Consider the following 72,089-nt stretch of genomic DNA (forward strand, 5'->3'; position numbering starts at 1 on the left):
GGGGTATGGGGCCATGTCCATACCATAGAATTGATGTTCATTCTCCTTGCAAGGCAGAGTTGAGAGGCCGCAGAAAAGGGAAGGTAGTCTGTGACTTTCATGTTCCTGAGGGAGAAGAAAGCTGTAGCTGAAGGCAAGTTTGGAGACATTGAGTTTGGTATGCAGGCGGTAGAGGATAGCTAATAAAGACACAAGCCAAGCAGGAGTGGGAGATGGAAGAATAGAACAGACCAGAAGCCTGAGCATTGGGGACCCAATGCAGCTACCAATCAGCTGACTCTCCCAGGTGGAAGTCGGTGCCTAGACCTGCTGTCACTACTTCTGACCCAGACTTAGTGACCTTGTGAGCTACACAGAAGGATCAGACCTTCCTCATTGGGTTGAATGAACAAATGCAAGGGATAAGATGGTTCTTTCCCCCCGGGGCGGTGGTGGCACACACCTTTAATCCCAGCACTTGGGAGGCAGAGGCAGGCGTATCTCAGTGAGTTCAAGGCCAGCCTGGGCTACCAAGTGAGTTCCAGGAAAGGCACAAAGCTACACAGAGAAACCCTGTCTCGAAAAACAAAAACAAAACAAACAAACAAAAAAAAGATGGTTCTTTCCTCAAAGGTAAGGTGATTGAATCAGAGGTCTTTTGACACTTCAGAGAGTCGTAGTTTGGGATTACATCTGGACCGATCCTCACATGGCATTTCTCGTTTAGATTGGGCTGGTAGGGGGCTGGACAAGTTTTCCAACTCCCCAGTTTTCAATAAAAAGAAGTGTGACAGGGTCAGCCCTGACCACAGTGAGGACTCTGGAGTCTAGCGGAGCAGGCCGTCTTTCTCCACTGTCACAGTGAATGCCCATACATGTGGACAGCATAGTCCTGATTGCTCTCTACAGTGGCTCTTTGTAGTGTCCAGTTTTGTTTGACATCTTATCTCTATCATGAGTGTCCAGTGCCCAGTGTCCAGTATGCCCAATGAGATCCCTCCTGTCTATGCTGAAGTGCTGTGTCCATAAATGTGTGTGTGTGTGTGTGTGTGTGTGTGTGTGTGTGTGTGTGTGTGTGTGACTTTCATGTGAACTTCCATCCCATGACTCTGTCCAGTTCAATACAATGGAGTGGGGGTGGAAGGCTTGTTACTACCAGAGCAAAAAAAAAAAAAAAAAAAAAAAAAAAAACGTAACAAACAGGCATGCAAAGCTAAGAATATAGGTAAATGTGCGCCTATGCTTGTGCATGCACATATTTTTGTCTGTCCATCTATCGTTGGCACCTGCATGTGTACTGGGGACTGTAGAGGAATGGACAGCACTAACTCTTGGAGGCAGGATTTGCTTTTGTTACTGTTATTAATTCAAAGAACTCAGATCCTAGTGACCCAGTTTCCTCATCTATAAAGTAAAAGATAATTGCATTTATTAATAAAACAGTGGGTTGAATGGGAATGCATGAGCAGGAGGAAGCAATTTTAACAACAAACTCCAAAAAAAAAAAAAAAAGCCCCAAATAAACAAATTTGCATTTGCAGGACACTTGGGCCTCCCCACTGTCCCTGAAGCCGTACTGTGTCCCTGGAAGCTGGCAGATTAAAAATATTGATATACACTCCTGCACTGCATGCAGAATTGGCCCCTTGCAGAAGAGGGGAAGTTGACAGCCAGCTCCCGTAGCCTTCTTAGCAGCCCATCCCTGCCAGACAGCACACAATGTGAGGTGGCCGGCTGAATTCTCATATTTTCTCCAAGAGTTGTACTCCTCATGACGGCTAACAGTGTCTGGACCACATGTGAATCTTACCTATAATTTTTCTCCCAAAGGAGAAATAGCAGCTTTTCTAGAAAAGGTTTTCATGGCTTGGGTTCTGATGCACCTGGGAATCCCCCACACATTTATTTCTAGTCTTCAATATTTGCCCTGTTGCTATCTGAGTCACTTACATCAAACCAACAAATTCAGTGGCTTGAAAGAACACAGGATTCTTATCTGCTTTTTTGTTGGTTGGGAACATGGGTGTGGCTGGCCTGGGTTCCCTACTCAGAGCCCAGTAGGCAGGAGTTCAGGGAAGCCTCTCTCTTCAAACTTACAGGATATAGCCCAATCAATGGAAGAATGGTTGGGTTGTATCTTACAGACAAATCCTACTAAACATGAGTTTCATTCACTGTGAGTAGGAATCGTGAGATTCTGGCCTTCTCTCCCTGCATTTCTGCAGGTCTCCTAAATGTACAATCTGTTTGTCTCTTCTGTTAGCTCAGGGGTCTAACTACATTTCAGTGCAGAGATATGATTTTGACCTGGGTTTTGACAGATGAGTAGGAGTTTGACTGAAAAGGAAGAACAGACCAGTCTGGGAAGGGGTGATTGACATGTCAGGTTCAGAGTGATAGCTCCTGCCTTTCTGCGCCTGAGAAAGTGGGTAAAGAATTCTGAGTGGATAAGAGTGTCTGCTCCAAAACCGTGAAGACCTGAGTTATATTCTCCAGTTCTCATGTGAAAGGCTGGGCATGGGCATACCTGTGCCTGAAGCTCCAGGAATGTAGAGCTGAGATTTGAGGATCCTTGGGGCTTGCTGAATCCTAGTTTAATGCCAGGTTCGATGACAAAACTGCTCTCAAGGGAATAAAATCGAGAGGAGAGCAAGACCTGACCCCTTGTCCTCTGACCTCCACACCAGGGCATGCACCTGCACACATGCATGCATGAGTATCCAACACACAACTACAACAATGGAAAGAATAGAAAGGTGTTCATTAAAATTACTGTTAGTGTCTCCTAAGAGATCGGGAAAAGTGCTAGTCCCTTTCAAGGCTCATGGGCGATGGCACAGTTGATAAATGTGGGCATTGATCGTTTCTGCTTCCAACCGGTGTCTGGCTATTCTCTCTTTTACCTTACTTCATTCCCTTAATATTGATGCAACCTGGACCAAAAGGTCTGCTTCTGCTTCGATCCCCATAAAAAGCCCCGTGGAATTCACATTAGCACGTCCATAAAAGTCAGGGAGGCTCTGCAAACGACTTGGAGTTTAAATCCGGGAGTGGAAACCTTAATCACGATTTAATATAACTAAGTATGCACATACTTTATGGTCAATCATCCAGACCATTTACAGGGTCCCTTGGCTTTGAAATGACTGTATCTCTGAAGGAGCCGCCGATGAGCCTTGCCTGACATGACATATATTGAAATAGACTGTGGAGCAATCACTTAGGGATGAAAATCTTGCTTCAGTGGTAGTGAACCAAAGCTAAGAGGCAAATTATTCAATTACAGTAAATTTACAGTAGCTTAATATTTGATAAAAGTGGTTCTTCCCTCATCAGACCATCTTACTGAAAACGTTTGAGCAGCCAAATAGCTCCGGAAGCTCTCAAGATGTTTTAAGTACTTATTAAGAAAATTCATCTGGCTTAATCTTATAGGAGCATTGAGTTAGAATGTATTTTTTAAAATTACGGATAATTGTCAGGTACTTTCTATATGCTTCTGAGGCCTTGACATTAACCTATTGATTTTCTGCAGCCAGCAGGGGCCTGTGTGGGTGGACCCTACAGTGACACCGATAGGAGTAAGCCCTGCTTGAAGTGGAGGGTAGAGCCTCGCACGTGGGCCCGGATGCCCTTCCCTCCTTTGGCGTTGCAGGTGAAACTCTGTTCCAGTGCCTGTGTTACTGAGATGCAGGAGACAGCGGGAGAAGGTGGGCGACACACTCAGCTCATTTTCAATGAGAAGTCAGTTGTGTGTTTTGTTGCTCACTTTTTGAGATATTCAGTGTATGGTGTGTGTGTGTGTGTGTGTGTGTGTGTGTGTGTGTGTGTGTGTGTGTGTGTGTGCTCACCCATGTGGGCATGTGTTGAAGTGAGAAGTCATTGTCAGATGTCTTCCTCTATTGCTCTCCCCCTTAGGACTCTTTGAAGAAGACTCTTTCACTGAATCTGGGGCTCATCAGTTCTGCTAGACTGGCTGGCCAGAGATGGCCTGCTCCCTCTGCACTACAGCTCTGGGATTGTCAGCACTGCCATGCCCGGATTTTGCATAGATGTTAGGGATCCATACTTGCCTAGGTGGCATGTTACCAACAGAACCACCTTCTTGGTCCCTGCTTATTACATTTTAAATCTTCTAATTCAGCTCAAGATTCTCCATTTCTTTCTTTGTTGTTATTTGGGTATTTAAGTGTGTGTGTGTGCACGTGTGGAAGTGTGTATGGAAGCCAAAGATTGGCATTGGGTGTCTCCCTCAGATGCCCTCCATCTTGTGTTTAGGACAGGGTTTCTCACTGAACCTGGAGATTTCCAATTCTGCCATTATGGCTGCTCAGTGAGCGCCAGGAATCCCCATGTCTCTGCCTCCCAATTGCTGGGATTACAGTTTCATGCCCCTGTGTCTGTTTTGTTTTGGTTTTGGATTTTTGTTTTTGTTTTTTTTTTGGGGGGGGGTATATGCTTAAGATTGAACCCAGGCCCTCAAAATTGCATGGTAAGCAGTTTGCTGAGTGAGCCATCTCCTTAGCCCACAAGAGTCTCCATTTCTGGTAAGCTCCAGGGAGGTGGATGCCCCCCTTTCTGGCCTGTACCAGCTTTGTGACTCACAGGAGAATGAGACACATTATAATGGTGGAGTCGCTGATGTGACCCCTGGCTCACAGGCCCATAGGATATAACAGACCATATTGTCCTAAGTTCCCTAAGATTTCTGGCTGGGTACATCTGAGATGCTCAACTCCTTTGAGGAGATTTCAGTGCATTGTATTGAGAAACACTCTGGCTATTGGACTGGAATGCTCTGCAGGGAGCTGGCTGAGATGCCCATCTCCTTGACCAGAGGCATCTAAATGTACACATTGCTCTGTAGCTTGCCTTAGAGTTGAGACCTTAGAGATAACTGTTCTCTCTTGGCCAAACCCCTTCCTGCCATGCAAAAGCAGCAGGGAATGTTGATTTTCCTAACTTCCACAAGCAGAGGCAGACTTCTTAATCCAGGCCTAGTTAAGCTTCCCCTATTGCTCAGGCACTTGTCGTCAAATATAAAAGAGGCAAGGAGAGGGGGTGGAAGTGCTAATTAGGCCTTGTCACAATCCAGCTACTGTGATGAGAAGTCCTAGTATGCAAATCAGATTAAACCCATCCCAAGCTTCGCAGGCCTGCCAGGGCAGGAGTAGGGGAACAGGGCTGACAACCTCATCTTGAAGTAAAAAGGCAAAAGCTGGCCTGGTCACCTGTGTGTTCATCTGCTCTGCAGTGCCTCCCCAGCTCCAGGGCTGAGAGTCAATTAGGCAAAAGAGGAGATGTGAGCATGCAGCATGTGCAAAATGTGCCACATTCTGAGCCACTGGGTTGCAGCTGTATTCAGAGTTAAAGTGAGCTAATGGCGTTAAACACATATGCACACACACACACACACACACACACACACACACACACACACACACCATTCAGCTCTGTATAAATGTCACGGTATTAACCACCAAATATGGAGAATTATGAACGTAAGTGGCCCTTCTATAATAAAGCTCATTATTAATAGGCCTATTAGCTCAGCATTCGCTGAGACTGACAGCAACTTCTTTCCACAGCAGCTGCTTGCTCTCTTTTACATCCAAGACCCCTTCTGACATCTCAATGTATATTAAAAGGCAGAGAGTGGGGTGGGGGTGGCAGGGAGGCAGGATGAGAGAAAGGAAGGGAGATTGTGTCAAAAGGGAACGGAACGGGGGAGGGGAGTTACCTTGCACGGGGCATGCATTATAAATAACAGTGAGCACGACGGAGTGTTTATCAAGGGCAGCTATGTTACATGGGAGATTTTAAACAAGTACCAGAAAACATGGGACACCAGGCAAGAGCAAATTTCCGATTAGTGACTTTAAAAATTATATAGCCATGTCCCCAATGCACCCTGAAACATACCTTCAGTAAAAATTGTAATGTGTCTAAAATTGAAATATAATTTTATTGGCTAGATGTAAAGTAAGTCCAATCGTGTAAATGTTACAAGAAAGGTGTCCTGGATGGTTTTTTGTCAATTTGGCACAAGCCTAGGCAGATCTGAAAAGAGGGAATCTTGACTGACAAAATGCTTCCATTAAATCAGCCCATAGGCAGGTCTGTAGGGCATTTTCTTGACTGGTGATTAATGTGGGAGGGCCCTGCTCACCTGGGGCAGTACTACTCTGGGCAAGTGGTCCTGGGGTAAGAAATCAGGCTGAGCTAGCCAGAGGAAGCAAGCCAGAACAGCATTCTTTCGTGGCCTCTACTTCAGTTCCTGGCCTGACTTCCTTAGTGATGAACTGTGACCTGGAAGTATAAGCTGAAATAGACCCTTTTTCCCCCGGTTGTGTAGATGTAACCAACCGTCTTATTAAATAAGAAACACAGAACCAATGCAAAGAAGAAAGCCAAGAGATCAGAGCTAAGAGCCTTACCCGTCTACTGCAGCTAGCCTCTTCAGCCAAGAGACCTACTTCCTGTGTTTTTGTCTTTATATAGACTTTCTGTTCTGCCTTCTCATTGGTTGTAAACCCAACCACATGACTGCCTCATCGCTGCCTGTCTGTCCAGACCTCCAGGTCTTCTATGGTTGGTATTGAGATTAAAGGTGTGTGCCTCCAATGCTGGCTGTATCCTTGAACACACAGAGATCCACCTAGCTCTGCCTACCAAGTGCTGGGATTAAAGGCATGTACCACCACCGCCCAGCTTTTGCTATGGTTCTAGTAGCTCTGACCCCTGGGCAACTTTATTTATTAACATACAAATCACATTTTAGTATAAATAAAATATCACTACACAGTTGCTTTTGTTCACAGTCTTTATCACAGCAACAGAAATCTAACTACAACAGAACTGCATACTGATTGCTAATGTGAATTTTCAACTTGGCAGGATCTAGACTCAGCAGGGAAGGGAGGTGGACCTTTGGGCATGCTTGTGGGGGAATTATCCTGAACACATTAATTGATGTGGAAAGGTCCATCTCAGTTGTGGATGGGACCATCCCCTGAACTGTTTAAGGTGGAGAAAGCAAGCTGAGCATGCTTTCTTGTTGCCCTCTGCTTCCTTGCTGTGGCTGCCATGAGCTCCACCTGACTTGACTTCCCCGCCATGATCTGACTTTGAACTGCGAGTCAGGATGAACCATTTCTCCCTTAGGTTATTTTTGTCAGGGTGTTTTATTGCAGCAGCAGGATAAGAAGCCAAGACAGGTACTAAGACTTAATGGGACAAAGTTTAAGGTTAGACCTTCTACAGGATCCAGTCTCTGACCTTGAACACAGCTTAATGTAGAGCTGTGTTCGAACCATCTTCCCAGGAGACATTCTACATCCTTTGTGATGGACTGAGCTCAGTTTGAGCCTTATCTTATCTGTTTCCCCAGAATTTTATGTAGCCTTTTACTGAACCCACTTTGCAGATGATGTCAAAGTTTTGAGCCACTGAGGGACAGTAGCAAGTCACCGTGGTCATTTACCCAGCAGGCACTGGACACCTATTCCATACCAGGTGCTCTGTGGGACACTCATGGAGATGAAGCCAGGATAGACTCTCTTGGAGACCAGACATGTGAACCAAGTGAGTCAAAGCTTCCAGGCAAGCCCGAGCCAGCTGTGAATGCTCCTCTGTCCAGCTGAGCACTGTCAGCCTCTCTTTTGGAGAAAAGGTCACAGAGTGGAGACCTTCTAAGGAACAGATATCACAGACTGAAGATAAAAAAAAGTCTTAAAGAGACTCTGGGATTTCTAGATGCAAAAAAAATAATGTTGTATTTTCAGCTTTAAAAATATTATAAAAAGTCCTGGGGGAATGAGTTGCTAAGTGAAGAAAGATGAGAAATTTAATAACAAGGAATCCATAGAGGCCAGCTTAATATCACACAGAAAAATGATATGTGAGGACGGCCACCAGTCTCAGCTCAGGATGAAATGATGGAGAACAAATGGCTTGACATTTGCTTAATGAGTGAGAACCCAACACCTAGTGTGTGCCGAACACCCTGACAGAAAAGCCCAGGCCTGCTCTGGGATGTGAGATTTCCCCTCTGCTCTTCCTTTTCCTCATCTATAAAATGGGACCAACCTCTACACCGCAAATCAGGTGTGAGTGTAGAGGTGTTGGTGCACTCATAACTGGAAATTCATCTGTGGAATGCTTATGGCCGTCACTTGCTTGAGTTGTAGCCCCAGCAAGCGTTTAAAACAGCTGAACATGGTAGCCTAACCCCATAATCCTGACCTCAGGAAGAGGCAGCAACAGGAGGATCCTTGAGGCTTACTGGACAGATAGACTTGCTGGACCCATGAGGTCTAGACTCAGGGAGAGACAGTCTCAGAAAGAAAAAAAATTGGCAGAGAGCTGAAGAGGAAGACATCAAGCATCAACCTCTTCCCTGTGAAGGCAACTCATGGACTTGTGTGTGTGCATCTACATATGAAATTGTGCACATTTATACAAACATACTGCACTTACTCCTCACACATACACAAACACATACATGTGCATACACACATATACACACATGCACACACATGCACACAAAGTTAGCTCTAGTGGTAGAATGCTTCCTTATCATAAATGAGACCTCAGGTTCAATCGCTGCAATATCTACAACTAGAGGATATATGCATACGTACACATGTACACACACACATACATACATACATACATACATACATACATACATACATACATAGATTATATGCATTTATCTATAAGATTCTAAAAGTAAATTCTAACATATACTAACTGTTCACCGAATTTTGGCTCTCACCATTGTTGGGAGTTAGGAAAATCACACTAATATTACATATGATGTTGTCATGTGATGAGGGGTCAATTCAGAGCACAGGGCTGTTAACATAGCAGTAGTGAGAGACTCTGGACATGCAGGTACATCCCATCTGCTGTTCACAGACCACAGGGAACTGAGTATAACTGAATGAGGCACAAGCAAAAGCTGTACATTTTCTTGTTTTCATTTCATTTTTTGAGATTATAAATAACGTAATTGCAACATTTTCCCTTCCCTTTCCTCCTTCTAAACCTTCCTATGTACACTTCATGCCCTCCTTCAAATTCATGGCCTGTTTTTTCAATAATTGTTATTGTATGCATGCATGTATGTGCATATACATATATATTCCTAAATATAGCTTGCTCAGCCTGTATATAGTTGCTTGTATGTATGTTTTCAAGGTTGACAGCTTGGCACTGGATAATCAGTTAGTGAGACTGCCTCTCCTGCTCTCATCTTGCCTTAGCTGCCTGCAGTTCTTTGTGTAGGGTGGAGGCCTTGTGGGCTTTTCCCTGTCCACTTTAGTATGTCCATTGATGTCATCCTTGCTCAGCTCATGTTTGGGCAGTCGTTTTGCTGAGACTTTATGGGTGTAGCTTTTCATATTATTAGGAGTTACAGGCTCATGGCAAACTCGCTGGTCCTCTGACTCTTAAAATCTCTGTGTCCCCTTGTCCTTAAAATATTACAATGGTTTTATGTTATGTATATCAATTGCATGGTTCTCAAGTATAGAGGAGAGTGTTCTGTGACATAAAATTCTGGACAGACCACAAGTGGAGAATTGAGGAAGCCTTCATCAGCCATGGTTTTGTGGCCTTCCTTGCCCCAGCAGGTTGGAGGACAGACATTCCAGATTTAAAATGAGAAAGCATACATAAATTTGTTGAAGCCGTTACCATGACTACACATCGATAAGTGATTGGGTTGTATGTGGCAGCCTCTTACTGCTGGTCAACTCTCTTGACTAGAACAACAGGTGATCTGTGCAGCCGGTGCCCAGTGATACAGAGAGGGATAGGAAGGCTGGATGAGAGCAAAGGGCCAGGCTAGGATAGACTCAAACCCCTTAAAACCTGCTGACTTTGTCCTAGGGTGACATAGGATTGCCTATTAGAAGGCAGGGGGGCTGAGAAATTGCACAGCAAACCGAGTGGTAAAAGTTGACTATAATGAAAATGACAAAAATCATTTGTATGAAGGAATATTCACAGAGAGGGGATGAGAGGAAGGGAAGGAGGGAAGGAGGGAAGGAGGGAAAGAAGGAGGAGTGAGCATGCACATGCAATTTGGAAAGAGGTTAGCAGTGAAGACAGGTATTTTAACCTTTTAAGTATTTTTTTTTTCAGCAGTAAGCTGCAGTGCTTTTTTTGTTGTTTAGTTTTGCTTTCCAAATTCCTTTTAAGTTTGCTGACAAAATATCTATTGATTTTATGGCTCAAAGGAAAGGAGTTCCAACATTTTGTCTTGCTTCTAAGCAGCCAAAGTTGCGTTCCACATGTTTGATCCCTAGTACAGAATGTGTCTATTTTCTACCATTAAACTATGCTTTGGCTTTTTTTGTCACCAATGGGATCTGCAAACATGAGGACTTCCAGTGCAATGAATTTAAGACTGTGGACTCACTCCATCATGAATCATTTATTTCACTGTTTGCTCAGCAAACCAGTATCCCATTCATTGGTTTTACCTTATTTCTGTCTATTCAATTATTTGCTTCTCTGTGTAGTGATGTGTCCATTCATTCAGCCACTGATACATCTACTCTTTCATCCATTTATTTAACCACCAATTCATCCACCAATCTGTTCATCTATCTGCTTACTCACTTATCCACCCATCCAACTACTCATCTACTTATTTATCCACTTTTCAATACATCTTTTCAATTCTACCATCCATCTAACAATCTATGCTTCCATCCATCTTCACATCAGTTCACGTATATACCCACCAAAACATTTATCTATCCATCCATTGATCCATCCACCGATCCATCCATTGATCCATCCATCCATCCATCCATCCATCCATCCATCCATCCATCCATCCATCCATCCATCTTTTGATCTATCTTCCCCTTCACTCATCCTCATCTCATCCTCATTCTTTCAAGGCTTCCTGGGAATCCTTGATGTGAAATCACAGTCTTGGGATGAACCACAGTTCACTTCCCATGGAGCTTGCACAGCTCACTAATAGGAAGAGGCTGAGAGACAGCTGCAATATAAAATCTGAAGAAGTTATGATCACGAAGATGCTTTCCAAGTCCACAAATAGAGCAAGACCAGAAGTACTGGCCTCCACACCATGGTGAAGATTTGAGTCTCTTCATGAAAGAGCTTGGTTTCCTGACACATTGTAGAACTCCACTAACAAATGAAACCCATGTGCTTTACTTGACAGCCACTCCTGCTTTGCACATGCCGGGCATTTGCAGAGGCCAAATGCCTTTGCTCCATAAAACTGCGGTGAAGAATCATCACCAAGCAGGTCTTATGAAAAAGGGATCATTCCCCCAAGCCCCTCCTACCCTACCATTTTTGAACCCCCCCCCACTGCATTTCTCAAGACCCTCACAGTCAATATGATGCACCAGCTCAGACTTAGAAGAGAAGGAGGCCCAGGAAGGGATCTGGAGAGAGATGGGCACTCTTTAGCTGGTGCAAGCACATGCGATCAACCATCTAGTCAGTGCATCCTAACCTGATCAAGGAGGCAGGATTTTAACTGTTTGTTGAAAACTCTGATCCATGACTATCAACTTCAGACTCAGGACTGAAGCCAAAAATGCCTAGAGTGACTGCAGAGGAGAACCAGAGATAGCTATCAAGCATCTAAATAGGATTCCCTTTCAATTCAGCTATTTATTTTAATGCCGAATTAATCAAAGCTCCTGGGCAAGTGACAGTACTCAGGTAGCTTGGCTTTTGGATGCAATATATATATATATATATATCAGCTCCTTGCTCCTCCAAACAACTGAATAAGGGCTTCGGGGGCTCCCTCTCTGCTTCTCAGCTCCTGCAGTCTTGGAAAAGCACCTCTGGCTTGCTGGGCCAGTGAGAAAACCTTCTGTGCCTTGAGGGCATCTCTACGTGGTGTTTGAAATCAACTGTCTAAAGAAAGCGCTAACTTTCTAAGTAGGAGGTGAACATGGTACATTTGCTTAGAATTGGTTTAGGAGACAGCAGGATTGGAGGGTCCCTGAGCAGATACAGGCTAAGCAGTTCACACCCAAAACAAAAATGAAGATAGTAAAAGCAGCTGGGAAGGAAGAAAGCAGAAAGTGGTACAGCAACATCTCATCACTTCCCTCTACCACGATCCCCAAACAACTGTGGGCTATACATCATGGCTGCTCACTGAGCCATGCCCCCGACTTCTTGTTCATACCCTTGGTTGCAAGGTTCTTGAGGGTCCGCATGAGATTTTAGTCATCCTTGATTTCTTATTACTGGATGGACCTGGTGGGGGGAAAAGTTCACAAATAGACATCACATTAATATTGAAAATGAAGGAGAGTTCAAGTGACTAATCGTGATACAAAGATTAAGACCACAATAGTCACCTGAAGGCAAATCAGTGTTATTAAGCAGAGGATAAGTTTTATATGGTGTCTACTTGGAGTGTGTCTCTGGACCAGTATCAGAAGAACCTGGTTCCTGGGATCAGGATAATTCAGTCTGTGGCCATGCTATGGTAACAGGAGCAGAGTCAATGGACATGGCTGTCTGTGGTCCAGCCATCTCTCCAAGAGCTTTCTTTTTGCATGCTCTGGAGTGAACTAAGCTAACTTTAATAAGTGAAACAGTGAAGAGTTGCAAAGTAGATGGGAAAAGCCTTTGCCGCTTCCTCAGTAAATGCTGCCACAATCCCTAGTAAGTTATTCCACAAAGAAAATAAGAAGTAGGGACCAAGGACTAGAAGGAAGGACATGGTCATGTGATTAGGCCATGTGCCTTTTTCTGAGATGAGAACATTTCTCAGTGTTTCTCAGTGTATTATAATTGATATGAGGTACCAGAAGATCCATTGCTCATGAGAGGCTCGTGTTCAAGTTGGAAGTTTTCTTCTGTGGTCAAGTTGGGGCAGAGTTCACAGTACACTGCCCTCTGCTAGAGTTGTCTCTTATTGCCAGACTCTCAGCTTCTAGATATGCTGTGTAGGTAACTCAATTTTTTCTGATGCTCTGTTTTCTTATATTCAAAAGTGGAATCTTGCTTCCCATTTGATGAAATTATCTTCAGAATTCAGTGACTGAAAAATATAAACATCTTCAGGATTATATCCAACAATGAGTAGAAATTTAGCAATGACTGGATGAGGGTGAGTTGAACTAAAATCTATACTTCTGGGAGTAGTTGGAAGATTTCTTGTATCCTGCCCAGTCCATGGTTGGGATGAATCTCTCCCACCCGCATCCTGTAGCCACTTGTTCCCAGGTAGACACACAGAAGCTTATATAATTTACAAACTGTATGGCCTATGGGTCAGGCTTCTTGTTAGCTAGTTCTTATAACTTAACTCAGCCCATTTCTATTAATGTATGCATTGTCACTTGGCTTTCTGGCACTTACATATCTTGTTGCTCCTTCAGATGCTGCCTAGCATCTCTCCACTCTCTTTTCTTCTCCTCTCTCTCCAGTTTGAATGTACCACCTAACCTTATTCTGCTTCACCATTGACCAAACAGCTTTATTTAATCAACCAATCAGAGCAACACATATTCACAGCATACAGAAAGATATCCCATAGTACTTCCCTTTTCTGTCTAATCAAAAAGGAAGGTTTCAACTATACTATAGTAAAATTACATATAACAAAACAGTTATCAGGGAAGAATTATAGTTACAATATCTAGTCTATTTATATTTGGCAAAATTAGAAAATTTGCTACCATCTATCCTATTTTTGTGAGTCTAAAGTTTTATATCTAATTTATTTTTTATCATGACTAATGAAAGCTATAATTACAACTATCTAGTCTTCAACTCCATCAAAGACCTGAGAATGAACAATATTACCTAAGTAAACAGGAAATGCATTGCAAGGAACTTCCATAATTCTAGAAGTGACAGAGACATCTGGTTGCTTGGACAGTCATCCAAAGTTCCTCTCTAACATTGAGACAACTATATTCATCCTATAGGCCTAGAGTCTCTGGCATAACTTTCAGTGAAGCAGGAAATTTTAAGGATTGTCTCACCTATTGGCAAAGTTCATTAGTCTCTTCTGTCTGTGTCCTGCAGAATGCCTGGCAATATCTTCTGTGAAGCAGGAAACTGAAGGACCATGTCACCCTGTTTAGGCAAAGTTCAGTGGTCATTTTTCCATGGGTTCTGCATGTCCAGTCTAAGCAATCCAGGCAAGAGTAGTTTCTTTCCCAAATGTCCAGTTTTACCAAGAAGATAAACTTCATATGGAGTTTCTTCAGTGCCTATCATTTTCTCTGAAGTAGGTTGGTGCTGCCAGGAGCAGACATGTCTCAGTGTCCAGAAAAGTCAAAGTTCTTAAAACATTTTAAATGCCATATTCTATAGGTCTTTGAAGGGTTTGAAGATTACCTACCTAACTGAAGTATATATTTGTATACATAGAAAACTTAACTAACATGACTATAAGTATGATTATCATAGATGACTAATTATTAATCTGTATTTCTTAATTATGTATTACAATTTTAAGTAACTTGCATAAACATAATACCTTAAACAAGAGTAGAAATATATATACAGTATAACAAAATTAACTTTAAATTTGTATCAATAAACTAAAATCCATAGCAATGTAAAGTATTTCAAACAAGTTGTTGCTCTTTAAAAGTAGATTCAATAATCTACCCTTTCATCCTATCATACCTATAGCCTACATTTCTCTATCATATCTCCCTTTCTTTTTTTTAGAAAAAGATTGACTATGACCAGTAACAATTTGTAAGCAAACCCCTAAACAAAGACAAACATACATAATCCATTTTGGGTGGTGGATGTGGGCATAGTCCTCTAGACTACATCCTGATGATTGGGGGCATGGTTAATCTTATGGAGATCCTGAGAAAAGTCAAGATAATGGTCAAGTCCTGGGAAGACCAGGTACAACCTTTGCTAATAGATACCATCTGTCAAGGTTCAAGAGGTCTTCCTTGATCAAATCTGATCCATCTTAACCTGGAACAAATCCACAGCCTCTTGCTTCCTGTGGAAACAAAAGCAGAACTTTCTTTCCAAACCAACATATCCTTGGACCCAAATTTTAAAGTCAAGATAACTTTAAAATATATATATTGGTTTAGCTCATCAGCCTTTACAATCAAATGTTTCTCTCCAGTTAAAAATCCCAAAGACAACATAATCCAGACTCTTTGTATAATTTCCATCTTTATGTGGCTTATTATATTTTCATATATTATTTTATTTTTAAGACTTTATTTTATTTTTATGACTACCTATATCCTTTCTCTTTTCTCTCAAGCCTACATACCGTTTACACACAATATAAACTGTTTAGAGTTTTATTCCATCTGAATCTGTCTTATTGTATATCTACAAGCCTTTTCTAGTCAGGAGAGATTTTAAACTGTTAAGCTGTGGAGCTGTTAACTCCACCCCATTCGGCTTTCTAACATGGCAGTGGTAAGTTTACCACCAGCTCTGGGAGCCATGCTTAGCACCAATTCTGGGAAGCAGTGGGTCTACACCTCCATCAAGCTGTGTGCAGCCCAGAAACTTTATCTATCTATCTATCTATCTATCTATCTATCTATCTATCTATCTATCTATCTATCTATCTATTATCTATCTATCTATCTATCTATCTATCTATCTATCTATCTATCTATCTATCTACATATCTATCTATTTATGTCTGTACTAGCAAAAGCTAAATCCACCATGCAATGCCCTGCAAGGCTTAGAGATGCCTCTGTGTAACATGGCAGGAATCTGCCAATGCTGTGCTCAAGCTCAAATGTCAGAGTGTCTCTGTACAGCGGCATCTCTGTATGGCAATCCCCATGAGACATATGAACTAGGAAACTGCTCTATCTCTGTTTTACTATGTTCTGTCAGGTTTTAGGTGGAAATTCTTGCCATCATGTTTGGGCACCAAATGTAGATGGGATTTTCTCCAGTCCTGCCTTGCCTAGCAGTCCAGATGAATCTCTCCCACCTGTGGTCCCACAGACACTTACAAAATAATCACTCAGAGGTTTATATTAATTACAGAGTATATGGCCTATGGCTTCAACTTTTTGCTAGCTAACTCTCTCATCTTAAATTAACCCATTTCTATAAATCTATATTTTGCCATGTGGTCCTGGCATTACCGGTCTGCTGACATCTTGTTGTTCCTTCAGCAGGAGCCTGACATCTTTCCACTCTCCTTTCTTCTTTTCTATCTCCAGTTGGAATGTACTACCTAAACTTGTTCTACCTCACGATTGGCCAAACAGCTTTATTTGATCTACCAATCAGATCAACACATATTCATAGCATACAGAAAGACATCCCACAGCATCTGGGGTTTGGCCATAGTAGCCCATACTGGTGCCCACATCCCAGCAGCCTTGAAGGAAGAAAATGCTATGCAGAAGTTTTCTACATAGAACCTTACATCTTTGCAGATCAGTTCCTTGAGAACCAGAATGTTTGAAAGCAGGTTAAACAACACAAAATTCTAAGAGGAGGCGAAACATTCCATTACACAGGGAGGTTCATCAACCTCAGAAAGTAAACAACTTAAAGGCTTCACAAAGTCCCTGAAACTGACTGGATACATGGATCCTCCCTCCCCAGCTATGTGTAAGTAGTAAGGACTGTAGAAAGACTCTCAGAGGAGCTGAGCTGCCTGGAAGAAGCAGAGACCAGCTGAGCTGCCTAGGGAGGCTCTGACCAACCCAACTGCTGGAAAAGACACTCCAATCTTCTGAGCTGTCTTCAGGCTGGCAGTGAGCTTCCGGTCTCCAGTTTTCATGAGCTATCATCCACACAGGGGTTGGTTTTTGTTATTCAGTTGCCTTTAAGTCATTTCTACTCTCTCCAGTAATCCTTCACAACACTCCTGTAAGTCACCCCAATAAACTCAACTGGTTCACCAAGTTAGACTTGGGTGGTGTCCATACTTTGGTCTTTCTTCAGTTCCCTATCTAAAGTGAGTAGCCATTTCTTCACATCTTCCCAGGAAGTATCACAAAACAGTGTCTTACCACACCCAAGACTTTCCTGTTTCATATTTAGCACCAATTGTGAGAGATCAAGGATGGAGGGCATTGTTTCACAAAGTCCCTGAAGGTATCCAAGCTGGTAAGTTCATCACTGTGTAACAGTTACATCTGAAATGCATGGCTGTGTAGTCAACATGGTAACAAGGACAGCAACAAAAGAATGGTGTTGCTGTGTCTAGCACAAGCTTGCTATCCCAGTAGTTGGCAGATAGAGACTGGAAGATCAGGAGTTCAAGGCCAATCACAGTTGCATAGGGAGTTCAAAGCCAACTTGAGAAACCTAAGATCCTGTTTCAGTGAAACAAAATGGGGGTGAGGATGTAGACAACCTAGTAGAGTACTTGCCCAGCTGCCCTGAGTTTGAACCAGGCATGGTGGTGCACACCTCTAATCTCAGCAATATGAGGTGAAGGCAGGAGGACCAAGAGAGGAAATTCATCCTTGACTTCCTTTCATGGTTAACTGAGGACTTGACACAGGGGTCCCCATGCTGATGGTCTGCTCATAACGACTTGAAGTTCGTTGCTATGCCATCCATGATGCTTGCTCCACCTTTTCTTGCTCTGCTGTCAGAGTAGCTTTTCCAAAATACAGGGTAAGAGTGAAAGCCAGAGAGTGAGGGCTCCATGGCCAGTACTCAACCAATGATGGATGATGGAGTCACTGATGCACATACCAGCCTTTTTGCCCCCCACCACAGTAGATCTGGGAACTGTTATTCTCATTGCAGCATTCCCAGGAGCATAAAGCTGCAGCTGACCATGGTAGACATGGGATTGACACTGCATTGTTTATTGTCGCTAGCTCACCTGGGGCCATTGGCTCAGCAGACTTCTAGCTATTGATCTTTGTTTTGAGTCTGAGGTTGAAAACTCTCTCTCTCTCTCTCTCTCTCTCTCTCTCTCTCTCTCTCCCTCCCTCCCTCTCTCTCTCTCTCTCTCTCTCTTTCTCTCTCTCTCTCTCCAGACACCCCCAGACCATTTGTGTAGAAAAGAGAGATGGGTAATATAGTGAGTGCAGACATTTCAAGCCTGTTGTCTGACAAACCCAGCAAGTCCAATACATGGCTCTCTCTAGAATTCCTAGCACATGAAAAGGGTTCTTCCAATTTGCTGTTCACCCCAAAATCTCAGAGCTGAAAGAAAACTGGGGAACCCACAGTATTAAATGATTTCTGTGTAAGGTTGTATATCTGAATCACTCATAAAATGAGGCCTTGAAATCACATCTCCTCTTCAGCACCAGAGCTATGTTTTGGTTGATGGAGCAATGTCTATTGTACAGAGAGGGAAAATGACTGTGGCTGGCTACTTGTACTCAAGTGCACATAGTTAATGGTGTGACAGTCCAGCTTGTTTCCATTCAGAGTCCACCCTTTCTGTTTTTCTTTGTCTCTTCATAGTAAGGCTAAGTCCAAATTTACCAATCCCTGCATGAGGCCCTCAGTTCTTGTCTGCACATAAAAAGACAGGAAGATCAGCACTGCTTGGGATGTAAGCTGCTACTTAACCTTGAATCTTCTTGGCTCTTGATTTAAAGCCTTTCAATCCCCCTTTGAGAAAGAAAGACATTTCTCATTCTAGAATTAATATCCCACCTGAAGGAAGCCATAAGAGACCAAGAGAGGGCATATAGGCAGAATCCCCAAGAAAGTGTGTGGCATCCTTCACTTGTCCATCTCTTGACTGATTGGTTGAGAAGGCACTGAGCATCTCTCCTGTGCTCCATGCTATGATGGCTAATGAGTGCTCTTATCTGAGAACTGAATGGAATCTTGAAGGAGATACAAAAAGCTCACATGGAGCTAACACTTAACAAAGAAGGATGTATCAATGGATTCTGTTTGCAGCATAAAGAAAACAAAGATTTCTCCCTCACTGGGTGTGTGAATACACAGAATCCAACAGACACCCATGAGTTCATCCATTTAAAATAATACCACCCATTTATCAATGTGGTAGGAAATGGACCCACTGTAGGATCAACCCGTGGAGAGATTGGGAATGTCACTGTGATGCTCAGAGTACTGGGATGGAATGAATGTGTTGTAGTGGGGATGGACGTGAGGACCTGCCAGGCAAAAGGATCAGAACTTCACAAAGCCACACAGTAGGTATGGGTAGGCTAGCAACATGAAAACAGTACATTTGGTGATACAGAGGTCCATGTGATGTGTGGGAGGCTGAGATCATGTTTGGCCAGATCTTGGGGAAACTGGATGCTAGCTCAAGGAAACTCTAAAGTTATTAAGCAACAATGTTCTCTGTTGCAGGGGCTGGCCGACAAGAAGAAGAAAGGTGAACACTAAGTGTGAAAGCAGAAAGGAAAAGCTCCAACAGAATGCAGAAGGCTGAGGACTGGGCCAGGGAAGGGCAGAGTGGGGATCCTGAAAGAACAGGGGGTGCTCCAGACCTGGGATCTGTGAGAATGGCTGCTGTCTCATCCCAGGGAAGGTGGTGTGGGATCTGTGGTGCTCACCTACCTTGGATTTTGCCCATAGTATGGCACAGGTTCCTTTTTTCACATCCCTGAGTGGTCAGTATGGTCACAGGAGTGATTTCTAGCCAATCGAATATTAGTGGGTCTTGAGCATGACTGGAAGAGTAACTGGTGAGAAAGACCCTCCATGTGTGAGCCATCCTTCCACACACCATATATCTTAGGTAGGGTTGTTACTGCTGTGATGAAACACCATGACCAAAAGCACCTTAGGGAAGAAAGAGCTTGTTTGGATTGTACTTTCACGTTATAGACCATCATCCAGGGGAGTCAGGACAGGAACTTAAACAGGGCAGGAACCTGAAGGCAGGAACTAAAGAAGAGGCTATGGAGGGGTGCTGTTTACTGGCTTGCTCTCCTGGCTCATTCAGTTTGTTTTCTTAGACAACCCAGGACTACCCACCCAGGTGATACCACCCACAGTGGGCTGAGCCCTCCTTCATTGATCATTAATCAAGAAAATGCCTGAAAACTTGCCTACAAGCCAATTTTTAGGAGACATTTTCTCAACTCATAGCCCCTTTTCCCAGATGACTATAGCTTATGTTAAGTTGACACAGAGCTGTCATCAACATGTGGCAGCAGGGTGAGGAGGTAAATAGAGCTGAGAGGAAAACGGAGCCATAAGACAGCAGGACACAGATTGGCCAGATGCCTGCTCAGAGGAAGGGTCAGCTGAAGTTTTTTTTTTTTTTTTTTTTTTTTGTTTTTTTGTTTTTTCAGAGACAATGAACATTGCTGGATTCATGGGACCTAGGCCTCATCACCCAACCCCACTACGGTTGTTAATATAGCTTGCATTTAACTGTTCCCTCAAAAACCCATGTGCTGAAAATTTGGTCATCAGAGAGGTATGATCAAGATGTGGTAGAGTCTTCAGGGTGTGAGACATAGTGGGAGGACTTTAGGTCACTCAGAGTGTGCACACTTTAGCAGAGATGGTGAGACCACAGTTCAGCCCCACCCCACCCCCACCTGGCTTTGCTTTCTAACCATGGGATGAACAGTTCACTCCTTCACAGGCTCCCTGCCATTGCAATCTGCCCACCTCTCTCTGAGACTTCGGTTGACCAAGGGACTGGAACCTAAAAGCATGAGCCAAATAAACCAACCTCTTCTTTCCACATGTTCACTGTTCCAAGCATTGTTCTACTGATACAAAGTGGACCAACACAGTCTTGCAAAGGGTAGGGGGCACAGCCAATCCCCAAATCACAGTACAGGTATGCCCTAACAAAACTTTACAAAAACAAGTGACAAGATAGACAGGCACAGATGCTGAAGCCAGCCATCTCTCGGCCCACAGCAAACAGGTCTCCTGGGAGCCTCATTAATCTACGGTAAACACAACATGACTGAACCTCTGCTTGACAGGCAACTGAGACAGAGTTATTGCTTGGTACAGCCTCTAACATCCACCTATACAAGGGGAGAGAAAAGAGCCACAGACACACCCGGAGGACAATTGAAGAACTCCAGGATTTAGGACTGTGACATCCACACAGGTTTTGAAGAAATCTCATGAAGAATAAATACGGCCGTGGATTCATAAGGGAAGAGTGTCCAAATGCCTTGGAAATTCTTAGAGAAGACAGCCTCTAAGAACAACAGCCTGGCACTCCACGACCTCAGAGTGAAGTGGTTTGGCAGTGACGGGCCCCTTTGCGTGACACAGCACGATAAGCAGGGTTTAAAGACGCTCGTTCACCAATGGGAAGTTTTGCTGTCTGCATTCCAGGATTCAAAAGCAAGAAGGAGAATGGGAGCCTTGGCTTCAAGCCAGGAGGACGAGTACTGAAGAAGTCTGTCAGCAAGCCCTCGGGTAACAATATCATAATTTAAAGATTTTCCTAATAATGGGGGAGTAATTAGTAATGTTGTCTTTCTTTTTCCTGTTTCCACTTCAGCCAGGCAGATTCATCTGTGTGTGTGTGTGTGTGTGTGTGTGTGTGTGTGTGTGTGTGTATACGTGTACACACACCTACATGCTGTCCACACATGCTCACACACACCCAGGTTTGACAAGGCAGGGTGGGAGGAGCCTGTGACCATGCATCTTGAAAGTAGATGTATTTACCAGAAAGCTAGCATGAAACAAGGGCTGCATTTTTGCCTCTGTTGCAACTTGCAGCTCCTGGAGGCATTTTGATCAGCCTGTGGACTTAGAGACAAGCTGATAGACTGCTGCAAACTACCCATAGCCACATTCCGGCAGGACCAATTTGAAAGGCTTCCTGATTTATGGGGGTTTGAAAGCAGACAAAGCAAAGGCATCATTCTGGCTGGCAGCTCCCTCACCTTCTGAGAGCCTTCTGCCGTGCCTAAGTGGTCGGAATTTCAGGGTCCCTCCCAAATGCCCAGTGGCAAGTATCCCACTAAAAGTTCATGCTAAGGGGTTCCTTGTGTCTTGGGTACTTGAATTTTCTCCCTGAAGCATTCAAAAGTCTGTAACATACACCTGATTTACTCCTATATGCTCTGTCTCTGACATGATTTTTGGCTTGGTCTAAAAAATATGCACAAAGGGAGGAGTGTCTAAAGTTAGTGGGTCCACCATCCAGCTTCCCGTGTGAGCAGCCACAGGCCCACTGACATGCCATCTCCGCTCTGCAGACTTCAGTTTGCCTCTGTAGATGGAGACTTAGCGAGCTGAGCAAGGACATTGCTAACCACTGTGAGTCCTCAAGGCTGTGGGAGGAAGTTAGGGGAGAGGAGTCTCAGTGCTAGTAAAGGAGATGAATGGTAGTAGCTTAAACACCCCAGCATTTCACTTTCATTTTAGTGAAAGCAAGACAAAGGTCAGCAGTGCCAGGCTGGTGTCCATGTGTGCTTTCATGGATGGTGTGTTGGGAGCTTGGACCCTAGCTAGGCAGTGTTGAGAGATGGTGGGGCCTATGAGAGGAAGGCCTAGGGGAGGTCTTTAGGTCATTGGGGGCATTTCCTTTGCAAGAAGTTGAGGTAGTTCTAATGGGAGCTCTGAATTCTCACAAGGGCAAGTTATTCAAAGAGGGAGCCAAGTCTCTGGTTGGTGATTATATCTCTCCCCACCATGGGGACCCCTAAACTATTTTCCACCTTAAGACACAGACAGGGAGGCCCTTCTAAGAGACTGTACCAGGATATTTTGCCTTAGAGCTTCCCAAACTGTGAGATAGTTTATGAAGTTAGCCTACTCTGGGTATTTTGTCATAGACATGAGTGACAGATCAACAGAGCTGATATAATAAGGAACCAGGTCTTTCTGTGAACTGTCTCCACTATCCTTAGGAATGACTTCCATATTAAAAGTCACCTCTTTTTTTTTTTCAAGGTGGTGGCTTAATATCAAGTCATCACATTTATAGTCTAAGAAAGGAATGATGAAGCACAGTAAACAAAACAGAATTTGTCTTAAATTAATTGGCTCCTTTGAAACAGTCTTTCCTGAAATCCTTTATGACATTTGTTTTTATTGCATGTGTGGGAGGGTAGTTTCATGTTTGTGTTTAGCTGCAAGAGATGCTGGGAAATATACAATTACAGCCAGAGGTAGTGCCAATTGAATAAAATCAGAATTTTATTGACAAGATAGGGGACGATAATTGTTATTCATAGGCAACTGACAGTCCCTGCCACATCACTCAGGAAGGGTGTAATATGACAGACTACAATAGAGTCTGTCTTCCCTGTAGTTTTCAGAACCACATTGTGTACATTGTGACATTTCCAGTACAGGGTGTGTCCCAAAATTATTTGATTATAAGCATATGTCATTGTGGAGCATCATGTACGATTCATAATCTAAGAAATGACAGTGGATAACTGTAGGACAATCTCCATTAATCTCTGCTGTTGATGAAAATGGGGACATGTGACACCTCTGAGGCCCTCTGTTCTCTCCCCACACTGACAACTCTCTGCACTCCTGGCCATCTCTAGCAGGATTCTAGACCCCTTTGCTGGCATTGCCCTTCCCACCAGTGAAGGGAGCACACACAGTTCATCCCTGTTGTAGTCATAGTTGGTTACATATTGATTAGTGTCTTGAATCACATCAAGTCAGGAGGGAACTGGAAGCTATCAGGACCAAATATACTCTTTCAGGAAAAGTCCTTCGTGCAGTGAGGCTTGGTGGTTTAGAGGATAAGCCAAAAAATAAATAAATAAATGAAAAAATGAATATCACTACCCAGGTGCTCCTTCATGCAAGGCCATGAGTCTGTCCATTTGACAGCATGCTGGCTCATGATGTCATCATCGGTGGCTCCGAGTCTCGAGGCCCATCAAGGTTGTCCCTGTCCCATCCACACTGATGCTGGAGTCTCCACCGTGTGCAAAAATCCTTCTCCTCATCCTTTAGACACTCACACTAAAGCAGGAAAGGAGAATGCCCAACCAGAAAGTACAAAAGTACAAAAAAGCAAATTCGGGGGGGGGGGGGGGGTCATGGATTTACAGGTAGCCGATGGGAAGAGATGTCCCTGGGCAGGACACTGAGATAGTTCATGAGAAAAGAAGCTGTAGATGGGACAAGTCTCAGCCACACTGCTTCATAGACCCGAGGCCAGTGGGTTAGCCTCCCCCTGCCTCAGTGTCCTCACTCATAAAGTTGAACGACGAAGTTTTCATCCAGGCTGGGGAGGTGACTCACTAGGTAAAACACATGCCTGGCAAATGTAAGGAACCAGATTTGAATCCCCCACAACCCCCGAAAAGCCAAGTGTGTCCTCACAGGGAGATGGGAAACAGAGATGAGAGAGCCACCTGGAGCTCCTGGGCAGGCCAGGTAACCTGGGATGTGCAGCATGGGAGGAAAACAAGGAAGATAGTCTGCCTCAAACAGGTGGAGGTTGTTCTGTAACCTCAACATCCACACTGTGGCTCACGCATGTGCAGCGGGAGTGTGTGTGTTTCCCATCTCAGATTAGTGTTTGTCATTGAATAGATTAATACTCTTACTGGGATGAGAGGGTTCAGTCATGGTGGCCATGGTGCTGGTGTTGATATGGTTCCTCACTATTCTTGTTCTTTAAATGGCAGTCTGGCTCTGAGAAGACACAATGGGGTACAGGACAGTGCTGTCTTAGGTAGGGGACACTTTATGCTTGTCATTTTGACCTGAGTTGCAGAATGAAGAAACTTTTAGAAAATCAACATGTCTCAGCGGTCATTGAAACCCAAACTATCAAATCAAACAACAGGTCTGATTTGTGGTCTGCTCCATGGTGGTTTCCAGACAGTTCCAACCAGTTCTAACCAGTTCCAAACAGATTCAGGAGGCAGTCATCTTCTGTACTCAGGGGTCTGCATATTTGAGTTTGAATGATTCTTGTCTGTCTCTGAGGGTGCTTTTCCTGTGTATTTACGTGCCCCATGCCTGAGCCTCTAGTAAGACAGTGATGAACACAGGAGCTAATGGGGACAAGATGAGTGGCCAGGGAAAGTATGAGGAGCTGGCATCTGGCAAAGCATGCTGGCTGCAGAGAGCCACCCAAAGTTGGTCACAGCTGTCCTTAACCCCCAGGTGACCTTCAATAAGTGACTTCCCTCCTTCTATGACCTGTAATCTCTTCGTTAGAAAACGAGAAAGCAGGCTCATGATGCCACTACGTCATCCCAGTTGCCTGGATGCAGATAGAAGGCTTTTTCAGAAGAAAGAGCACCTCTCCATCCAAAGACCCACATATGCTATCCAGAAACTTCTCGGTTCCTGGAACTCTTCTAAGGAGTCCCACCATCCAAAGGATAATTCCCAGCATGGTTTCTTTTAATAAGTAGTTGCATCATCTCCCTCGACACTGCCGCCCACAGCCTCTCTGCAGAAGGGCTGTGGGTGCAAATAAAGCCTTCAGGAGTCAAGGTCACCTAGAGTAGTGTGGCATGTTACCACCAGGTCCAGTTGCCGCTCAGCCTCCTTCCTTCTGTTCACACAGCAAGGCAAAGGCCAGGCTGAGCGGCTTGTTGTCCTAAGAAACAGACCCACGTGGCCCATCTGTGGTTCTGGGCCCCTGGAGTCCAGCTTCTCAAAACATGAGAAAGAAAGATGCAAAGACACTGTGTCTGTGGCCATTATCTGCTTTCAATCTGCCCATCTCCTTGAGAAGTTTGAACAGACCTGCCCTAGGTTGCCGGGCCTTGCAGCTCCAGTTTCTCTAAGAGGAGCATCAGCCTGCAGCACTTTCCTGTGAGATTCCAGAGAAACTGGTGAGAACTGGTTTCCAGGAGCTGAGAAGTGACATCCCCACTCACTAGAACCACAGAACATTCCAGGCTGCACATTGAAAAGCATTCCCTGTAACCCAGCTTCCAGCAGGTGGAGGAGGCAGGATGCTGAGCTTCCTGCCAGCCTGAGCTTCATAAGACCCTACTTCAGAAACCTCAGAAACTGAGGCCAGTGATAAAGGGTTCACCTGCCAAAATCAGTGCTCTGGGTTTGAGGCAAGGCGGCAGTATATCAAAGGAGAGGGAGGGGAGAGTCTAGATGAGGAAGGGAGAGGGAAAGAGGAGGAGAAAAGCCAAGATGGACACAGAGGAGAAAGGGGAAGGGGAGAGGAGAGGAGAGGAGACATAAAAAAGAGGAGGGAGAGAGAAGGAGGAGAGGAGAAGTTTTCTTTACAGAAGCCATCTCAGAGACTTTGAAAGTGAATGTCTTCTACATTCTGTCTTCACATGTGGGCGTCCTCTTGGTGGCTGGGAAGAGCTTCCTGGCACCAGCCAAACTCCTGCCACCACATTCTGCAGCCATGAGCCTCACTGCGTCTGCGCCAAAACCCAGATCCGTGGGTGACTGAGGACCACCTAAAACTCATGCTGTTGTTGAGAGCTAAATGAACTTGTAGGTGACTGTCACATAGTAGGGACCAATGCAGGCACTAAGGGGGACCTCCCTCATTCTTACTGCCAGGATAAATTCATTCAATAAAACAGTTTTCCAAAATGCAAACCCATTAATTTGCTTTGTGACTTGGGCACCTAATGCTAGTAGATGCTGGCTTTTAAAAACTCTTATCAGTCTGTATAAATTTAGCTCCTAAGATTGTACTGTGGACCACAGTGTTAAGAAGAGATCAGATCCTATCCTGGAGGAACTTAGTAGGAGTGTCAAAGCACACCACACACGTAACAATGCATGGAGTAATTTTAGTAGCATGTCAGAGAAGTGCCTGATGGACCACTGACATTTATGGGTTGACAGGGTGACAGGCATTTCTGCAAGTTCTGTGGACCTTTGCTTCATCTCTGCAGCCTCCTGCTGTGGTCACAGTGAGACCACTGAATGTCTCAGAAGGATGGATGTGTAGATGAGTGGATGAGAGAGTGGGTGAATCAATGGAGGACTTCCTTCCTTCTTTTCTTCCCCGCCTCACCTATCCTTACCCACTCCTCCTCCTCCTCCTCCTTCTTGCGATGCCACCAGATTATAGTTACAGATATTAGGCTCAGGAAATGAGGCAAAGTTGGGGCATTTGTCTCTGCTGCAGGATATGTGAGCCCCCAGCTGGGATGCTAGAAGATGGCTGTTCCTCTGCTGGACCATCTGAGAACCACTAAGACATCTGGTGTAGGAGTTGCCTAGGGACAGCTAACGACGATGACTTTTGCCATTGGCTTCTCCATGAGGTCTAGGCTTCCTTGTGTGTGAAGGCCTGAGGGGAGTCAGGCAAGGATGTATCTCCATTACTCCCTGAACATCAGAGGGCATGCTGTGTCCCACTCTTGCTGGTCAAGCCTGCAACCACCATATTCCCTGGGTCCAGGGGAAATGCTTAAAAATTTCATCCTAGTGAGAAGTGGTGCAATACTGAAAAGTACAGGGGACTAACAGTCCCAGGGCCATTTCAGAAAATTCATGAATATGACGAATGAATGGATGGATGGATGGATGAATGAATGATTATGAGGTTAGACTCCTTCAACTGTATGCAGCAATGGGGGATTAAGAATGTATTTCTTTTTTTTTTTTTTCAGGAAACATGGGGCAGGGAAGCCTAAGGAGTAGAGTTGGATCAGGATGTTGAGGGAATGGAGCAGAGAATGTCCATCTCATCACCTTGGGGGCTATGATACCCAGGAAGAGAAGAATATTCAAGCCTTTCCATCTAATGGTTACTAAGGTTGCTCATGGGAAGTGAACCAAACTGAAGGGAATGAAAACATCCATTTCCTTTGATGTTGGAGGCCACAATAAACATGCCAGCCACTACCTAATCTACAAGCTGGGAAAGCAGCCTGGTGGGAGGGAAATTTCATGTTTTCCTCTGACCAATTCAGTATGCAGACAGAGGCACAGGGTGACCTTGTTGTTGGCATCATCTCTGTCTCACCAACACCAACTGCGTCATATCACCATCCCCGTTCTAGCTCTTGCCCACTGCCTTCCATCTTGCAAGATAACTTTAGTTTTCTGGCCAACAAAGCCCATCTTCAGCTATTCCCTTGATCTCCTTTCATCTCTTCCAATGGAAAAATGGAAACATCCCAGGAACTGATGCTAGCTGGAAGACTAGCCATCTGAACTCTAATATTCTCCCGCCTCCTCCATCAGAGGAGAGAGAAAATACAACATTGAATCCCTTTCAAACTCTTCACTCTGCGCAGCCTGGCTAACACATGGAAGGGGCTGAGATTAAAACTTAATTTAACTCTGTCTCTCACCCAGACATCACCAGACTCCTGGCCCAGTTTAACTTTCAATCATTTCCAAAATCTGGGAAGAAGTGTGTCCCGGCACTGCCCGACTCTTCTCCTCGACCTCCCTTGCCTGGTCAGATGCTGGTGGTGAAATCCAAGATGGCAGTGGGGAGGAGATGGAGGGTGAGAAGGCATGACCATTTATTTTACTCCTAGCATATGCCAGATACTTGAAATACACAATCTCTATGGAAGGAATAGCCCCAAGGAAGAAATATGTGTCTCTATTTCTCCAAAAAGAGAAACTGACTACAAAGACAAGAACTTTGTGTCCACAGCAATTGGATGCAGAAACCGTGGTTTCCTACATCTGCCTGCCAACATCTCCACTGTTCCTGAGGCTAGATCAGTCTCAAGAATGTTCAGGGGTCAACATAATCCTAGTAGCCAGAACCACCCTAGATCCTCTCCATAAATGCTACCAACCTTGTGTTCAGAGAGATGCTTGTGTTCAGAGAGAACCCCCTTACACTAAGATCCATCAGACTCCCTTCACCACCCTTGGAAGTGGAAGAAGCAGAGATGGAGTCAATCCCATCATGACTTGAAGTTCTTGCTCATGTGCATTCCACTTTCAAACATCTGCACATGGCCAACCCATCTCACACTGAATCCTGATATTTTGACATTCTAAACCAACATAAAGGGCAGAGTCCAAAAAGGCCTTTGAGAAAGTAACCTGGTAGAGTGGAGAATCCAATGTGGTTTTCATCTTCTGTGTTTTATTTCCACAAATCAAAAAACAAAGCAATACAACCTTCCAACAGGAACAGGAAAGTTGGATGGGGCAGGACCCCAGGCCAGATCTGCCTCTGGGTAAGAGCAGCCCTTCCCAGGAAGAGACTAGTACCCAATGGGGCAAAAAGGCAGAGAGTAAGCCCAGCTATTGGCTGCTACCCAATACCAAGGGGCTTCAGAAAATCAGAGACTAAAACTCAGAGTTGGGTCTCAGCACAGCAGAAAGCCAGGAAAAGGAGTGCATCTGGCATTCTCTTAAGTTTTGAGAAAGTCTAGAGATGCTGGCCAAGTTCTCTGAATGAAGACATGGTATTTCCAGAGCTTCTCAGCAGATGAGCTAAATAGATACATGGTGTATATGTATCTATAGGAATGCTGAGTCTTCCACACATTGTTAAAATACAGTGTGTGTGTGTGTGTGTGTGTGTGTGTGTGTGTGTGTGTGTGTGTGTGTGTACCAGTATGGATGTCAGAGGACAACTTGAGGCAGTCAGTTCTTTCCACCCATCATGCAGATGCAGGGATCAAACTCAGGGCATTGGGCTTGGCATCAAGCACCATCACCTACTGAGCCATTTCAGTGACTCCTTCCATACCTTTTTGCATACGCATCTAGACATGCCTGCAAAGAGCAAGTATGTAAACATAAAATACCAAAGACATAGAATAACAAAGGGGAATCATTTTAGCTGCACTCTCTGACCCCCAGTAAATGAGACAATACGAAGTTGGTCTCTCTCTGAATAAATTCACTTATGCAAAACATGTGGCAAGAACTAGGGACTAATTGTGCCCAAATTTTCATAGTACTCAGCTCTAGACATAGAACTGGAGGGAGCTTTTATTTCCCTTCTCCTTTATACTTGTATTTGTCTTTACTTTTAATCCATAATGACTATGCGTTTTAAAGAATTAGAATTGGGGTGACAAGATGGCTCTCAGCAGATAAAGGTGCTTACCGCCAAGCCTGACAACCTGAGTGTCATCCTTGGAACGCAAACGGTGGAAGGAGAGAGTTGACACCTTCAAGTTGCCCTTGGACCTCTACACGTGCACACACACACACAGGCACACGAGTGCACACAAATCATTTTAAATCCACTCTACAGGGACAAAGAGGACTCAAGGAAGAGGTGGGGTGTAAAAAGGAAGAGTAGGAAGGTCCTGAGAAATAAGCATAAAATATATAATATACTTGTAAGAAGATGTAAAAAATGATTCAAAGATGAAGCTGGAGAAATGCAGGGAACACCATGAACCCTTCTTCCTCCAGCTTTCCCTATTGAGTTCACTGAACTCCACGCGGCCTCTACTAGCTAAGCATGCTTGTTACAATATGAACTGACCCACTGGGGTCCCCCTCCACACCCCTTCCCACCACATGCTCACCTCTGAAGTTTCCATGGAAGCTCTGTAAGGCTCCTGGTACTGGGGCTTCCACTGATGGAGCCCTCTGCCCACAGTTTCCCTCCCTCCTGCAGGCAGCCTTACTGGACTTGGGGTCCCTCACATATCAGACATGGTACTTAGGCTGCACCCTTGGCCACAGATGCCCCTTTCAATATTGTTGCCCCCTTCTGCCTCTGATCAAAAGCTGCCACCTGGGGCTGTTCTCCTCTGCCTTGCTCCTTCCTATTTCCTGTGGCCGTGTATATACAATCCGCTTGGTGCTGCTGCTTGAACACTAGGAGTAGGCTACTTGATACAAAAGGGAGATTGAACTAGATCATCATGTTGGAGGTTCACAGCATGACTCTGACCCAAGCTTGATTCCGGTCAAAGGTTCTTGCTGTCAGTCTGGAGATGGTGCCTGGCATCTCCTGACAAAGACCAGAGGGTTGGGGGTGTGTGTGTGTGTGATGTCTGTGTGTGCAAGTGTTTGTATGGATCTGTAAGCCTCTGGGGAGGTGTGCAGAAACCAGAGGAAGACATCATTTCCCATTCTATCACTCTTTACTTTATCCCCTTCGGACAAGGTCTCTCATTGAACCCAGAGCTTGCTGCTTTTTGGTCAGTCTAGTGACCAAGCCTGGAGAATTCTGTTGGCTCTGCTTTCCACTCAGTGTTGGAATTGTGGGGTGCAAAGCCATGCCAGGTATTTACATGAGTTCTGGGCAAAGGAACCCAAGTCCTCACACTTGCACAATGAGTACTTTACCCACAGAACTCTCCCCCAGCCACCAAGAGTCCACTTGGTTGATCCATTATCACGTGACTTTGAGGATCAACTTCATGGGCTCTGAGCAGACAAGCCTTATGTGATCACTTGCCCAGGGACCGGCTCCTTTGGGAATCCCACGCACCTTGGTTATGTGTGATCTGTCTCTGTTTCCTGGTAATTTTCATGCTAACACAAGTGTGTTTGTGGAAGAGGGAAAAAAAAAGAATACAGGCTGAGATCTTAAGAGCTGTTCCCTCCCTATCTTGAAGTGTCTCTTAACAGTGAACCTCCTTCACCTCAAAAAGCTTTCCACTGAAAGATAATTAATTTAGAAGAGAAAAACATGTGTAAGACCCAGCACAAAAGAAAGGAAGCGGTATCCACACAAGCCATCACCATGCTCGGCTCTATAGGAGTACGAGGCATACAGTCACTGTGCGTGTAATTGAATTTACATGGCGAAAATAATATCCATTCTCTTTACGCTTTAGAGATACTATTTTAAAATTATTTCTAACCTAAACACATTCTCTCCTGCCCTCATTTTCTCCTCCTTCTTGCTCCCATTCTCAGGCACAAATTACTCTTAAGTTGGGCTGAATCATGAATGAAAAGAGTCAATGTCGTTAAAGGCAAAGTGAGATGTTGAGCTGATGAGACCCTCTTGTTTGCACAGCGTTTTCTCCCCTCCCCAAAATTCCTCCGTAAGAGTCACCCGAGAAATGATTTCTATTCCACTGAGTATCTAATTGAAAGATTATGAACCCGTGCAAATACAGATGAGTGGGTCTGATATCCTAAGGAAAAATAAATAAATAGGCGAAGTGGCCTTCTCTCCAGGTAATCACACTTACTGGGGTGTGGTGGTCTCTTACTTGGAAAGGGAGCTTCAGCTTGGGATGTAAAAAAGATAAGCCCTGAGCTTATTAGTACCCACCACTGCATTTGGGACGGGCTTACTCGCACGGGGTTCATTTCGTCCTACTTCACTCACTGGGGTGCACCATGCCTTGACATCAATTTCCTGTCTGACACGTGTTTGTTGAGATGTGAGGCTCATATATATTAGTGTTGTTGGAGAGCATCATCATCTCTAAGCATCCTGAGGCTGGGGAGGTCCAGGGTTTGAGGAAGGAGGTTGGAGGAAGGAGAGATGGGGTGTCAGGGAACCCTGGGTGGGCTTGAATCCCATCTGTGGCTCTAGCCAGCTTTATCTCACCCCCTGGACAGGTAGATAGAAGGATTGTTTCCAGCCCTGGATGTTAAATAACACTGGGACTTCCTGGGTTATAATGGAAGCAAGGGTCAGCTAACAAGAGTCACATCAGAATGTAGTAGACTACAGGAAAATGGTGATTACATCAATTTGTATTAGTTACTCTTTTCGATGCTGGAACCAAATCCCCGATGACGAAGAGCAGTTTAAGAGAAGAAAGGCTTGGTTTGCCTCACACCTCCCAGGGACATAGTTCATCTTGATGTTCATTGTGAAGGGAAGCAGCTGGACTCAGTTGGTCATATTGCATCAGCAGTCGGGAAGCAGAGGGTGATGGATGCTAGTGCTCAGCTCACTTTCTCCTGTGTAGTCCTTCTGAATCCTCACCCATATTCAAGGTGGGTCTTCTCTCTTTAGTTAAGCTTTCCGGGAAATAATCTCAGACACACCCAGAGATGAGTTTTCATAGTGATTAGACATTTAATCAAGTAGAAAATGCTATCCCGGCTACTGCTGCTTCTGCTGCTTGCCCCTCCCTCTTCCCCTTCTACAGATATGCAGTCAGTCAGCACACCCTTAACTGAATGCTAGTGGATGGCACATAGTTTATATGTAGCAGGGCAGAGTGAGCATAGGGATACAGAGATCAGTGCTTGGGGTGAGAGATAGCCATGATACAGTGATGAGCAATGCCATCCCAAGGACGAGGTTACTGACATGTGAAGGTCTAAGTGTAGAGCTGTGAGTGAAGACTTCCTGGAGGTGGTACTGACATTAATGGCACCTTTTGAGAAACAAGCTTAGTTCCTGTTCATTAATTTAGCCAACTGATCTTTGCTGAGTCTCCAGCACATGTATAAAAGCAGATATTCCAGGCGGATGAAAACGACACAGAGGAGCACAAAGATCATAGATGTGATGGTGAGAGTCACATGAACTGTAACTGACACAGTATCACCTGGAATCGAGCCCGTGGCTGGCCCAGTTATATCTCAGTTGCTGTGATAAGCACCATGACCTAAAGCAACTAGGAGAGGTGGTTTATTTCGTCTTCCATCTTGCAATGCATCATTAAGAGAAGTCAGGACAGGGACTCACAGTAGAAACCGAGAGTTGTAAACTGAAGCAGAGGCCATAGAGGGGCTCTGCTTACTGGCTTGATCTCCATGGCTTGTTCAGTTTGTTTTCTTATATCACTCAGGACTACCTGCCCAAGGGCATCTCCACTCACAGTGGGCTGGGCCATTTCAGATCCATCCTACACTGAGAACATGGCCCCGAGTCTTTGTCTTAGGGTTGCTATTGCTGTGAAGAGACACTGTGACCATGGCAACTCATAAATGAAAGCATTTAATTGGGCTGGCTTGTAGTTTTAGAGGTTTAGTCCATTATCTTCATGGTAGTGTGCAAGCAGACATGGTGCTGGAGAAGGAGCTGAGAGTTCTACATCTGAATTGGCACTGTAGAGCCATTCTTGAGCATAGGAGACCCCAAAGTCAATTCCCAGAGTGACACACCTCCTCTAACAAGGTCACACCTACTCCAACACAGCCACACCTTCTAATAGCACCACTCACAATGGGGGCCATTCTCTTTCAAACCACTGCAGGCTTACCTACAGCCAATCTTAAGGAGGCATTTTCTCAATTAAGATTCCCTTTCCTCAGACACCCCTGGCTGGTGTCAATGACAATAAACTAGCCAACACACTTTTGCTCACTGAGCATTGCTGTTTTCCTGACAAGGAATATGCAGAGACAGTAAGTGCATGTTTGTTCTTACTGGAGTCCTGCACATCAGTGGGGGAAGAACAGATCCTTAGCGAATACAGCCTCCTGGTTTGGGGGTCATAACTTGAGCATGTGTTTGGCTTCAGGCCCTTTTGTACAGGATCCTAGGAACTCTGCAAAGATATTTAATTTGTACCAGGTGGGCTGGTTTTGTTAACCAAGCCGTTCCTGAGACCTGGTTTAGTTGAATCTGGAGATTGCATTCTCTTCTGAGAAGTGCGGAATGCAAGGTGCAACTCCATGGACTACTTCTCAGGTTGGGGAGACAGACACCTTAGCTGGTTAAGTGCTTAATTAAACATGAACACAAGAGTTCAGTTCCCAGAACCTATATAAAAAAGCCAGGGGTGGTGGTGCATGCTAGCAATCCCAGACCTGGAGAGGCAGAGGCAGACAGATCCCTGAGATTTGATTTCTAGCCAGCCTAGCCTAACTAGCAAGTTGTGGACCAGGGAGAGAGTTTGTGTCAGAAAAAAAGGAAGAGAGGGAGAGAGAGAGAGGGACAGAGAGAGAGAGAGAGAGAGACAGAGAGAGAGAGAGAGAGAGAGAGAGAGACAGAGAGAGAGTCAAGAGGAGAGTCACCTGGTTTCTATATCCATAACCCAACACGCGTATAAATAGCAACATCACACAAACAAAAACATGACTGCCCACAGTGAAGTAGATACTGTGAAAATTCCTAACCCAAGGTTAGAAAACAGGCTCAGAGGCAAGCATGTTGGCCTTGTTTAGGATCAAGTCCAGAACTGGCAGGTGTGGGGTTTGAACTCAGGTGTGTTACTTATTTTCCCCATCACTATGACAAAAGGCCTTAGAGGTGCAGCTTAATTGCAGACAGGTCACCTTGGGCTTAGTGTTTGAAGAAATACAGTACACCATGGCAGGGACGACAGGGGACTGGGGCTTCCCTGACTGTTGCTGTGACATAGTAAAATAGTTACTTCTCACGTCTTGGTATAGTGGTACATAGGGAAGCAGAGAGCTCAGGGTGAGGAGGGGGTACATTTCACCACAGGGCCCATCCCCTCTCATCTTCTTGTTAGGCCCCTGTCCCAGAGATTCTGCAGCTTCCCAGGACAGAGCCACCAACTGCAGACCAAGTGTGAAAACACATGGGCCACTGGGGGAATGTGACATACATACACCTTCTTCTGGAGCCCGGTGTGCTGTGCTTTGCAGAACCCTGGTGTAAATATTACCAAGGAGATGTTACCTGCACACTTTTTCCCATGCCGCTTTCACCCTGGCGTTGTGACAAAGCCTAGAACAAAAGCAAGCTAGGGAAGGAGGGGTTCAGTTAGTCAGACTTCCTTGTCACAAGCCATCAACATTTCAGGGAAGTCGAGGCAGGGACTCAAAGCAGCTGATCACACCGTGTCCAGTCAAGAGCAGAGAGAGATGGGATGATTCAATGTACACACTTGCTTGATGCTTCTGGTTCATTCTTAAGCAGCTCAGGGCTCAGCTCACAAATGCTGTCTCCCACATTCAAGGTGGGCCCTCCAACCCCGGCTAAGCACACAGAACATTCATCCGCGTGGATTATATTCCTGGCTTAAAACTGAGTCTCAGTAATTTAAAACCCCGAATTGAGCATGAAAACAATAAAATGGAATCTGTAATCAGCACTTTTTCCTTTTTTGTTTTTAATAAATTGCTGCTTGTGTTCCTGTGTGTGAATATGGGCACAGACAAGCCAAAACACTATTGTGTAAACCAGAGAATGACCTAGGGCATGAGCCTTCACATCTTCACCTTCCTCTTTCTTTAAGACAGGGTCTCCTTGCTGTTCGCCTCTATGTAAACTGGGATGGCTGGTTTGAGGGCTTTTGGGACTTCTGCCTCGATCTCCCGTCTCACTGAAAGAGCTCTGATTGGATTGATTAAGTCAGGGCCTCAGAAAGCACAGGAAGAAGGAAAGAGGGGACTTTCCTGAAGACCAGTTCAGGAAACAAAACACACTGGATATGTGCATGAAATTGCCAAAGAATGAGTAAAAAGTATTATTAAAAAGAATACAATAGTCATAGAAAGTTAGGGGTAGTTAATTTGAAAATTCCAAATTCAATGGACAAACTCCTTAAAATATGCAAGATGAAAAATTTGAAATAAAAGCTGGAAGAGATCTTGATGAGAGCTTTCTCTGCTTTAAGAGATAAAATCTCTATTTAAAAGCCTCCCCAGAAGAAAAGCCCTCTTGCAGCTAGAACCCTTGATAAATTCTATCAAAATGTTTGAGAAAAGTGTCAGAGGAAGCAAATATCCCAGGTTGACACTCTTCTAAAGACAAAATGTGAAAAGAAACCACAAGAAGGAAAGGAGTAACTATAGGTCAATTCCCTTTTAATCATTTCTGCATGTGCCATACAAAGGGGTTAGAACAATGCAGCCGTGAAATGATAGTGTTTGGGATCATGTTATTTCACCCTCAGAGCCTAGAATAATCAGTCACCCACTGTCCAAACAGAACAAATGGCAAAAGGCACATGTTTATGCTAACAAGTGAAGAATAAACGTTTAACAGAGGGTAGCACTTAGCTTTTGTCCCAGTTACTTTTCTACTGCTCTGAAGACACCATGACCAAGGCAACTTACCGAAGGAAGAGTTTATTGGGCTTGCAACTTCAAAGGGTTGGAGTGCATGACCATGATGGTGGGGAGCATGGCGGCAGGCAGGCAGGCATGGTGCTGGAGCAGTAGCTGAGAGCTTACTTATATAAGCATGAGTCTAGGAGAGTGACAGTGAGAGAATAGGAGGAGAGGGGAGAGAGAGAAAGAGGGGAGGGGAGGAGAGAAGAGAGAGGAGAGAGAGAGAGAGAGAGAAGAGAGAGGAGAGAGAGAGAGAGAGAGAGAGAAAGGAGAGAGAGAGAGAGAGAGAGAGAGAGAGAGAGAGAGAGAGAGAGAGAGAGAGAGAGAGAGGTGGAAGGGCTGGTGACAACATGCCCTTCAGGACAAGACCTTACCACCTCACAATCTACTCCATTATGAACCAATCAATGTGTAAATCCATGGAGGAGGTCAGAGCTCACCTCTGAACATCACTGCCCTGGGGAAAAGGACTTCAAGAAATATAACTTTTGGGGTTGGGGGGTTTAAAATTGCTTTCTCAGGGTAGAATGCCGCTCTATTCTTCCATTTATCGATAAGGCTTTACTTCTCTTCCTTGTTCTGTCCAGGAAGCACCAGTCACCCGCCACCTGCTCTGAGAGTGCTTAGCAGATGGCTGTGGCTAAAACAATGGGCCCCTGTCACCATATTCTTACTCTGTTCCCCTTTTCCTAGTCGGTGGTCCTTGTGCAAGGATGTGTTTGTACTCACGCCATGAAGCGCTCCAGCACATGCTTCCGGTGTCCCAGCCCGCTGAGGCGTGTGAGAATCGAGGGTAGGTCTTCCTGCTCATGGGCAGCCCCTCCCTCTGACCACCACACACACACTGTTTAATGGCCACTCATTCCAGGCGAATTGCAACCAGCTTGAGTGCTCACCTAGAAGACACGGCACCATAAAGGTGTTCCCCCAGCCTGTGGAAATGTACTTCTGGCTAAAAACAGCACTTAACAATTTGCATAATGAAGCAGAATGCTTAACTTCTGGGGCTAACACACCTGCACCCTCAGATTGGCCTAGAGCATGGGGGAGATACTATTCCTCCCCAGGTAGGGGATAACTTCCAAACAATCCAGAGGCCCAAGCCAGCCCCCTGTGCTGGGGGAAGAGAAGCAACTTGCAGCTGAAAGCCAAGAACTTTTCGCTTGCCTTCTCTTACTGCCCTTGTTTTTTCTTTCTTTCTTTTTTTTCTTTCTGCCACTTTACCCATCACCATCAATAAACAAGCAGGCAACAAAGTCTTGCATCCCACTCAGCAGCATGGTACCCCAGGCCTTCATTTTATGTATTTATGTTGTTTCCTTCGGAAGCTTTCCAGATGCAGGTCTATGGGGGTCAAGGGGATGCACATTTTTAAGGGTTTGGAGACAGGATGCCAAATTGCCCTCCAGGAAAGCAGCCTCATTTCATGCCTACCCAAGCCTGGTGTATGAGGCTGGGCACCCCATGGCCTCTGCTGCTCAGGGCACCATTCTTCTCTTACTTTGCCATTTGAACACCAGGGGCAGTTTAGCTCTCCTCTGCAGGGGTGGGCAGAGCCGGCTGGTGCTGGCAGTCCCATTTCCACAGGTGCGAACACCTCGATTGTGCCGCTCAGGTGTGTGGGGATTGAAGGCAACTCCAATCACACCCTACCCTACCTGGCCATTGACTCTGAGAGGTTGTAAACCCAAGCCCTGGCTCTTTTCTTTCCAAGTAATAGGTACACAAGACACCCCAAGATCCCTGTTCTACCCCCCTCTCCACCTCTAATACCACATCCTCCTGGCAGCAGCCACAATAACGGACACATTTTCAGCTTTCTAGGGTGGGGTAACTTATTAAAGATAGCTCGGAGGCCTCACGCGGGGCTTTAAGTGAGTTTTAGCAGCTCACTGCAGAAGTGCCTCGTTCAGAGGCAAGCACTCCATTTTCATGGATTATGGGCTCTGTGGGTCTTTGGAAATGAAGTTTCCATTCAGTACACTCAGGACTCCGCAGAGCTGCAGCAACTTTCTCAGGCAAACAGCTTCTCCTCTTTTATTGCCCTCCAAATTTTATTATTGTTTAGGGGGAGACAGGGTTGGAATCCACAAGTCAGTACCATGGGAATTGATAGGACTAAGCCAGTCTGCAAGGTTGTCATTTGCCGGGAGATAAAAAGGTGATGGAACTGCATGCGTCCGGTTTATGCTACCTACTCCCACCAGGTGGCTAATCTCCACACTGTTCTTGTGAGCACGTTATTAATAATAATAGCTGCTGTGTTCCAGAGGAGCGCAGTGTGCACCAGACCCTCGGCTGGGAGTTGGTGGAATGCTGTTTGGAATAATCCTCCTGGCATGATGAGACACTAGCCACCCACACTGTGCAGATAGAGAAACTGAGGCTTGAGACAGCTGCCTTGTTGTCTTAATATAAAGTCTGATCATGCACAGCGGGGTTGGGGAGGGATACAGAGGCTCAAGTTTAGCTCAGTCTTCAAGGATAAGATGTATTTCAATAAGGCTGTATGTGTGTTGGGGGTGTGGAGTAGGTGTATTAGCTGTGCGTGAACATCTGGAAGCCAGAGGTTGACATCCTGAGTCCTTCTTTGTCTTTCTTCTCCTGATTTTTCATTTTTTTTAAAAAAAAATTATTTATTTAATATGTATGAGCATTTTACCTATATATATGAAATGCACCCCATTCTTGTGGTGTCTGCAGAGGTCAGACAAAGGCATTAGATCCCCTAAAACTGGATAACCCTGTTTCCATTGACCCATAGCTGGGACTATGTGTGCACTGCTGTGTTCAACTTTTACCTACCAATCTAAACTAAAGCCCTCATACAGGAATGGCAAGTTCTTCTGCCATGAGCCATCTCCAAGTCCTTTGATAAGCTCTGTGTCTCTTGAAATTCACATGCCCCTTGCAGTTTCTCAGGCCCCTTATCTGTCATTGAAAAGCTAGTGAGGAAAGCACCTATGATTTGGACCCCTGCCTCAAGGATGCTCAAAGCCCCCTTCCTTTCAGCCACAGTCTTGCTTCTCCTATGGAGAAATTTGACAGCATTTATGAGGTATTTTTTTTTTTCAAATTTGACTACACTACCATTATCTTGCTGGTCTGTGTGAGCATGAGAATTGTTCATTCTGTCTATCAGTGTGGGGACACCGCCACCACCAAGCTGGTAATGTCCCTGCTGTAATGGTGTATGAAAATAAAGGTGTTTTCATAAATAGGGAGTTCCTGCTGGTTGCGGGTTTGTCTAGGACACGGAGGGATTATTTACCTACCATTAGGATGTGAATGCTTTATCTGGCTCTGTTTTGCCTGTAGCACAAATCATATTAAATGTGTGGACTATTATGCCGTGCGTCCATTGAGTTGTATCTCAAACCTACATAATATAATACAAATGGTGAAACATCAATCTGCAGCAATTCGTCAAGCGACCTCTGTATTCTCATTCTTGTGCCCTTGCATGGTTCTGATGGAAGGAAATAACTCCAGAGGACCAGGGGCTGCTTGGATCGCCTTCGTCTGTGCCTGGCGAATCACTTTGAAATTTACAGCACAAACTTAGAGAAGTGTTATAAAGCCACTATGATTTTTTAAAGCACATTCTCTGTGATGGAGCCTTCACATACGGAAAGCACACCCATTCTTCTCCTACATCTTCCCACCACCTCCTGGACAAGCCTCCCCTCCCTCCTTTGGAAGGGCCACACTCTGCTGTGGCACCGCTGGAGCTGCCTTCCCTTTGTCTGCCTGTTCTAGTTATTTTCAGCATTTAATGCATTAACATTCCCTTGCAGAGACACCAGAAAGCAATCTCCCTTCTTTAATAATGAATATGTTTAGCAAGGAAATGTTGGTGCCCCTGTGTCCATAGCTTCTAATATGCGGGAAAGAAGACAAGAAAGAGACACCTTCTCACTGAACACTTACTAGGAGCCCTATTTACATGTGCACTCATGCACACACGCACGTGAATATATATTCCATATGCATACACACATATATACATACATAAAATGTATATTCCTTATATATGTGCATATACATGTATGTATTATATATTTTATATTGCACATGTTTACGTCACACACATAAAACACATGCCATACAAACACATACAAAACACACACTTGTGGAGCCACACACACTGTTATTATAAAACCCACCTTGCAATTTAAAATCCAGATGTAGATATTCTGGTAATAAGAAGCAAGTAAAGTCCTCTGATATGATTTGTGTTGTTGTTAGGGACAGAGTCTCATGCATCCCTGGCTGGCTTTGCACACTCACGATGAAGCCTAAAATAACCTTGAACTTCGGACACTCCTGATCCTGCTTATTAAGCTCAGGGACCATAGGATGCACCACCATGCCTGGTTTTACACAGTGCTGGGGATCGAACCTAGGGCTTTGTGCATGTTAGGCAAGCGCTCTACCAACTGTGATTCACCCCTAGTCTGACGCCTTCTGGTTCGATTTGTGTAATATGCTTGCATCAGTGGCCCTAAGGAAATTTGTGCTCTCCTCATGCGAAACAAGAACGCTTCCCAAGAAACCTGCACATGTCCACATTTGGTTGTTCGTGTATTCACTTGGATCAGTGTTTTTCTCTGGCTGTTGATCATTTTCATCTCTCACCGTGAAGTAACTAAATTACAGATTGCAGAGAATTTTATTCATTACGAATACAAATGATTTCCTTGAGCCTTCCGAGATAATCACATTGAGGGGTGGGGGGAATCACATCAAGGACACATCACTTTGAATTTGACTTACTATAATTGTTTTCTTACCGGTTCAATTTCTTATTGATTATGAAATTATAGAGTGCTGTTGGTGACTGGAGATTTCTGAGCACACTGGGAAGACCACAAACACCGGCACCAGCAGATGAGTGGGATGAGAGTTCATGTAGTTGACTTGGGATGAGAAGCAACAGGGGTCTCATCCAGAACCAGCAGAGAGGTCTGTGGGAGACTGACAGCCAGGGCATGGCTGTCACTGTCATGCATGGCCAGGAACTTGATGGCAAGAAATAGCTTTTGTGGACCAGAATTCCTGAGAATCCTATTTCTACAGGGTCAGGAAATACAGTCTCCAGGAAAAAAAGAATTGTTTTTTGGTCTCTGTGATATGGATACGTCTACTGTACCCAACTCCTACCCCTAGACGGGATGCTTTGGGACATAGATATGATAGAAACAGCAGATGCACATGATGGTCCGGTGAGCCAGTGTGCAGTGTGAGCAGCCTTCAGGGCTTTGGAATCTCCCCCGTCCCCCCATGCTTGCCAGTACATGTAGAAATCTCAGCTGTCGTTCTTCAGATGTCCTTCACCTTTTGTTTGAGTCAGGGTCTCTCACTGACCTGGAACTTCACCAGAAAGGCCAGATAGCTGTCTGGTGAGATTCCAGAGATCCACCTGCACCATGTCTTTTTTTTTGTGGGTTCTGGGGATAGAACTCAGTTCCTCAAGCTTGCAAAGCCAACACTTTTTTGAGCTGTCTCCCCAAGCCAGTTTGGAAATCTCTTTAGTCCAATGTACCTAACTTCAAAATGGAGTCAGAACTATAGATTTCAGAAGGGAGAAAGATGAGGCATGTGTAGGAATGATCCTCCCACTCTGAATGGCACCTCAGGCTTCACTCTGTCTGCAGCCTCCTTTAGAGTTTGGCGCATTGGGTGGTATTCAAGAAGATCTGTGAAGAATCAATGAAGCAATGAAGGCTGCCTGGCACGTGGACGATATTTAAATTGCTTAGGCCATGGTTGTATGGAGAGGTGACAAACAGCACATATCTTTCCCAGGGCTCTGGGTTCCTCGCTGCAGGGTCTTGGTCCAACGAGGAGCTCATTCATTCTGTCTCTGTGAGCATGACTTTTAATGTATCCATAAAGAACTGTTTTCCAGTTTCATCACAGTGGCAACCCCTTTGAACTTGCCCTTATCTTTGACCGTGCTTTCTTCCCGGTGGCTCTGTCTGGGTTTTATGACCCTTCCACACATAATAAAGCATCTAAACAACTTCTCCGTGTCAACTCCAATGAATTCTAAGAATGCAACAGTTGGCAACCTCCTTCGAGCGCCGTTTACAGCTGGGCTTGCTTTCTACAGGGCTGAAACAGAACAGGTGATAAATATCTGTCCCACACAGGGACTGTGAGACTACAATAAACAGTTTCCTCCCAAGACCTGTGCATCCTGCATGGTTTAAAAACACAGAGAAAGGAGTAGTCAAGATGTTCTGAGGACAGTTTGTCTCCTATTTTCCATCAGCAAGATATCCTGCTGTTGCTTCCTCCCCACATCCCCTACAATTGAACTGCCAATAAGAAATGGGTTCTGTTTGGTGGAGAGCAGGAGAATATGGCCATAAGCCACAGTATCCATGTTAATTTAAATGCTAACTTTAAAGGGTGACAAGTGAGTTAAAACAAGTGCCACTAACTGCAGAACTAAGGCAAAATGAAGAAGTCCCTGAAATAATACAGATGTCTAGTCTCTAAAGCCAACGGTGTCACTAGAAATACATGAGCAGCAACTTGCTTCAGTGCATGCCCAGGTTCAATTGTCTCAATCCCAGAGTAAACAGGAAGCACTTACAGAAAGTTCCCCTGTGTGTGTTAAATCCTCCTCAGAAGCACCAATGTCCGTCACGTGGTTGTCTACTTCCATCATCCATTTAAGCCAGAGGTTATTGGATGCCTCTCAAATGGGGACCATAGTAAACATTAGGACAGTGACCACTCCTGTACTCCAGGGGTGAAGGATCAACATGGGGTCCTATGCTCTAGATGATGCTCCAACAAGGTTGAGTGCTTCCTGAGGCCAAAGGTTCACTCATCTAGCTAGGGTCCTCTCTCACCCCTCTAATCATGCTTCCTCCATCCAAAGCCTAGAACATTGCTTGCCTAAATCCATAACCCATGTCTGCCTCCCAAACCAAGCCCCTCCTCTCTATTCTCCTGAAAGGATGGTACCACCAGCAGTTCAGAAGTTTCCAGGGATTTAGCCTTGTAGTCTATAGCCTTAGAGTTCCTCTCTGTTACTTTTCTGATTGTTGTGGCAAAATTCACACAAAATTATTTTAAGGAAGGAATTTTGACTCACAGTTTGAGTCAACATGGCTAGTCAAGTTGGATAGTCAGGAAGGAGAGACAGATGAACGCTGGTGTTCAGCTCACTCTCTCTTTTCTGCCCATTTATTCAGTCTGGAAACCCAGCCTAGGGGATGGTGCCACCCACACTCATGGTGGGACTTCCTTCCTCAGTTAAACCTCTCTGGTAACACCCTCAGAGACGGAGCCATTCAGATGTTGGTCTCCTAGCTGTTTGTAAATCTCATCATGTTGACAATGAAGATTAATCCCCATGAGGTTCTTGGGTCAGGATGAACTCTCAGTACAGGATTGATGGAGAAGGGGCTTAAGTTTTCTTCTGTCTTTGTCCCTTCATTGGAAAGAGCAGGCTAGTGTGGGAGTGAAGGAAGGGTTAATGTTGAGGAGATGAGACAGACTCCTGAGTGCAGCATGAGGTGGGAGAGGGAGCAAAATACAGAACTTGAAGGTCTCGAAAGCCATGCTAGCTGTCGAGGGATCCAAAAGGCTTGATCTGATAAATAGACCAGGTACTGGCACGGTGCCCACTCCACCCCAGATTTAACCATTGACAAAGTCTTTGAGTACACCTGCCCATATCTAACAAAGTTATTCCTGCTGTGTGGGGTTGTAGGTGGATAAAGCTATGGGCAGGAAAGGGGGCTTGAAATTCAAACCCCGCAGTCCATGGGATGGGAGCTGTTTACACAGGAGTGGTATCTTCAAGAGAGCGATCAAGTTCATGGGGTTAATGGGAATCTCTGCCAGTTCTGAGGCTCCTTCTTGTGGTCTCATCTTGGGGTCTTTTCTCCTCCAGGAATCTCCCCTGGGAATCTTTCCTGATCTGCTGATTTTCCCCTTTAGATGTCCGTTTCTTGTGGCTGCTGTAAAGGGTTTACTACCCTGGGAGTGCCTCCTTGTAGTCTATCTCCATGTCTTTGTGTAGAGCAGAAAGGAAAGGAATAATGTCAGTCAGAACTCATGAGAGTCAGACACGGTGGGCCTGCAAGGCAGAGGATGCCAAGTGGAATGCTGGTGCATTGCTGGGATGTGGATCATGACAAGAAAGTGTCCACGTGTGTGAACATGGTGAAGACTGGCCCATCAGGCTGGTGGCTACCTGAGCCCGCCACCATACTGTAAGGAGCTGGCGGTGTTAACATACTGTGTTATTAACATGCTCCATTAGCCTTCATAGCCCCATCCCACTTCATTCATCCATAGATTACCTCCCTGTAGCACCTTTCTACATGCCTCCAATATTTCAGGGCATGAAATTAAGTCCCTAAACACAAGCTACAAAGCGCATTTACCACCCTCGTTGTTCTGAATAGTCACTCACCTCAAAGAGGGATCAGAGGGGGAAAGATAATTGAAGAAAATATTGATCGCTGCATATTTATATCTCTACTTATGTCACATTTTAATAGATCAGAAATCGACTGTCGCTTTTCAAAAAGCACTCAAATTAAGGACTTGGTTTGCATATGCTGTTGGATCCCAAGAAAAGTAGCTTTTTACACCTCCCAATTTTCCTGGGGGTAGACTCCCTGTGGATGAGGAGGGGTCAGTCATTCATACTTCAGAATTAAAAAGCAAGGAGGCATGACGGTAAATGCTCAGACAAGTAGAAGAGGGAAAACCGTACCACCTTTTGGGGAGCTGTGTGATTTTAGGAAAAATACAACGTCCCTGTTGTCTCCATGTCCAATGTGGCTTGAGAATTGAAAATATTTACCCACCATAAGCAGCTGGATCAGATTCCTGAGCTCTGAAACTCTCTGTCCAGACTCAAAAGAGTTCCTCCAAGACACATACACTGTCTTACTTTGCCTTTAAAGTAAGAGAAGAGCACAGGTGAAGGCGAATGCCTTGATTACTTGACGGTTCATCACAGAGACTTCCCCGTGCTTCTTCAATCAACTAGGCCATGACCTTGCTGTTATACCCTGGCTTCAAATGTCTTCCCTATGCCTATTTCCCTCGTGCTGGATTCCTGGCCTGGGATCAACAGACAGCACTAGTCAGAGGCTCGCACCGCAGACCTGCTTCAAGGAATTGACCTGCTCCAATTATAGCAGATTCCAGCACAGCCTCCTTCCTCAGAGACACTCCTCCACCCTTTGAAGTCACCATCCACTCAGCAAGAGATAAACTTGGCTTCTCCTTAACGACAGGTGATAACGTTTGAAGAGCCAACATTGGGGGATTCGTGTGAAGACGTGTTACAATGGTAGATGCAGAGATCTTGAGAGCTCTAGACACAGAAAAGGTTCTCATTGGTCCTCTAGACTATCAGAAGAAAAATGAGAGGCATCCTGGCTTCCTTTTAAGGTTTAAAGGTTGATCTATAGAGTATGGGTGCGTTGCGCACGCTCCTTCATTCACATTCCTGTAAGAGCATAGACACACCTGTGCCAGAACATGGACGTAGAGATCAGAGGACAAGCTTGGATGTCAGCCCTTGCCCTCCACCCTAAGACACACTCTCCCTTGAGTTGCTGTTCATAGACGCTTAAGCCAGCTGTCTAACATGCTTCTGGGGAATTCCCCTGCCTCCACCTCTCATCTTGCTCTAGTAGTGTTGGGATTAACACAAGCTGGCAAGCCCAACTTTACATGGCTTCTAGGGATTCAAATTCAAATCCTCATATCTACACAGCAAGAGCTTAATTGAGTCATCTCCCTAGCCCCACATATTATACTCTTTAAATATAGAATCAATATTGATCTAAAATACAAGTAAGACACAAATAGTTCATGGTCTTCTCTATTTTAATTAACTTACTTTGTTGCAGAATATAATTGGAGATGCCTTTGCTCTCAGGAGACATTTTCATGAAGAAATCCACTTCTTCCAGCCCCAGGTGTCCCAATCATTGTTTGCAACAAATTCTTAATTTTAGAATTTGGTTTTCCAAATCCTAAAGGCTACAGACCTTCCTGCCTCAGATTCATCACACATCCTTAAAAATTACAGATTAAAACTCCCCATAGTAAACTTCTGGAGAATAGAGTTCTTTAGTGGAAACCACTGTTTATACAAAGAAAAATCATAGCTTTAAAAAGTAATGAATTATTTACCCTCACATTCATTCAAATAGTGCCTGGGCCTCTAATGGGTGTTAAATGCCTTTCTTATAGCAGAGCAGCATGGCTTTAAACTAGGCATAGACCCTGTTCTCACAAAAAGATAAGCACTGTGACTAAATGTCTAGCAAGCCAGCTATCAGCAACAGGTGGGAAGTCCCAGAATTGTAGGCTAATTCCTTGTACTTGGGAGGCAAGGGAGCTTCCCCATGGCTGCCCTATTATCTGGACCTTGAACTCTGTGAACAATTTAATTATGATGATGAACACAGTGGTTTGAATGAAGAATGAAGAATGGCTTTCAGAAGTCTCAGGCATGTGAATACTCGGTCCCCAGTTGGTGGAGCTTTTTGGAGGACATATAGGAGGTGTGTCCTTGCTGGAGAATGTACCTTACTGGCGCTGGGAGTTGAGAGTAAAAATCCTCACTTGCTTTTATGCTGCTCTTTCTGTCACAATCCTTGGATGGGAAACTGAGACTTCTGTGGAGACGTTACCAGTCCTCAGGGTCAGGGCTCAGATGCTGTCTGACGGCAGAGCCCGTCATCTGCCACCTTGTATTCTGGCTCATTCAGCAGCAAGTGCCTTGGAGTCACACTGTTCCTAGAGCCCCTTAGGTTACAGAGGAAAGGATGCTTGGGGCAATGTGTAGATGTTCTGAAGTTGGAGGGGTGAGAGTTGGAACCAAGCTCTTAACATGATGGTCATGGTAATATGCCACACACCATAAGGCACAACATTTTATAACACCTGTCATATATAAGGCCTCACATTTGTCTCAGCGTCTTCTGCTGCTACTACAAAACACCCTGAGTAAAGCAACCAAAGGGAGAAAGGTTTGACCTTCTTCCACAGCTCAGTGTCACAGTTCATCTTGGTGGGGGAGGTCATGACAGCAGGAGCTGCCCATGTGGCATCCACGGTGAAGAAGCAGAAAGCAACTAATGCCTGTTGATGTTCCATTCCTTCCTCTGTATATGCCATCCAGGATCCTAGCCAGGGAGTGGTGTCACCCACAGTGAGCATGTCTTCCCATATCAACTAACTTAATCAAGATAATCCCCCATAGGTATATCCGGGAACTTATCTTCAAGGGATTCCAGATTGTGTCAAGTGGACAATAAACACTAGCCATCACATAACATATCCTGTACTACTGTATAAAATATAATACACTGTAGCACTGGTATATGAATAAAATCATAACGTCATAGCAAACACACTATGTAATATTTAGCGCAGTATAGTATGATATCATTTTGTGGTGTTATAAGATGCCATACTATGTTAGCCTAATGTGTTGTTTTGAATGAGAAATGTTTCCCAAAGCCTCGTGTGTCTGAACACTTGGTGTCCCATTGATGGTAATGTTTGAGAGGGTTATGGAAATTTTAGGAGGTGAAGAATTATATTGTGGATGTAGTATTATTAGAAGTATTATACTCTTACTCCATTTGATATGTTCTCTCACTCTGCTCCCTGTATGGATGAAAATGCAATCACCCAGCTTCCTGTTTCCCTCCATGATGGACTCCATCTCTCTGAAACTGTAGGCTGGAAGGGAAGGGCTTTCACAGGCTTGATCATGCAGTCATGACTCTGGCAGGCTTTGTCCTTCCACCATCCCCTCTGTCATGATAAAATCCATTAGACTACATTCCTAAAGCTAGCCACCAAGGTCTAGTCCCTTATTTGGCCACTTCCTCCTCCTGAGGATGACTACCAAGGTCCAGCTATCAAAGTATTGAAGTCCAGCAATCAAAAGCCCCTTTTTGGCTGCTCTAATTACATGTCCAATCAATACAAACCAACTCATCCTGACACGTGGTTTCCCCTTTGACCTTTATGAGGTGCCGTTTACCTATGGGCCACATCTGTCTCCTCTCTATCCAGAGGCAATCCTTTGTCCGGCTAGGACAAATACCCCTTCCCCCTCTCCCTTGCACTTTCCCTTCTCCCTCATCCTCTGTCTCCTCTCTTTGCCTTCTATTCCCTTCCCATTGTCCCTCTGAGGCAAACAAAATCTCCTTTGTGCTGAGAATTTGGTCTTGGGGTATCTTGTGCCAATACTGGCCCTTGACCCATTCTTCTTTAAGTTGCTTTTGTGAGAATGTTCTATCATAGCAAAACACTATGACGTGAAGTTGGCAGATGGAAAGACAGTCACAGTGTAGTGTAATATAATCAGCATTATCATCATTATTACCTCGAAGCTAGATGCTCAGGAGCCATCCAGCTTCACAGTGCTCACGAGGTCCTGGGTTTGTGCTGGAACAGACAACAGCCCTCTGCTCTGGCCTGTTGGTATTTGGATGGTCAGAGACTTTGGGGCCCCTGCTATAGTTAGGAAAATGAGCTTTACCTGCCATCAGGCCTCATCAGATCCCCAAGTCATGAGCATGCCTAGAAGTGAGTGGCAGCTTTCTTCATATTTTAGGAAACAAAGACTAAGCCCAAGGAGGTGACCTGAGCACTTGGATCTGGGTTCTGCAGAGGCCTATTATGTGAACGTGTCAGCTGGAACAGGGACTTGGCAAGAGGTGACAACTCAGAATAACTTCAGGAAGCTCCTGAGACTTACAAGATTCACTAGGCCTCTCCCTGTCAGAATAAATAATAACAACTGAGTGTCTCCCTCTGACCAAGGGAAGCTGAACTGTAGAGAAAACTCCTGTGACCAGACCAGCTGCCTAAAAGGTTGAGACAAACTGAGTCACTTGGGAAGGACACTCTCCAACCTGCTTAGCTGTCTTTTGCAGGCTGTGCAGTGTGCTCCAGGTTCCCAGCTTTGTGAACTGTCACCCACGCTGATGTGAGCTTTGGTGATGCAGCTGTGTGAGTCATTTCTACTCCTGCAAGTGATCTCTCACCTATACTCCCGGAAGTAACCCCATGGGTTCATCAGGTTGAACTCTGGTGGTATCCATACTTGTTGTGGGATCCCTATCTAGGGTGAGTAGACCAGCTGGCTGCATATCCCCAGGAAAAGGTTTGTCACACACCAGCTTGTGCCAATGGAACAGTGGACTAGGGTAGAAGGACACTGAGCTAGCCACAAGCTGAGATCTTCAAAGGAACTGCCGTAGCTTTAGATACTCTCAGGTACCCACTGTTGACCTTGGGTGTTACAGTCCAAAGAGAAGGAAGAAACACATGGCTCAGATTTGAACTTGACTGCCAACATGCAAGTCCAGATGACATCCGCCCTGAATCAGGGCTGCTCTGCTGAGCCCTAGGCCAGCTCAGCCAAGCTGCAAAGTGTAGTTATTCCAGAAGCCTGAAGCGTTTGCTATTTCAGCCACTGAATTTGGGCATGCTTTGTTATGCAGCATTTCTGCAGCAGTAGCTGATGAATATCCAGCAGTATGTTCATTAAGGAAAGTCATGCACACACAAACAACCCCACTACCACCACCAACAAAAAACCTGTCATGTATTGTCTCCAGTGTGACAGGACGGCCTCCTTGTATCCATGAGTCCTGTGTCTCAATAATTTTGATATGTATCTGTCTAAACTCAACACACTGAAGAAAAGCAAGTTCTGGGATTTTGTTGCTGTGGATAAGCAAGTGCAGGTCCTTGCAAGCCTGGCTACCAGTTTGATACCCAGAAGCCCCACAAAGGCAGAATGGGAGAACTGATTCCACCAAGTTGTATCTGACCTTGCCACCACTCCCCCACCATGGGCACATAAACAGGGTAATAATAAATAAGTAATTATTTTTAAAAACGGTTCCCAGTATCCACAACCTCTTTGGAGATGCCTTTGACCCCATCCCTAACGTGTTGTATCTTCACCAAGCATCTTTCCCATGAGTCATTGCGTATCTCTACTTACCCTGACTTCAGAGGTCACCAAAGGCCCCGCTCAGAGGCCCCCAAGCACTCCTGTGTCGTCACTTCACCCAAAACCGTATCTGTAAAACCAAGGAAGGGAAAAGAAAACATAAAGCTCGAGCTTCAGGGATTAGGGTGGAAGCGACTTGTTTTGTTGCCTCTCGTGCCTTTATTCTTCCTGTGAACAGAAAAGACAGACATAAGAAAGTACTTCAAGAGCCGAACTCTCCCACAGAACACAAATGCGGAGAAATTCTGTATATCTGTAAATGTTTCATGTGTCCCAGTCATATATAATTTATTATGTTGTGAAGCTGAGGCCTTCTCTGAATGAAAATTTTACTGTCAGAGCCTGGGGTACTTTCCTGCCATGATTTAAATCTCCCAATGCGCTTGTAGCAAATAGCATGTTTTTATGATGGCGTGTTTGTCCAAGAGGTCAGCTTTCCGCACAGTAGGAAACGCAACCCCCCAGTAAAGCTATTTCAAAGAGAGATATGTTTCCCAGGCTGACTGTTGTGACAGAAAATGCAGGTGCGGTTCCAGGCAGCGCTGGTGTCCGTCTCTCAGGTAGGCACAGGGTGACAGGCTGCGTGTTTGTCTTGAGTCTTGCGCTGAAGCTGCAGAGATGGAGCATGAATCCGGGCTCCATCGGTGTTTACAGCTTTAACAGGCACGAGGTCAGGGATCCCAGCTTCTCCTTATTTATCTGTATGGATGGAGTAAATGCGATGGCCTGATGTCAACATACCTGGCCCAAATTCATTACCGCTTTACATTTGAATAAGATTCTATTTTGAACTTAAACCAGCCCCGTGGTAGAATACGGCAATATCCAACAGAAGGAGAAGCAGACATCCCTAGCAAAGACATGAGAAAATCCAAGCAGTGCTGTACAGATTCAACAGTCAGCTTCAGCCTCAGCATGAAGGGAACCAACTACAAACCTAATATCCTCCTAACCAAGAGAAGGCCATGCACTGAGAATGTACACACCTTTATCTTGACCGCGGCCTTTCTTTTCCTCTCTGCTTCTGGGATTTCTGACTAAAAATGGTTGTAGGCATCCGTTCATCCATTTGACCATCCACCTGTTTACTTAACTCCCAATGAGATTAGTTAACCTATCCATTTCCTCCATCCACCAGCCAATCGATTCTATGAACAGTAAAGCGAATTTCAATTTTATACACACTACACTTGATTCTGTGTATACCAAGATGCAGTTCTAAGTCCATGGCCTCAAGTCATAGGAATGATTGGAGGGGCAACTTGGGGAACCAGTGCTGAAAGAGCGAGGCTGTGGGGATTAGTATGCCTGAAGTTTACTTGGGGAATTAAGAGCTGTCCACCAGGCACCTGAGCAGAAGTCAGTCCCTTGCCAGGCAGGTGGCATGAGAAAAAGCCTTACACATGGCCCAAGATGTGAAGAGTGAACCTCACTCTATGGAGAGGAACTCCGCCAGTAGGCTGCCATCACAAAAGACCACAGACTTGGTGACATAAACGTGAGGCATATACTTTATCACATTTCTGGATGCTAGGGGTCCAAGATCAAGGTGTCCCTGGGCAGATACCCTCACCCTCTGGCCTGAGGGCTGGCATTGGGTGAAGCTTCTGTGAGCCGCCTCATCCCTCATCATGACACCATGCTCGGATAGAAAGGGAAGGACACTGGTGTCTCTTTGTTTTCCAATGAGACCATGAGTCCTGTTGACTCGGGGCCTGTGCTAATGAGTTCGTTTAACGAATATTTGAACTACATCTTCTTCAGCTAGAGCCTCAGAGAGGTTTAGCCTTCAACGTGTGAGTCTGGAGTGAGGGTCCAATCAGTCCCTAATAAAGGGTTTCTAGCTTCCTAGTGGATGCTAGAGAGTTTTCTGGGCCTGGGTACTGTGTGGTCATGGGAAGCACAGATCCCCAGCATAGTGAGAAAAGTTGTCTGTATCTGTTGAAAGGAACCAAAGCCAGGGGACCTGAGTTCTTTGCAGTTTGCATTCCATTCAGAACCCCTCACCCCCCCCCCCCAAGCATCCCCACAGGTCCTCAGCTGTACTCATTAAGGTTTCTCAATGTTGTTTCCACTGCTTTCTCCAGGAGCTGGAAGCTTCAAACCTCAGAAGCTCGAAGTTTTGATTGGGGTGCTTCTCTCCCCGCATCCAGGTGTACACTGATGGGTTCTGATTTACAATCGCATTCCCTCTGAGACCATCCTAAGAGGAAGCTGTCTCCAGGGGAGGCTAAATTCATTCCTGAGATCTGTGGAAGCAGATTAAAACCACATGCCTGGTTCCTGGGAAAGTTGCAAGAGGCAGGGGGTCTGTAGCTGAAGGGGAAGCCACGTTGTACAGGGGCTGCACTCGGCATCCTGCCTTCAGGGAAGCAGGTGCATGCCCTCTGCCCTCTGAGGCTCCCTCCACCCCTTCCCTCTCTCCCTCCTGGACTGGCTAATTTGGCATCAAGTGGAAGCGCCCCTTCCTTATGGTACACCAACTCCGGAGTGCTGCAGCATCCCACATCTGCCCTCCTCTCTGTCACTCCAGCCGCCTTTCAGTGATGTTAAAAGAAATCCCGACTGTCACTCACATCGTCCATTCACTTTGTTCCCTGGCTGTGACACTCTTGTTGTGTTTCTCATTGTCGCCACCGAACTCTTGTGAATTAGCATTCACCGAATTTATACGTGCTCATTAGTCTGAATAAATTTAAAAGCTGCTGCTCCTGAGTTTTAAAAATGTAACCAGGCTTCTCCTTGGGTATAATTGAGGCATCTGAGAAAAATAAATTACAGCCTGACTCCCAGGTAGGCATTTTATGAGTTTAAAGTCAAGGGGTCTCTTTGTGGCATCATGCACGCTATAAATATCCAGTGGTAGGGTAAGTCAAACGATAAATCCCTCCAATCGATTATTCTTCCCCTGCTTACTTTGCCCCCTCCCCCCTCTCTCTCCATCTCTGTTTCTTTCTTACACACACACACACACATACACACACACACACACACACACACACACACACACACACACACACACACACACAGAGGATATCAGAATTTGCAGCTACCAGTGTCCAATGGCAATGCCTGTGACTCAGCTGTTTAATAGCATAGAGGGCAGAGCATAGGGTTTCTCAAACTCTGGACAAAACACTCCCTAATCACATGGGTTTAACTGGAAAAAAAATGTGATTATCTGTCCTCAGCTCTCTAGACCTGGAAATCCTGACTACAAGTATCACATCGGTTTTGAATGTGTAAAAACGTGGGCCCTTCCTCTTACAATGAGTTAGACATGGATTTTCAAGCCATCTTGGTCTAGGCCGTCCTTCAAATCACTGCTCTCTGTGTGATAGTGTGGTGCTGCTTTCTCTCCCAAGCGTATCAACCACCCTGTGGTGGTCATGGTTGGAGAAAAGTGAATGTATATCACTACAGACACCTGTCATACAAGCAAGATGGCTGTTGTACTAACTCCAGTCAAGACCCTTAAAGGAGCAAGGTCATCCAGGCTAGCCGTTCCCAAAGCTCTCTGGATGCCAAGCCTCCTAGGCAATAATCACCTAGAGGGTGTTTCTGTGAGGAACAGAAGAAGTTCAGTGCCTATGAAGGGACAGCCACAGTTGGGGGAGTTAGGCATGGGATAAGAAATGAGCTCTTAGTTATTTAAACAAGCCAATTAGGCCAACACAAACCAAATATGAAAGTGTGGTGCATAGCACTTCAGATAGAGAGCGGCCTGAGGGGAGAAGCCAGCAAGGCAGCAAGGTGGGGGACCTGGAACGGCAGGCACAGGCAGACGTATTTAACAAGTAATCCGAGAGCTTTCAAGTACAGGTGCATCTGAACTTTCTCTAGGATGCATGTAACTCTCCCGGCAACAGAAAGAACTGGAAAGAAGGGGCGGCAACGGGGGCGGGGGGTCTGCAGCAGCAGGATCTGAGGACTGGGAACCCAGGGTGGTGTGTGTGTATGTGTGTGTGTGTATGTGGTGTGTGTGTAGTGTGTATGTGGTGTGTATCTGTCTGTGGTGTGTGTATGGTGTGTCTGTGTATGTGTGGTATGTGTGTATGTGGTGTGTGTGTGATATGTGTGTGTGTAGTGTGTGTGTGTGTGTGTGTGGTGTCTATGTGTCTGTGGTGTGTGTATGGTGTGTGTGTATGTGTGGTATGTGTGTGTGTGTGGTATGTGTGTATGTGATATGTGTGTGTGGTATGTGTGTGTATATGTGTGTGTGTTTGTATGTGTGTGGTATGTGTGTGTGGTATGTATGTGGTTCATATGTGTATGTGTGGTGTGTGTGTGTGTGTGTATGTAATGTGTGTATATGCCTGTGCATGTGGTATGTTTGGTGTATGTGTGTGTGGTATGTGTGTATGTGTGTGTGATATTTGTATATGTGTGTGTGTTGTGTGTGTATGTGTGTGGTATGTGTGTGTTGTATGTGTGTATTGTGTGTGTATATGTGTGTGTTGTGTGTATGTGTGTGTGTGTGTAAAGTCATCCATTCTCCTGAGGCCCAGCTTTGCCACCATATTCTCCTGCTCCACTCCTGATTTTGCAGATAGTTATGTGTGTGGCTTCAGGAAAAACTGTGTCTTCAATATCCCCCAGCCTAAGCAATTCTGAGACCTCATAGCATGTGGGACAGTGATCTGAGGAAGAGCAGATCAGACAGAAGAGAGACCTAATTTCAAGTCACATTCTAGATCCACAGTAGGCAAACAGCACTGTATGGGCACAAAATAGTCACGAAGATTAGTGGGATAGAATAGGCTAGTGCTTCTCAGCCTCCCTAATGCTGCGACCCTTTACTACAATTCCTCATGTTGTGGTGACCCCCACCATAAAACTATTTTCATTGCTGCGTCATAACTGTAATTTTGCTTCAGTTATAAATCATAATGTAAATGTCTGATATGTAAGATGTCTGATATGCAACCCCACAGAAAGGGTTGTTCAGCCCGAAGAGGTTGAGACCCACAGGTTGAAAAGCACTGGAACAGTGGATCCAGAGTGACATCCTGCAACTACACCACCAGATTTTGGGCAAAGCTGCAAAAAATACGCACTGGAGAAAAGACAACAAATGGTGCCGGGGAAACTGGGTATCAACATGTAGAAGAAGGAAATTACATCCTCAGCTCTCACCCTGCATGAAACCCAATCCCAAAACGACTGAATACCTCAACATAACATGAGGCACCATGGAGTTGCTAGAGGAGAAAGCAGGGATTGTGCTTAGGCAGACAGGCTCAGGCAAAGGCTTCTGGAATAGAACTCCAATAACTCAGGAAGCAAGACCAACAGTTGACAAACGGGACTCAGGAAACTAAAAAGCTTCGCACAGCTAAGGAAATGGTCCCTCCAGTGAAGACGAAGCCCACAGAATGGGAGAAAATCTTTGTCACCTTTACATCTGACAGAGGACCAGTGTCTAGAAGACACAAAGAATTGAAAAATCAGAACATCAAGAAAACAACATAATCAAAAAATGGGTGATTGATCTGAACAGAGAATCTTCAGAAGAAGGAATACACATCTCAATAAACGCTTTAAAAAGTATTCAAAGTCATGGCTCATCATGGAAATGCAACTTCAAACTGCTTCAAACTGCTTCAAGACCCCATCTCGTCAAAATGACTGTCAACAAACCCAGACACGGACCCAAGGAGCGAGGAGTCCTGCTCCACTGTGGAGAGGGCAAAGCATTGCTTCCTGGGCTTCCCTGCTGTGGTGGGTTGAGCATCTCCCCTGGACTGGAGCCCAGACAGACCTTCCTGAAGTTCCTCAGGTCAGATACTTTGCTACAGCTTTAAGACAGGGAGCTAATTTAGTGCTGGACCCAAGAGAATCTTACAGATGCTCTGAAAACAGAATCTGGAAATTCAAAGCTTTTGTGTAGAAGGCGATCTGTGATGCTCAGTTTTTATTTCTTTAATTATTTATTTATTCATTTGTTAAGTGTTTCAATGGCAAATACTATGCTGAATATGTAATAAAATAAGATTAGAATGTTGTGAATAAGGGGAAAGATGAATGATTAAGGTAGCCATATTGGACCAACTTGAGTTCCTAGATTGTTCTAGAATTTTCTGGAAGCCTAGAAAAAAATGAAGACATAATCATAAATGAAATATTCCTTACTGGAAGAGTTGGGTTGGTATCCTGAGTTAGTTAATACGGGGCTTGTAGTGTTTACAAAGTAAGTTCTCACAGAGCTTTATATGTTGTTACAATTCTCTTGTGGTTTGAAACAGGGCCTCACTACATACTTCAGCTGTCCTGGAACTCTCTGTGTAGACCAGACTGGTCTCAAACTCAATGAGATCCTCCTGCCTCTGCCTCCTTGGTACTGGGATTAAAATCATGTGTCATCGCACCCAGCTATACCATGTTAGGTTTTAAAATACATGTACTACCCTAGAACATTAAATATGAAAAGTGTTATGATGCTGCCTTAAGCCCCACCTTGTTGACTAGTTTAAGCCTTAATATATACATATATATGTAGAGACATATTCATGATATGAGTGTAGGAAAGGGGATATTTTGAGGTTGGAAAGGGATCAGTAAGAATGGGGAGGTAGATACAGGTAGACAATGGCAGCATGCATATGTGAACAAAGTACTATGACATGTATGTATATAAAAATGTCATAAGGAAAGCATCGTTTTGTATGCTGAGAATTAATTTTAAGAAGTATGCTCTAGCTAACTGGAAAGAAATAATCATAGAGTAATTTTGGAAATAAAATGATTGAAATCCAAAGATCAATGAATAGATGGGCTCATTTTAGATAAAGCACAAATTAGCTGAAAATTGATGATCACAAAAACAAGATATCATAAATAACCAATGTTTGATTAGGAGACAGGGCCATAGAAATAGAAAGGGAATAGAAATGAATTCCACGTTATGAAACGATGGTCTGAAGACAGAACTCAATGTGTATCAGGCTGTATGGAGCCGAGCAGCGGACTCATCCTAGAGGTCTGTTGTGACTATGAGGGGCTTCAGAGGAGTTTGAAGTAGATAAAGATCTGCAAATGACTTCTTAATAGAAGTAACCAGAAGATGGCTTTGGGCAAGACCTGGACCAGGACAGCCACCCTTCCAAAGAAACAGGAAACTGAGGAGCCACCCTTCCAAAGAAACAGGAATCTGAGGAGCTAAGGGAAGATAGAAGGTTCTAAAGAAGTCAGTAGACCACTGGTTCTCAACCTTCCTAACGCTGAGACCCTTTAATACAGTTCCTCATGTTGTGGTGACCCCCACCATAAAATTGTTTTGTTGTTACTTCATAACTGTAATTTTGCAATTGACTGCTATGAGTCATAATATAAATATTTTTTGGAGTTAGAAGTTTGCCAGAGGGGTTTTGACCCTCAGGTTGAGAATCACTTCTCTAAGGGCATATTCTTCAAAAATCGAAGAAAACATTTAGAGTTCTAGGGGGAGGGGGGGAATCTGATAGCCCATGTCATCCCAGTGAGTTGCCTCTCCTCATCCCTTCAAGCCTCACAACAAAGCGGTGAGGTTGTGACACATGGTGGGAACTGGAGATCACGGACTGGTCCAGCTTGAAAGCAGCACTGTCGCTGTCCCAGCACACCCACCACATGCTCTTGGCTCTGTGTTTGGTCTCGGTCCCAGAAAACAGGCTCTGGAGCCTGGCAGCACCCTGTTTGGGGACAGCTTCCACTTTCAGGCATCTCCCACGGCTGCTGCAAAACCACAGGTGCACGATTCCGCAGGGGAGGGCCAGGAAGCCCTCTCCCTCCCTGACAATGCCATGGGCTTCTGGGTTCTTTGTTTTCCTCTGATGGTTAGGGCTTAAGGGAGAAGACTTTTCCACCGCGGCGGCACGCAGTGAGTGCTCATGCAAGAAAAATTGGATTTAATTTGTAAGACAAGGCACCAGAAAGCCAAGAAGTGAAAAACAAGCCAACAACTGTCCCTCCTGCCGTTGCTAGGAGAGAAGCCTCCACCCCTCAGCCATCACTTCCTGCCTGCAGATCTAAATGCCATCAAATGTGGCCATTCCTCCATAGCTTCAATTTAAGGGCCCCTGAATTTTCAGTTTGATGAGCACATTGATAAGACATATCTGTTACTCGATACAAGGATGCCTGTGGGATCTGGGGGAGGGGATTTTGTAAAGAAAAAAAAAAAGGCCACACTGGAAGTATTAATACACATCCAGCAGTAAAACATTCAGCTAAAACAGCAATAGAACAGACTTCCGATGGGCCTCTTGAGGGCTGAGAAGAAGCATCTTCATTCCACAGGCGTGTTCAGCCAGAGATAAATCAACTCTGCACTGCGGAGAAGAAATAGAAGTCTGCTACGTCTTCTCTAAAGATTTGTAGGATGCCCCGTTGAACGAGTGTTGCGGGAGAGGGCATGTTGTTTTTGAAACTGAGACGTGGATATGGCTGTAATGCTAACCACATTTACTTCGGGCGGGGAGGGGCATCTTAGGGGGGGTTGAGGTTTCTTAAGGTCATTTCCCACTGAGGTGTCTGCCTGCCTTTGACATACCCTCTTGCAGGGTGCAATTCTTTTGACACACGTAGTGGGTTCTTTGCATACCCTACAGCCGTTTCCTTCCGTATCTGTGTTTCTTATGTGAAGTGGAATATGAACAGACGGCAGGCGAGGCTCGTCAAGTCCCAGAGGCTGGAGAGTTGGTTGAAAGAATGGACAGAGGGAGCTACACATATATTTCTAGCTAAAGAGATATCTCTGAATGCTGAGGCATGGGGTGTGAGGAAGATGTGGACACAGAAAATTCTGGGATTATCACTGTCCTCCACCACAAACAGTTTACTTAAAAAAGAGAGAATGATGAATTAAGTAACAAATTTAGAAGAAACACAGGAGGGAGACGTGTTGGGACACTCCTGGGGGGAGGTGCAGGGAGAGTGGAAAGTGGATATAGTCAAGACACACTGGAGCAGTGGTAAAGGTGGCTCTGTGGTTAAGAGCACCCCCTGCAAGAGTAGGGGACCCAGGTTCAATTCCTAGCACTCACATGGAGCCTCACAACCATCTGTGAAATTCCATTTCCAGGGGATTTGACGTCCTCCTCTGGTCTCAAAGGACATTCCATGTGTGTGGTGTACAGACATCTATGCAGGGTACTTACACACACACCTAAGAGGAAAATAAATGAACCTCTGGACAAAATAAAAGCTATGTTGTATACATGTATGAAAACTTGAAAGAACATGTTTTAAAATATTGTTCTTGTAAGAGAAAGTGACATTGAATTCATTCCAAATCACTAACAGGCTACTCTTCTCTCAGGAAAGGCAGACTAGTTCACAATGCTGGGATGTCTAGAATTAGATTATTCAACGCTTTCCCCAGTAGATTATGGAGATCCGTGTCATTTCAAGCTCCCACATGGAGAGTTTAGAGACCGCAGTGAGCCTGGATGTGAAAGAAGGCAGCGTGAGTCCCAGTTATGTCACTGCTTATCTGTGACCATGGCTAACCCACGTGCCCCCTCGGAGCCTTGCTGTCTATGTCTGGGAGGTAGTGATAGTGATGGAATTCCAGATCATGGGTCATGTGCCAGACAGTGGTTTACAAAGCAGTCTAAGACATGAGAGGGCATTCGCCTTCCTACCTTCCATAGCTGCTAGTGCTCATGCCTACTTGGATGGGTGTGTGGGACTCAGGGAGCCATCCTAGGACATTCAGGGATGAGGTATCTATTTGAAATTTCCACTGAAAGAAAAAAAAAGCAAAGAAAAGAAATGCCTTTAAATGATGGATACAAAACTAAGTGGGTTGTCAGGGAGCTGGCAAGTTATGCACCCATGAAAAGGAAATGGTGTAAAATAAAACCAACACCATTTTCTCATTTTCTTGCCTTCTTTCAGTATTAGGCTTTTGGACTTGGTAAAGACTTGGTAAAGACAGGGGAGAAAAATCCTTGTTTATCAAATTCTTTTTTTCTTTTTGATAATTTCACACATGCATACAGCGTATTATGATGGTAGGCAGCCCACATTATCATTTTTGTGTCTCCCTACCACTGCAGACCTCATTTTTCCTCCTTCTTCTACCTCCATGTCTTTGGGAGGGATGGGGCTCTTCTTAAATTACATTATTACTAATGTACTTACAGTTTTATGTAGGTGTGCATGTGTGCCTTGCTGCTGAAAACTCTGACTGTCCCTCCACCTTCCTCCCTCCAAACAATTTTCTCTCTCTGTCTCTGTGTCTCTGTCCCTGTCTGTCTCTGCCTGTCTCTCTCTGTCTCTGTCTCTGTCTCTGTCTCTGTCTCTCTCTCTCTCCTTCCCTCCCTCCTCAGTTTGTTCTTTAGCTTTGTGATCCACCAAGGTTAACCAAGGCCATTTGTGTGACCACGGGTTTGGAGCTGTTTGTTGAAGCCCAGCAGGTCAGTAATAGGAACATAACTAAATACAGTGGTTCCCCATCTCCCAGAAACTCTCAGAATCTAATGATAGCCAATAGTGGAAGGTAAAGGGTAGCGTCCTGTGAGCCGTCCCCTCCTTCTTGACTGATTGTCTATAGGACTGGTCCCTGTGTGAGCCCAGTGCAGTTAGATGCAGTGGTATTTGGTAATGACTGGTAAGTATAGCATCTTGTCTAGGGAACGGCATTTCATTAGGCTTTTCGTTGGTTTGTTGTTTGTCGTTGGTGTAGGTTTTGCGCACATTAACAACAGCTGCTGTGTGCTCCTGACCACAAAGGCCATATCATAACCAGAAGACAGGATTTTACTGGACCCTCTAGATATTCCATCTTTACTCCCCTCTTCTACAATGTTGCCTGAGCCCTCAGGAGGGAGAATCAAGGTCCTTGAGTACCCTGCAGTATTCTTCTTTATCTAAATATTTCACTCAGAAAGCCATCCACCTCCACCTTGTTTGTGCTGGAAGAACGGGGCAGTGGAGAAGAGAGTCACTGTCTGAGAAGCCAAGTAGGCTGTAATTCGGGATTTAGGGAAGGTGGGGTGACTCACTCGGTGCTTACATCCTTCCCTGACTGACTCCCCAACCCAAGTTAGGGACCTGCTCCATGGCTCAGTGCTGGCTGCTCTACCTGATGTTCAGCAGGAAGCTAAGATGTGTGGCAGCCATCCAGGCCGTGGGGGACCCAGGTGTTCCCCTTTTGGATAATGTCCAGGTGCCCCCATGGCTCAAAAGAGGGGAGTATCCAGGTGCAAGTGCAGTGTTTGTGTCCTATTGCTCCCCAACCTGTGCCCTCCTGCCTGCACATGAATGGTCTAGGGCGAGCCCGTGGACCAGGCGTTGATGCTCTGCCATGAACAGGGCCAGCGGCTGCCAGGGGAGGTCCTAACGTGTTTTGTTCATTCATTTAGGCTGATTAGGAAAATAAGGCAGGAGAGATCTCCTCATTTGGGCTTCCCTACAGTTCTCTGAAGGGAGGCCTTGCCTTTCCTGTTTTCGTGTGCCAGAATGTTCTTCATTTCATTTGGAAGGGAGCATAATGTTACATGGAACAGCTGTGAAGATGGGCAGATGGAGCATGCCCAGTTCTCACTCCTCTCCTTTCTGCCCTCAAGAAGGGCTCTGACTTCCTTACCCAAAGAGAGCCTAAGCCAGTGACTTTCCGTTAGCATGACAATGGATGTGAGGTACCAACAACAAGCTCACCCCTGAGGGAGGCAGGCAAGGAAAGGCAAACTCTTTAGTGAGGAGTTCAAGGGAGAGATCCATTGAGGGCAAGATGAACAAACCCAGGCATTGTGAAGGGGTATGGGAAGGCTGTGGCATTAGCCAGGTGGGAGCGAAGGCAAGAGCTTGACCCAGCATGGCAAGAGAATCAGAAACCTTCTAGAACAGAAGAGAATACAGAGTTCAAACACTAGGGTCCCCACATAATTAACACTCATTCACAAGATATGGAGCCCACATCCTGCAACACAGTCGGTTTTACAACTTCGGGATGGACAGAATGGGACAAGGGCATGTTTTGTGGCTTTCACATAATACTTATGACCCCATGAGGTCACAGGCTTTCTGTCAAACTCTTTCAAATTCCATTCTACAGTATGGTCACCAGCTGCCTCTTAGGTCCTGCCTTCCTAGAGTTTCTACAGCAGGTGCGGCAAAGTATGGTCTCAGCAAAATCTGTATCCAGACATTCCATTAGACCCCAGGCTCAGGAGGGAAGACATAGTCTTCCTGTGGATCCACCAGATCCACCTCCTCGAAGACCTGGTACATAGTGTCGGAGGTGAGAAGCCCAGGACATCCAGTCCTCTGGAGCTCCTTCTGAATATCTCACAACCTCAGACATGAGAAGGCAGCTTCTGTTCAGTCCTTTCTTAGATGTGGAATAGTGTTATCCATGGTAAGAGAAAGAGAGATAGAAACACAGGCATGCCACAAAAATGAGAAAAGAGAAGGCCTACTTAGGTTTGCCTGACTTTGGGGCTGCCATGGGAACTTTGGCCAGTGTGTATAGAATAAGGAATCAGGGTGCTGTGCTGAGGACAACAACCAACTCAGAAGAACTCCTGATGAGGCTTGAAATCCACAATTAGAGATCCCCATAGTTACAGGAAGCTGACGGCATTTGAGCCAACAGGGTAGAAAGTAAAGACATAGAAGTCTCTTTTGGAGGGTCCAAGTCCCCAGGCTGGCCAGGGCTCAAGGAAGGGGTGAGTGAGTCTGTGGGAGCTGACCCCGTGTGCTCTTACAGGACAGCTATGCATCTGATTGGTGGTGACATCATTTATTAAGATGGGAGGATGGAGATCAAGAATTTGGTCTTTGACATTTTGAATTTAATGTAACTTCAAGCATCCAAGAGAGTGGTGGCGAGTAGGTGTCTAGACATATGGGGCTGCCACTCAGGGAGAAGCTTGGCTCCAGCCGCTGCTGTGAGAGTTCTCTCCCTGGGAGTGAAGTCACAGATTTGGATGCATTGGCCAGAGAAGAAGTGAAGAATGTAAGTGTGGTGTCCAGGATTAAGGCCCTGCAACTGCAGAAGGCATCCATGGAACATGGACTGAGGAGAAGCCTAGAGATGGAGGATGAATCCTTAAGCCATGTGAGCATGGGGAAGGTCATGAAAGGGACTGAGGACACAGGATCAAAGGGTGACCCATCAGGAAAAGAAATGAGCAATTTAGTTATCTCAAGAGAGCAGGGGAATCAGCCTTAGGATGTTATGAACAGGGGTGATCTCAAATCAGGAGCCCTGAAGCCCAGACACACTTTCTGTATCTGTATTACCATTATGAAATGAAGGAAGGAAGCAGGAGTACACAGCAATGGAGGGAATCCATTATCCTGAACAACAGCAGACAAGGTAATAGTGTCTTCTATGGACTTGGAATTCAGTTTCAACTAGTTTGCAATGAATAAGTAGAGCAGGCAGAGATAATCTCTCATCATCCAAAGATGATACCACCATCTCTTTCCTCTAGGTCCCATGCCCTCCTTGCTTTCAGGTGGCAGAGCTGATAATATGTGGGACTTCTTCCCTGAGACACCCTTCACCAGCTTCTGGCCGAGGTAGAGCCTCATCAGGCAGAGAGGAATCGCTTTCTCAGTCACTTGATGCACCCCTGTGACCCCAGGCAGGCCTCAAGCTGGGTCAAAATCATGACTCAGCCTGTTCCCCCAGCTCCCTGTCACTCCCTGTCACAAATGTCTACCTCTTTGTCATAGCTTTCCTAGAGTAGAGAACTGAGGCACAATACTTAAAAGGGAAGTCAAGGAGAAGCACTTTGGGAAGCACCTTAATAGATAATAAACCCCAAAGCAAAGGGTTTCAGCAAAGACTGCCTCTAGGCAGGTGGTTTCAGGAGCATGGGCTGAGGGGAGGTGTGAGTGAATACCTATTCATCAACTCAGTTCAGAGAGAAACGTCATAATAATTAAAAATGAAGTGATTTCTGGCTATTCTGAAGAGAACAGCAATGAAGAGGGATGAGCAAAATGTCTCTGTGGTAGGATGCATAGTACCCTTTGGCAACATGTCCAGGAGTGGTGTAGCTGGATCACAAGGCAGATCTATTCCCAGCTTCCTGAGGTACTGCCGCACTGGTTTGAATAGTGACTGCACAAGTTGGAACCCCCACTGAAATGAATGAGTGTTCCCTTCCCCCACATCCTCACTATCACACACTGTCATTTTGTTGTTGTTGATCTTGGCCATGCTGACTTGCATTTCCTTAATTTTTTTTCTTTTACGTGTTCCTCAACCATTTGTGTTTCATCTTTTGAGAACTCTCTGTTTAGTTCTACACCCCACCTTTAAGTTGGGTCAATTGTTTTCTTGGTGTCCAGGAAATATTTATATCCCCTCTAATGCATGTGTAATTGGTAAAGATCTTTCTCCATTCTGTAGGATGCTGCTTTGTCCGGATGATGGTGTCCTCTGCCACACAGAAGATATACAGCTTCCTGGGGTCCCACGAACTGTTATTAATTGTTGTTCTTAGTGCTCATGTTATCAGTGTTCTGCTCAGAAAGTCCTTTCCTGGGCCAATGAGTTCAAGATGATTCCTCAATTTCTCTTCTGTCAGATTCAGGGCATCTAGTTTTTTTGTTGAGGTTATTTGATCCATTTGGAGTGGTTGTGCAGGGTGATAGATGTGGTTTTATTTTCATTATTCTACATGCAGCCATTTATCAGTTTTCTCCAATGGTGTCTCCCGGAGTATGTCAAACACACTCCAAGGGCAAGCCCATGCCCAGGAGTAGTTGGCTGACACAAAACGAACTCCATGGTTTTGTTTGTTTGTTTGTTTGTTTGTTCTTGCTGTTGTTTGTGTATGTGCATGCTTTTTGTCTCGTTTAGGCATTTTTCATCTTACTTTTTGTTTGTTTTTGCTTTATTTTTGCTTAATTGTATATGTATGAGAGAGAGAGAGAAGGAGATGGGGGCATAAAGTTGGGTGGGGAGGGGTGGAGAGAATGTGGGAGGAATTGACTGAGATGCAACACCATAAAAACATAGTGTCTGAAAAAGTTAGAAAATAAATAAATAAATACAGAAATGAAGATAACATTTTTTGAGTCCTTCTATTTTATTGAGAGGAGGAAGAGAACGCAACTTCCCCCCACCCCACCCTTAACCATTATTCTTTAAGAAAAGCAGCTTTCCATTAAGACATACTTGGGTATAGTTTGCATTTCTTAGTTGTACTTCTTAGTTCTTGCTTGTCTTTTTTATTTAAGCAGAAACCTCGTGTTGCAAAGAGAGTAGATAGAAGAGAGGGGATTACTGTGGAAGAGTATTTACAAAACTTAATTTTGCCACTTAAAATGGATGGGTGCTCGTTCTCTACGTTATTTACATTTGCTTCTTTCAGGGTGGCAGAGATTCAGGACTTGCTATCCACGGAAGCACAAGGAGGCTACTGGAACTGGCTGACCCAGGGATGCTCAGGGAGAGGGGAGCTCAGCCTCCAGTCCCAGCCAGCTCTTCCTTGGCTTTAATGGAGCTCTGTCCAGGGTCCTGGATAAACCTTGAGATGGGCAGTAACAAGCACCACCAGAGGAGCGGCTCCAGGCTCTGCTGTTTGTCCATCCTGTGTCACAGCGAGATTTTTGTGTTGTAGAGCTCTTCCCTAATCACCAAGATTGATGAGTGGCCATCCCCACATACAAGCCCAGACATAAATGACATCATCGAGGCCTCTGACCCTGTCAGCCATAGGTTTCAACCTCGAAAGCATGACAGGGTCGTCTGTCACTAGAAACTGAGAGTCTGAAAGTGCCCCAAAGGTGGATTTGGGGATCTGTGAAGGGAAGGTGTGATGTGGGCAGGCTATGATCTCCCTGGAATCAAATCTGTACTTCCTCCACAGAGAGGCTGTTTGCCATCTCAGTGAGCTAAAGCAGAGTGTCTTTGCTCAGCTGATGGCTCAGCCATCCTCAAACGGGGACATTAGGACCACAGTGAAGGAGATTGGGAGGGTGAGGAGGAACACCTAAGTGAGTGTGCTGGAGACTGCTGCATGGATGCAATCCATCCCCATCAGATCATGGTGCTTTATCCGCTATGCCTAAGGGAGGACTGGAGAGTTTCTTTCTTCATCCTAACCCAGCCAGCAAAATCTCCAGAGCAACTGACCTCACAGCAAGTAGTGACAACAACAATATCGAGCTTAAAAAGTGGAGTTACCCCTCTTCTTCCCTGAAAGAAGTACCTAGAAAGAAGGAAAAGCAGCCTATCTCAGGAACGTGGACATGACTGAAGGTGAGGTGGAGATAGAGATGGGGATGGATACACTGCTCTTCAAAGCAGAGAAAATTCATACACAGGGAAGTGAAGATGGCTCAGAATGTAAAATCACCTGACATCAGATCCTCAGAACCCACGTAAAAGCCAAGCACAGCTGCACACCTAGCCATCTAGTCTCCAGGGTCTGCAAGAGGCAGAGTTCTCAAAAAATAAGGGCAGCCAAAGAAGGCATCTGATGTTGCCCTCCATGTTTCCAAACACACATGTGCATACATGCAATACACGTATTTATACGCAACCCTGATTAGATCTGCAAGGCCTGGTATCCAAGCGAGGCCACCTCAATAAGGTTCAGTTGGATATGTCTTTTGGATGGTGTCTTAGGGAATTTTCCTGTTGCTGTGATATCAAAAGCAACTTAAAAGTGAAAGGGTTTATTTGGATCAGGGATTCTGGGTCACAGTCCATCACTGTGGTAAAGAGAAAGCATCAGGAACTTGTAGCAGCTAATTACATTACATCCACAGTCAGGAGCAAAGAGTAATGAATGAATGAATGAATGAATGAATGAATGAATGAATGAATGAATGTGTTCTGTATACTTACAAGTGCTCAGCTTGCATTCTCTGTTTTTCTATAGTTCAGTTTCTCCTGAACTATAGAATGGGAATGGTACCATCCACAGTGGGATGGTCTTCACACCAATCATGATAATCCCCCACAAGCATGCCCACGATTCCTTATTGAGACTCTCCAAGTTATTCTAGATTCAAGTTGACAATTAAAAAGAAACCATGACACTTAGCCTCTGCTCAACGAAGTATGTGTCTTATCTGGACATTTCTAAGAGTTGCAAACGTAAATGGCTTGTCTGGGTATGAGCAAGTCCCCTCTGTCAGTCACAAACCCTCCACCATGTCTTCCTCTCCACAATGGACTGTACCCTCCAGCCATGAAGCAAATAGATTCTTCCACCTTCAAGTAACTCCTTGCCATGTATACAGTAGTAGTAACAGGAAGAATAAATAATATAAATGTGTACTTCTGTGATTTGAAAGAAAACGAACATGCAGACTTCAATGCAAAGATGCACCCTCTCAAAGCAGAGTCCAAAGGAGGTGACATCTGCCAGAGTAAAGGATTTGCCTACAAAGGTGTTTAAAGGAGTTTTAGTCTGTTGTGGGTACTGGTGGATCTGGAAGCATTGGTCAGTCATAGATACAGGGAAAACAAGTCGGATTTTTAATAAAGTTGTGAATAGCTTGATTGTCATTGCTAGCATGTGTGTGTGTGATGCTTGTGGAGATCAGGAGACATTTTTTTTTTGAATCTGTTCCCTCCTATACCTTGATGTAGGTTCTGAGGCTCAAACTTACACAGAAAGCATTTTTCCCATCAAGCCTCCTCTCCTGCTTTATTCTTGGAGTTATTTTCCCTGGAGGTTTGACTTAAGACATAGGAAAGACATCTGATATCAAGACAGTTGGAGATACGTCAATGACAGGCTCATTTGGTTTCCAAGTGCCCACAATGGGAATAAAAAATTATACCCCAAATGGATGTCAGTGGGCTGAGCTTAGGACCCAGGGACTCTGAACTTTCAAAGCATAATAAAAACCTGAAGGTGACCTGGACAGCTTGTGTTAATGTTATAAGGACATGTTATAATCTAGGATAGGATGGCAGAGCTAGCTCACTCAAATCCCCTCTAGAATGTGCAGCTCACCTCGCGAAGTGTCAAAACTCTAGAGTGCTCATGAAACAAGACCAACAGTTTTACCTCACACCATCAAGACTGGGTAATAGCATGGGGCTCAGTGTGAAACAGAGAGATTTCAGGCTTGTTTCTTCCCACGCTGGTCAAACAACCTTTGGAGCCTCAGTTTCCTCTTTTATGACACAGCTCTTTGAAAACTCACTTCCATTTCCCATCACAACATATGATCCACCTCAATTTTGTCCTAAGTTCTTTCTACTGTCCCCTCTTTTAGCATGGAATTTTCTCCCCTTCTGAAAGGGGAAATTGATTGATGGTAGCGAGAAGGACATTGGAAAGAAAAATAAATTGAAATTGAATTTATGCGAGTCAGGAGGGAGCTGCCTCATTAACAGAATAATTGAGCTGTTAGTTAATTTTACTTGTTAGCCACAAAGAAGGACAAAATTCTCCCAATGTCTCCCCTTCTTCTAAGTGATTACAAGAACAGCACAAAGGTCCGCATCTTAGATGCATCTAGTAATTATGTAGCTCACACATCCCCCCTCCCTTTATATATCATATGAGGCAGATGTATTTTTAAAATCCTGGCAATTTATACAACACTATGAATGTGTCAGTTCTTCCTAATCAGAGATGTTCTTCACTCCCCCCACCAACCTTATTAGCAGTAATTCTTGCTAATTGATAATTATTACCTTTTTCCTTAGTCAGATCTAGTTGTTGATGTAACAACACCTCTTGCTTCGTGAAGATCAATATATTTAACTGTCACTGTAAATAATGCACAAAATTAATAATTAAACCTCGCTCGCTTAATGGGATGCAAACTTCACAAGATTCCCCACTAGTTCATTCGTCCTATTGTGTTATTATTGCTCTTGTTGATATCGGCAGGTATTAATGAATAACTCTCAAGCCCCAGTACTGAAACTCTTCTTACATAAATGTCCTTGGTACTTTCACTAAAGTCCCTTGACACAAAAGAGGCTGTAGTTTGGCTCTGGGAGTCAGGGCAGAGAATCAACCCAACTTTTTCAAGTCACTCACCATAAATCTTAATTGATCTGCAGGAGAGCATTGCTCTTTGCCTACATGAACTGGAGAGGAGCCTGGATGTTGGCTTGTGGGTTTGTGCAGCTCATTTCCGGGAAATTGATGATGTCTTTTATGGCAGGGGAGAGGAAGGCCAGCAAGCTTCTGGGTCCCAGCCCAAAATGACACCTAATAAAGCATCTTTGGCAAGTGGCCCTGGAAGAACTTCAGAGAAGGTAAGGGAATCATCATGTTGTTCCAGCATATGTCCCTGGATCCAAACCTACTGTTGCCAATCTTAGTTAAATCAGAAATATAACCCTATCTGGAACCAAAAGAACATGGCATGCATTTGAAGAAGTCTAAGCCTCAAGGTAGACTGATAAAACCATCAGAAGTATCTAAAAAAAAAACCCAGCTTGTACCTATAGATGTGTTGCCTTCCAGCTGGTTGTCTCCTTGCTATACCAAAGTCACTAGAAAGCAACTTAAAGGGGGAGTACTTTATGTGGGCCCATGATTTCAGGGATGTTACTCTATTGTGCTGTGAAATGCCACACATGCATACTTGGTGGAGAGAAAGTGGGGGGGGGCATGCAGGAGGTAGCCGGAGCAGGATGGAAACCCAGGGGCACGCCCTGAGCAATCTACCTCTTTAAAATAGGCCTTGCCTCTCAATAATGCTGTGGTGTTATACATCTATGCAAGGATTAATCTAGCCTTTGTGATCTAATTGGCTCTAAAGACCCTTCACAGGCACACTCAGAAGTGTGCTTCACCAATCTCCCAGGTAACTCTCAATTCAGTTAAGTTGCTGACCACCATCAGCCATCATTAACAGAAACTATGGCTCTCCAAATATGAACTCACCGACTGTTCCACAAAGACCATGTGGAGGCAATGATGAGGCCTCCACATTTTTCTCATGTTTCCTTCTGTATAGGAATGCAGAGAAAACACAGAAAAGGCAACTGCCTTAACATTCTTACTCTCCCATTAAAAGCTGATGGAGAGGAACCCCCACACTCTGAAAAGATGAGTGCCACTTAAAGCATTCAGAAATGGAGGCACCATGGGTATTCAAAACTGAAAACTAGATGGCTTCCAAATTACAAAGCGCAGCTGATCCAAGTCTGTCACCAAGCAGAAATGTGTGTGAATATTGCCTTTACCAGATGCGCCCTGGAACAGTGATCCGCTTAGGTCATATGCTGCCAGTTACACTTAATACCTAAGGGGGAGTACTTGCTACTAAATCAGGAATATATATTCTCAGGCCCCATCTCTTAATGTCTGCCGACCCTTTTTGTCAAGTTTGATGTCCTTTTTTTTTGTTCAGTAACCAAGGACCCCTCCAGACCTTGGCATCCCATAGTAGCAATGGAGGCTTCTTTTGATTATGTGAGTCTTTACCTGCAGGCTGCCCTAGGCCTGCTTTATATATTTTCTTCATGCTAAACCATAAGCTAAGTGGATTTTTCCCCCACGGGAAAGAGAGCTCAGGATGCCCCATTGTACTAGCCTCTACATGGGCACAGCATGTGTCTGTTCATATGCCACCAGTGATGAATCACAAAGCCTTGCTGCCTATAAAACAAAGGAAATGTCATCTCTCATAGCCAGGAGGCATAAGATTATATGGCAGTGTCGGTTTTGGGTCACTACAACAAAATGCCCATGACCAGATAGTTTATAAAGAGATTTATACAGAGATTTATTTGGCTCTCTGTTCAGGTGCTTGGAAGTCTAAAGGCATCTTCAACACACCTGATGAGGGCTTCATGTTGAGGTTATCCATGGCCAGCTTGAGCAGTCCATCTCTTCCTAGAAAACAGCCAATGCTATGCTGATCCTATCTTATCCTCCGTATCTCCAAGATACCCCAACTCCAAATATCACTAAGGAGAGTGTGGTGATGCGAATAAGAATGGCCCCCACAGGCTCCTAGCTTTGAATGCTTAGTCACCAAGGGGTGGAACTGTTTGAAAGGATTAGGGAATGTGGCCTTGTTAGAATAGATGGGACCTTGCTGGAGGCAGTGTGTCACTGGGGGTGGGCTTTGAGGTTTCAAAAGCCTGTGACAGGCCCAGTGTCACCCTCTCTTCCTGTTGCCTGCAGATCCAGATGTAGATCTAACAGCTCCTGTAGTTGTAAATTTCTCAGGTCCTGCCTGGCCCTCTGTGGTCCAGACAAATCTCTCTCACAGCTACTCGGTCCCAAGAAAACACACAGAGGCTTATATTATTTTCAAACTGTGTGGCCTATGCCTAAGAATTCTTGCTAGCTAGCACTTATATCTTAACCCATTTCTGTTTACCTATAAGTTGCCACATAGCCATGGCTCACCAGTACTTTCACATCTTGGGTCTCCTGGCGTTGCTGGCATCTCTCTAGATCCCATTTTTCTCCTTCCTTTCCCTCTCCTTGAATTTCCTGCCTGC

The 72,089-nt window shown here is 44.9% G+C and overlaps 1 long non-coding RNA gene across 1 annotated transcript; it reads right to left on the reverse strand.

Moving 5' to 3' along the window:
- Positions 1 to 11,836: 11,836 nt before the first annotated feature.
- Positions 11,837 to 36,871, reverse strand: LOC121822251 (uncharacterized). The gene is made up of 4 exons (XR_006063255.2): positions 36,676 to 36,871; positions 13,992 to 14,085; positions 12,807 to 13,042; positions 11,837 to 12,249 (listed from the first exon to the last, which is right to left on the reverse strand). It is a non-coding gene; the product is annotated as an uncharacterized LOC121822251 (long non-coding RNA).
- Positions 36,872 to 72,089: the final 35,218 nt, after the last annotated feature.

This window comes from Peromyscus maniculatus, chromosome 14, assembly GCF_049852395.1.
Source record: "Peromyscus maniculatus bairdii isolate BWxNUB_F1_BW_parent chromosome 14, HU_Pman_BW_mat_3.1, whole genome shotgun sequence".
In the NCBI taxonomy this organism is placed as follows: domain Eukaryota; kingdom Metazoa; phylum Chordata; class Mammalia; order Rodentia; family Cricetidae; genus Peromyscus; species Peromyscus maniculatus.